Genomic DNA, 61360 nt, shown 5'->3' with positions numbered 1-61360 from the left:
TCACACAAATACTTTATTATTTCATTATGTTGCTGCCTATTTGTAACTCCAGGAAGTGAACAAACGATTTTTTAATAATTCAATGCCTTTGTCATTCATAATGTGTCACGGAGTAGGGCACCTCCCCACACAGACATTTCCCCACAATTCCCTCTCAATAGACAGACAGTTACCCACACCCATCAATATTTTAATGAATTAACATTAATTTATTGTATGGATTACATACAGATCTCACTAAGTATATGTTTTACATTTTGCATGTATCGAGGATGGGATTAAAGGGGAATGCAAATGGTTTTTTCTGTTTCTAATAACTAGTTGAGGATATTGGAAAAGATTGAACGTGGAGGAAGCATCACATTAGTGTTGGATGTTACAGATCTCAAAGGGTAACATTCAACAGACTCATTACCTAGTGATCATGTTTACGTTTTTCTAAACAGTTTTAAAGAACTGATAAAATTGGAAATGAATTTTATTGGAAAATGATAGAATAAATTAGTAGTCAATGTTTTTCATAAAAGAACTACTTTATGATATGTGTATCCATTCTCTTGCAACTAAAGTTCGTTTCAAGGCGTCAATAGCGTTAATCTGACCGTGGTTGCTGTAAATAACGGTGAGTTGTGCGATCTACCGATCACTTCGCATACGATGTCGCCGAAATCATTGTAAACGTTATTATAATTATTGAATGAAATTTTGAATATAATGAAAAAAATAAATTGCAAACATTTGTCCAGATAAACAATGAACATTTTTTTTTATTACCACATAATAATGTAGAATCAAATTGCGTACTTCAGTTCGGATTTGTTGACTGGTATTTCCGGTGTTACGTGATCGCGGTGATCAGCTGATAATGTTTTCGGAGATGGGAGAAAACATCGCGTCATTGGAAAACTTGAGTTTATTGAAAATGTTAGTTAATGTTGGGAGCCATGCTTTACTGCGCGCTATAACCGAGTTAGCGCTATATTGAAGGGCGCAATAACGAGAGAACAGTGTATTCGTTTAATAAACAACAGTTGTTATTTCAGTTCTTCCCTCGAGGAATCCCATTTCCAAAACCTTCTATTACTTTGGTACAATATATAACGTAAAATGAAAACAAACCAATGAACGTGCAACAAAGCATTATCCATGGACTTATTAATTATCTTTTTGGTGATATATATGTGTTGATATGTCATATGGGCACTTCTTCTTTTGTTACGTACACTACAAGGAGAAAAGTCTCCGCAGAAACTACACAAGAGCTATGCAGAAAGTATGTATAGTTTCAGGTTTCATTCATTACTATATCTGACCGCCTCCGTGGTCCTGTGGTAGAGCGTCCGCCCGGAGAGCGGAAGGTCCAGGGTTCGATCCCGGGCCGCGTCATACAAAAAGACGTTAAAAGATTGTACTTGTTGTTACCCTGTCTGGCGCTCGGCATTAAGGGGCTAAAACAAGGACTGGTCGGCTCGGAGTCAGTATACTGTGTCTGAGCGGGGTATCCATGTTAAACTGCGGCATGGTATCTCAGTGAGCTAGCACTATAAATCGGCATCAGTCCGGACTAGAACAAGCAGCCACACACACACATACACGTGCATGCACGTCGCTATATAAGTGCAATAATCTTGGACGCGACGTTAAACCCAATTTCACCTCACCTCACTATTACTATATCTTCAATAGTTGGCTCCCGTGTGTGAATGCAAGTAATACTTGGCTCGTTCGTTCTCAGTTTCATAATGCTTTCGTGTAACTGTGTTTGCTTTGCGTATATATGGAAGATTATGCATAGGATGAAGCACATGTGTTACTCGTCAGTCAACAACGCAAATGAGTCAACCAACTTCGAAGTGCCAATGCAATATCGTATTCTTTGACGCTACATGTGTACAGGAAAGTGGATGAGTACAATACGCCCCGGGTAAAGCTAATTTAATTTCTTTTTCACTTCTATAGAATTATTTATGCATTATTATGTTGCTTAATTAACTTATTTCTCATGTCAGTGACTGATTTCAAACAGAACGTTCTGGTGTAAACCAGCCAGTCCCAACGCTCGTGTATCTTAAAACACTTTGAGGGGCGGTCGGGTAGCCAAGTGGTTAAAGCCTTCGCTCGTCACGCCGAAGACCCGGGTTCGATTCCCGACATGGGTACAATGTGTGAAGCCCATTTCTGGTGTCCCCCGCTGTGATGTTGCTGGAATATTGCTAAAAACGGCTTAAAACTATACTCACTCACTCACTTAAAACACTTTAATGTTTTGCCCTCCTGATCTAAAGTTATAACAGTTTCAGGGCATAACCATTATCTAATACACAACATGAGACATATTATGGTTCGGTTCCATTGCCTAATACTGTCCTCTACATATTTCTAGTACACATTGCTCAATGCGTGTAAGGGGAATGAACTTCTAGGCAGTAGTGTACTAGACCAAATGTAACCTGTTATATGCAATTGTTAACAAAATAGAAAAGCATGTACATGCACTTTCTATTCAATTACCCATAAGGTCCTATTTCAATTACCCACAAGTCCAATACAATTTTCAGAATTCTTTTACAAATAGACGACGGAAAAATTGTCAAAGTGTTAGGGATCATGTGAAAATTCTGTCTATATAATCTTATTGTATTTTGAATTGGTTTCGCGCTAACACTGACAATGAGTTTATAACAGCGCCCGACGGTGATGTGAATATAGAACTTGGTGTAACAGCATCATTAACAGCAGGATGAGCAGCATACAAATCGTTCATATCTGCATATATTGAAAACAGGGAATATTAATGTAAATTATTCAGGTTTATTTTAGTTGTTCCTAATCTTGTAACTCTGAAGCTATTTTCCCTTTGATTTATACCATATTTCCCCGCGTAATGCATGGTTAAGATTTAATCGGTAACGTAGAATGGATTCTGCCTTTGGTAGAACCTACTTAAGACTTTGGATATCACTGTTGTCCCCACAGTGAATCAGCAAACCAAACCCAATAGGGCGTTGAATCAACAACTAACACAGACGAATCCACGAAGGGAGGGGTCCACCCCTTTTAAAAAAACAAGTTTATGTTTTTTGTGTTTGTTGTTTAACGCCGCACTCAGCAATATTCAAGCTATATGACGGCTGTCTGTAAATAATCGAGTCTGGACCAAACAATCCAGTGATTGACATCATGAGCATCGATCAACGCAATTGGGATACGATGACATGCATCTACCAAGTCAGCGAGCCTGACCAGCCGATCCCGTTAGTCGCCTCTTACGACAAGCATAGTCGCCTTTTACGGCAAACATTGGTTGCCGAAAACCATGTATACTATGTTATAGTCCCCCGAGAGAAGATGTTGTTATTTTGGACCCGTTTCTTTTAAACATGTTGGATCCGTCCCTTTTAAACATGTTGGATCCGCCCTTGACGAGTACTGCTCACGTATGTCATTTTCAACTTCTGAATCCTCATCTGGGCCTGACATCGCCCTTCACAAGTATTTTCCACATCAATGTTACAGTGTTGAAATTTGGTTGATCTGAGGTTGAGGTTGAAAAACAATATATCAACATTGTTTCAACATTAGCCTATCAATATCTGAAAATATGTTGAAAACAAACATCGATTAAACATTGCCCTGTCGATATTTGAAAATTTGTTGAAATCTGACATTGTTTTCAACATTGATTCAACATTGGCCTTTCGATATGGAAAGTATGTTTAAATCTGACATTGTTTCAACATTGATTCAACATTGGCCTTTCAATATGGAAAGTATGTTTAAATCTGACATTGTTTCAACATTGATTCAACATTGACCTTTCGATATGGAAAGTATGTTTAAATCTGACATTGTTTCACAATTGATTCAACATTGGTCTTTCGATATGGAAAGTATGTTTAAATCTGATATTGTTTCAACCTTGATTCAACATTGACCTTTCGATATGTTTATAAGTATGTTTAAATCTGACATTGTTTCAACATTGATTCAAAATTGGCCTTTCGATATGGAAAGTATGTTTAAATCTGACATTGTTTCCACATTGATTCAACATTGACCTTTCGATATGTTTATAAGTATGTTTAAATCTGACATTGTTTCCACATTGATTCAACATTGACCTTTCGATATTGAAAGTATGTTTAAATCTGACATTGTTTCACAATTGATTCAACATTGGTCTTTCGATATGGAAAGTATGTTTAAATCTGATATTGTTTCAACCTTGATTCAACATTGACCTTTCGATATGTTTATAAGTATGTTTAAATCTGACATTGTTTCAACATTGATTCAAAAATGGCCTTTCGATATGGAAAGTATGTTTAAATCTGACATTGTTTCAACATTGATTCAACATTTACCTTTCGATATGTTTATAAGTATGTTTAAATCTGACATTGTTTCCACATTGATTCAACATTGACCTTTCGATATTGAAAGTATGTTTAAATCTGACATTGTTTCAACATTGATTCAACATTGGCCTTTCCATATGGAAAATATGTTTAAATCTGACATTGTTTCAACATTGATTCAACATTGGCCTTTCGATTTGGAAAGTATGTTGAAATCTGACATTGTTTCAACATTGATTCAAAATTGGTCTTTCGATATGGAAAGTATGTTTAAATCTGACATTGTTTCAACATTGATTCAACATTGACCTTTCGATATGAAAAGTATGTTTAAATCTGACATTGTTTCACCATAGATTCAACATTGGTCTTTCGATATGGAAAGTATGTTTAAATCTGACATTGTTTCAACATTGATTCAACATTGACCTTTCGATATGTTTATAAGTATGTTTAAATCTGACATTGTTTTCAACATTGATTCAACATTGGCCTTTAGATATGGAAAGTATGTTGAAATCTGACATTGTTTCAACATTGATTCAACATTGACCTTTCGATATGTTTATAAGTATGTTTAAATCTGACATTGTTTCCACATTGATTCAACATTGACCTTTCGATATTGAAAGTATGTTTAAATCTGACATTGTTTCAACATTGATTCAACATTGACCTTTCGATATTGAAAGTATGTTAAAATCTGACATTGTTTCAACATTGATTCAACATTGACCTTTCGATATGGAAAGTATGTTGAAATCTGACATTGTTTCCACATTGATTCAACATTGGCCTTTCGATATGGAAAGTATGTTGAAATCTGACATTGTTTCAACATTGATTCAACATTGACCTTTCGATATGGAAAGTATGTTTAAATCTGACATTGGTTCAACATTGATTCAACATTGGTCTTTCGATATTGAAAGTATGTTTAAATCTGACATTGTTTCAACATTGATTCAACATTGACCTTTCGATATGGAAAGAATGTTTAAATCTGACATTAATTCACCATTGATTCAACATTGACCTTTCGATATGAAAAGTATGTTGAAATCTGACATTGTTTCCACATTGATTCAACATTGACCTTTCGGTATGGAAAGTATGTTTATATCTGACATTGTTTCCACATTGATTCAACATTGGCCTTTCGATATGGAAAGTATGTTTAAATCTGACATTGTTTCAACATTGATTCAACATTGGTCTTTCGATATGGAAAGTATGTTTCAATCTGACATTGTTTCAACATTAATATCTGATGTTGATTCAATGATTCAACACCATCTCGATGTTCAAGTTAACTCAAAATCAATGTCATTTCAACGTTGAAGGACGACATTTATTAAACATTCGTTGTTGTGTCCGTTCGGCATTCTTCACGTGTATCATTCCCAGTACAGCGACGGTAGACGCGGCAAGGTTTACGGCATGTTTGGATGCTTATGTCAGGACCAGTGACAGTTGGAAGCTTGTCGCCAGTGACCTAGTATTTGGTCTGTCGTATGGAAAGCTTACAGCCAGTGGCCTGTTATGTTGGAAGTTCAGTGGAAAACTTGTGACCTGATTATTAAGTGGCGATATGGAAGGCTTGTTGCCGGTGAGCCCATGTTTGAGTAATCTATCATTTTAGGTACATATGCACAACACGGGCTTGAACGCAGCAAACGTTTCTGTTTGGTTAAGATAATGGATCATAATATCAAGACTTGGTGAAGGGAAGGAAATTCAAGACCTAGATATATTGTTATACTTTCAAAATATTTCTTTATAGATCTTAGATCATAATACCCTGAACTGAATGCTCTGAATTGAGCTTGCCTTTTTATGTTTGTTTGTTTGTTTGTTTGCTGTTTAACGCCGCACTCATATTCCAGCTATATGACGGCGGTTTGTAAAAAATCAAATCTGGATCAGACAATCTAGTGATTGACATCATGAGCATCGATATACGCGATTGGGATACGATGACATGCATCAACCAAGTCAGCAAGTCTGACCACCCGATCCCGTTAGTCGCCTCTTACGACAAGCACAGTCGCCTGTTACGGCAATCATGGGTTGCTGTAGACTTATTTTAACCCGGACTTTCACGGGTCCGAATATTTTTTTACGATAACAGATTCTGTAGTCTTCGCCACTTGAAATGGAATGACGAAATGTCGCGATTATTAATTAACAAATATAGCTGTTTGTGTACAAATACTAATAAAGTTATAACAAGCCATTTCGGCGAAAAAGAATATTATTTGCAGAAATGACAAAAAATCCAGAGTGCGCTTTTCAAGAAATATCCAAATTGCTTGCGATAAACATTACTGAGTTTTGTTCAAGTGATTACAATCCGGTTACGTATCGGCAGTGTGCTGCGTACTTACTTTATAGACACGAGCTGGAATCAAATAACAATGTCATGCAGATGTTTATTTAAAGGGCTATTGTGCGGTGCACACACTGCTAAATGTAGTCAGCGGACTGTCGCCCCACACCCGGATTGTGATAATGAAACTAAATGATAATGCTGTAGTCGGTCTCAGTCCCTGAACCATATTATGTTTCCTCCCGTCCAACCCATGTTGCTATAGCCCTAAATGAAACAAGTCTAGCTTTACCACAGGTTCTGAATCCCATCTCATTGGGGCTTTATCATTTTTAATGTAGTTGCTTGTTTTTATCAAAATTATAAACCATCAGTGACTAAGCGTTAGTCTACGACAGGATGTACCGATTGTGTTTCCAAATCATTTGGCAAATGGTTTCGCTCCACTGCAGAATAATCTGCGCACGTGATCACGGCGTGAACGTCCTCGTTTTGAGTTCATGAAGCAGTCTGACATCGCGCACTTCGATGTTGTAACACAGTCCGCCAGGCGAGAGGCGAAACCAGCACGCAGTGGAGTAACATTCCTTGCCGCAGCCTAGATCAGCTGGGACGACCTATCTGAATGTGCACGCATCAACCAGACACTCGTACACCAGGTGAGAAGGTATTGGGCGGTTTACCGCCGGGTTTAACAAAATACCAATAGAAATTGATGAATTGAAATATACTTTTCAATCATAATGAATCACAATGTGTGCTTTCAGTGTGGTTCAAAAGCCGTGTTTTGAACAGTGTGATTCAAAAACCATGCTTTCAGGATAATTCACATGAAACGAAATACGCATTTTGTTCCCAGGACACTTTGAAATTGTCAGTATCTTGTGAAGTGAGATGCATATGAAATGATGTTTAACGTCGCATTCAAGATTATTGCACTTATAAAGTGACGCGAGGGTGGGTACGTGCGTGCGTGTGTGTGTGTGTGTGTGTGTGTGTGCCTGTACTATTACGGACAAATGCCTGTTCTGTAGTGCTGGCTCACTGACATCTATCGCGGTTTAACATTGATACTCCACTCAGACACAGTATACTGACTCGCTCTATCCACAAAACCGAGGAGGAACGAGAGAGTTTATGTTTACGCCGCTTTCAGCAATATTCCAAAATTATCACAGCGGGGGACACCAGAAATGGGCTTCACGCACCGTACGGCTCGAGACCGAGAAGTCGGTCCAGTATCTAATATCAATAGTGCAATATGCAGGTCAGATTTGTCTAGTGAGTACACTGCAAAGCCATTGTATATATTTTTTTTCAGTTCATGAACACGCTGTCAGTAGGGGGCACGGCTGGTTCAGTCGTCAAGGGGCCACAATTCGCTGTGCAGAGTTGCTTCCCCTGGGCACTCTCGAAACCAATGATTGTGGGTTCGAATCCCGATTCGCCCCGATTATATTACTAGGTTTCTCAGCAGCATGTACCCATCCTCGTGGGTTTCACCGAAGTGGAAAACGTCTCAGATCTGCATCTCTTCGGCCTTTTCTCCAACATTACGCTGACACGCCGCGATATAACTGGAATACTGTTGTAAGCGGCATTACACCACATTAAACAAAATAAATAACTAAACTAACTCACTGGGGTATTCATGTGAAACAACGGCTTGGTATGTCAGTAGGGTAGCTGACACGCCGCGATATAACTGGAATACTTTTGTAAGCGGCATTACACCACATTAAACAAAATAAATAACTTAACTAACTCACTGGGGTATTCATGTGAAACAACGGCTTGGTATGTCAGTAGGGTAGCACTATAAAACCGTCCAGGCAAGTACAAACACAGCCACCCACATAAATCTGATGCTAGTTATTCGCCGTCACAAATGAAAACGATGAAATATGAAATGTCAATTCGTTTAGGGAGCACCCATTTGATTCGGGGTAGGTGGGGTTTTTTTCCATAAAAATAATCTAACCGCTAATTAAAAAAATACATATCCTTCTATCGTAGGAAAATATTAAACGTTAATTATGATTTTGGTCGCTCAAGTGCTCAAGTTGTTGTTATCTTTTAAATAATTAACAATAGCGAACAATATCTTTCGACACTTACATATAGCCTGAAAGGAAAAGGGACATTATTCTATATCTACAAAGGGCAGCATATATCAAAAAAATATATCAGCATATATCAGTAAAACATTGGCTTCGTTAAACTCAGACGTGGCTTTATGTTTTGTTCTTACAGTTGCAAAGATGTCGGAAAGAACATACTCTGAAGAGGAAGTGAAAGAAGCGAAAAGAGAATTCAATTCGTTGATAGAAAAGGGTCTGGACAATGAAACTGTTGTTAAGAGGTTCGACCACATGAGTGACAAGTACGATATGGTAAATATGTCCTCATTTAAATAACGTAAAGCAGATGGTCACCTACTCAGCAAAAATATTTAAGGAACACTGATATTGATTCCATGAATTTTGTCTTTATATCTAAGGTAACGATTCACACAATTTGTGGTTCAATAGTTACGGAGACGTGTGAATACTGACGGGTCTTTTAGCAGTGACTGCCTACAGTTTTTCGGTCACGTACATTTGTTCCAAAAGTATAGTGTAACAGTATTCTGTTAAGGTACAAGCAGTATGGTTGGGAGAACGGCTGGCCCAGTCGTCCACATCTTCCCGAGGCAAGGGTTCATTCAGTTTCAACCCTTGCCGAACTAGGTTAGAATTATGGAGTTATATTTTGGCTGGGCTAACGAGTCTGCCGTTCAGATTTCGGTCGATTGCAGGATTTATAAAGCATGTGTACCGCCAACTCAACTTTTCCCATTTTTTTCATGTTTTTAATAAAGGTGCTCACGGGATTTGATCCACTTCGCGAAGTGAGACCCGATTTTTACATTGTAGATCTTGATTATCGATCAGATCGCCTTGACGTGTTTTGTTTGAAGCAAATGCAAGTGATATGAGAATCGGAATCTGATTGGTCAATAGGAGGGCCATATAAGGGACATAACTCGTAATAGTCACTGGTGGCGCTACGATCGACCCCATTGATTCTTGCCTAGTTCGTCAAGGGTGGAAACTGGACTTTAACAGTCATTTAACTCCCTTGCCTCGGGAAGATGAGTCGTCTAAGGTGCCACACTTCTCTATGCAAAGTTGTGCCCTTTGTCTGAAACCTATGATCATGCTTCGCACTGATATGGTTCACACCGTTTCTAAGTATGTCTGCGCTATACCCGTGTTCAAAGGTTTCACCAAAGAGGTAAAGGACTAGGATGGCCACGTGTTTTCTTCCCACACCAAGCTGACGCGCTTATATTTCATACAACTAAAATCCTGTTATAAGCGGCGTTACACCAAACTCGCTCATTCAATCCATTTCTGTCTATGCCGCTGGCTTCAAGCTAATTTCACGACATTGTGACCTTTTCAACTTCAATCAAACATACATAGGTCTAAATATATCTATTGCCTATATGATATGAGAAATACCAATTGCCCTGGTACCTTATTGTTACGTATGTATACGATTATCAGTATGCACCTGGTGTTAAATTAGAATAACAGTACAATGCAAGGCGGTAATTAGAGTGAGTGAGCAATTGTTGCTTTAAACCGTACCAGCAATCAGAGCTCCAGATAAGCTGCGTATCTGCGTGAAATACGCATCAGAAATGCAGAAATACGCAGTAAAATATAATCCAAGCATATCAAATACGCAACGAACATTACAGATACGCTACAAAAATAATATTTGAGCGTATCATCAAAATATTGTGAAGTAACCCTGCGTATTCGATTAGCAAATCAGCAACTTATTTTGAAATTATAAACGGGCATTCCGTCAACCTTGCCAAACTCCACGATGACAGTCACATCATGATCATTTGCCATCACACTTTCGTGTGGAAGTATCGTGGTATTTTGGAGTCATATAAAGCTCTCAAACCCACACGACACCAGTTTGCAGGGACTGGATGAATAGTGTTTTTAAATATTTAACTTAAATACCCACATGTGTAAAAACTAGTGGGTAACAGAAATTTGAATAGTTTTTATTTTACGCAGATAGAATTACTGATACCCAATGATTTTAAAATGCATGGGTAAAATACCCACAACACCAAAAGCTTATCTGGAGCTCTGAGTAGTACTCCAGTTCTTCGCGGCTTGGGTAATTAAGAAACTAGTTTAAGTATACTTATATTTCTAATTTCCCTTTCTGTAAATGTATACTTGTAGATGTTTCTTCAAATGTCACCTAGGTGCTGGGTATGATGGATTACAAAATGCCGAAGTGGATGGGAGACAGTCTAGCATCACTGTATCCTGGCAGCAAGGAGAAGATCAACATCCTGGACGTTGCTGCTGGAACGGGGTTGGCCTCCGTCCAGGTAGGTGTAGTTACCTATACTTAGATAGCTTCTGTGACGTCATCTATTGTTCTCGGTTTTTGACATTTGTGTAATGTTATCTGATGGGTTTACTTCCGGGTTCAACTGCGCTCAGTGAAGGGGTGAAGTCCACGAAACCACTGCTTTTACAAATTTTATTTATAAATCTGTGGCTCAGTTGCAGCAGATAGTTATATACTTCATATTTTGAATCTAATAACCTGTTTCTTCTCTGTTAAGTATTCACAACCATCTACCTCCATTCAATAACATGTCATACCTGGATTAACTTTTCTTAAAGTAGCTCCCGATCCTGGGATTCGAACCCGACCACCACATGGTATTTTGTTTTTGATTTCGTGCTCGTTACCAGGAGAGACTCGGGAGCAATACCTCAAGCTTGTCCCTCGCGTTTCTTCCCTCGAGTTTTACAATCCAAAGTATTTAACTCGGATTCGTGTTTTATCCTTCACGTAATAACCTCATTTCCAGGTCGGAAACCTCACATATAAACCACGACTTCTCTCGTGCAAGTAGAGGCGTTCACATATACGAGGTCGGCTTAAAAGTTCTGAGTCTAACTACGAAGGATATGTACAGCTAACATTTTGCATGTATTAACTTCATAGGCTATGAACACACAATGCCATTTAGAAGGTGGTCAAATGTAACAAATGTTATATTATGGATAACACTTTCTTAGTACAGTAAAGATTCACGTACTTTTTTGGGTCGAGTCCCGTCCGAGATTCGAACCAACACAGTTTATAGGCTGCCTTTGAACCAGCTACACAACCAGGCAGCATACCTCAACAGGCAACAAAGAGACTTGGTATTCTCTGATGAAATGGACACAATGGGTACCGCGCTGATAACAAAAATCTCCAACCCAACTATGCGGACATGGTGTCATCTTTAGGGGACGGTGCTTCTTCCTTTGCCACTGTTAAGAGGGGAAGAGCGAGTCTCGAAGATGGTCAACGATCAGGAAAATCTTCATGTGCATCCACCAAGGATAATGTTGATATGATTATTGATGATCGACGAATCTGCATGGTAAATATAGCGGGAATCTTTCATGAGAGAGTTCAGAATATGTGAGGAATATGCTGGGTACAAATGTTTCAGCACGGGGGGTTCCAAGGCTTCTGATCCCATCAACGTTCCAGGTTCATCATCTCTCGACAAAACTACGTCGTTTTGGAGTAGACCCAGCTGATTTTGTTTGGCAATTTGTAGCGCACCCTCCTCCTTAGAAGGCAAAGTCTGTTCCATCCGCTGGCAAATTATGGCCTCGATTTTCTGGGATCCCACTGGTGGAGTACCTCCCGAAAACACACCATTCATGGCCAATATTATACTAATCTGCCAAGTTACAGCGTGAGAATATCAAGGGTAAATGTTGTGGAAAACTCATTAAAGGTGTGATGTTCCACAATAACAGTGCACAAGTTTGTTGTCGCTATCGCTGCATGACTGTGGTTTTGAAGTCATTGAACATCTTCCATATTCATCAGATTTCAATCTCTTCCCAAACCGAAGGAAAGAACTGTCTGACAAGCATTATGCGAATGATGATGAATCATTTCTGCTGTGAAGGACCAGTAGAATCCAGACACTCACTGCAACATCGTTAACGGAAGTGTGTGGGCTTCAGGGGGGATTCTGTTGAAAAATAATTAGCAACAACATCAGTTGCGTCCAGAGACAAACATGGCATTTCTTGAAGCACTAGTCCGACCCCTGCCACCCCCCACCCCACCCCTATCCCTCTCCCCATTAGTCCATACACGTTTGGGTGTAAACAATAGTTCTAGGTATCTGTAGAAAATACAATTTCACATGAGATCGAAGAGTGCCACCTTTTCTAAATACAATAACTCCAATTTTCATTCACGAGCAATGAAACCTTTAATCTGCTTGTATCGTTTTATGATAGTATTCTATACTGTTGGTTCAGACTCTGTATATAATATATTGTAGATGCGGAAACACGGATTCCTGCACATTGATGGACTCGATCCGTCTGAGGGGATGCTGGAACAGGCCAAGAAAAACAACTTATATGAGCGATACATCTGTGACATTCTTGCAGACAACACGCTGGATATTTCTGATGGTGAGTCCTAACCTGTTATCCAGAAGACCACTTGCGGACGGGCACCCCTTTCTGAGACCTGTGACGTTTCACCCTGAGTGAAGTCTTTATGTGTTTTGTTCACTTCTTGACTTTATGGATCATGGATCCACTACAGAGGACTAAACAAAACTGTATTTTGTATTTAGATAAAATAACGAATTCCCAATTGTGTTGATTTCAGACACATACACTGTAGTGACAGTTGTCGGCTTGAGTTCCGAATTTTTCAAGAAACTGCCCGTCAAGGCCCTGGAGGAGTTGGCGCGTGTTACGAAATCAGGTGAGTGAGTTAGTTGCTGACCTAACTGACTGACAGACTGCACCTTGTTAAATACAGCATATCGTTTAATCATCCCTAAAGCCTCGTCATGTATATATTTCACAATCCCATATGGTGGAAAATGCGACAAATATGATTCCCTTTAACACTAGGACAGGACTCGTGATGCTTTGAGATGCATAGTTCCTGTTGTTGAAACCTTTCTATTGACATCCCTATAAATTGCTTTTGCTGTGTTCCTCCGCTGACCACTACGAAAAAAAATAGAAATTAAATAAAACAACTATTTTTATGGTCGCATTCATAGTGTAACGGTTCTTGATTCGCATGATTAAAACTTCACCTCCTGTGGACATCATGGTATGTACTCACTGATTCATCACACTTCAAATATTTTTTTAATGGTTTTATTACAGGGACCTGTCGTCTATGTCCGGTAAAAAACACGTTGTAGTGGGTCAAGAGCATCACACATCCTCTTAATCATACAGTTTGACTTGACAAGCTGAACATGCCGCTCGCAATCGCAATGTTCTGAAACACATGGACAGACAATTTTATTCAGCCTCTAGCCCAAAAAACATACAAAAGCGTGATTGAAAGCTTTAAAACACATGGCAGCGCATCGAATCGTCCATTTTTCGCAACATGTGTTTTTCACCTCCGTTAAAGGGACATAACTCGTCCCCGCATACCGCTAAATAACTCGTCCACTCAAATGTAAACCAACAATTAATTCGACCAACATAAAGCCCAGAATTCGTGCAATATGTCAGCAGTTATTCTATTCATGTATGTTGAGGCACCGTGATCCAAGAGGTCGCTGACACCACAGTTCACGCTACAGATTTGTGCCACGTACTTTCGTTAGGTTCATGGGTTCGAATCCAAGAATCGCCCGATTATGATACTTGGCTTCACAGCACCATAACCGTGCTTGAACGTTTCACAACAGTGAACAACTAGAACCTGCATCACCTCAGTCTGTAGCTGACACGTCGTTATACGACTGTGTTACTGTCCAAAGCGGCGTTAAACCAAACTCACTCACTCATCTGCTGTTTTGTGATAGACAAGTGGAGGACATTTCCAAATTTGAGGCATCAGTGGCCAAAATGATATCAGATGTAATTCCTTATTTCGATTTGTACTTTATGTTCCCATGTGATGTCAGGTGAACAATTGACTAGTCTTTGTATGTGTATGCCACCAGTAGAGCAGGACAAAATGTGGCGATAAAAATGGTCTTTCAGCTTTCCGGCAACGTCAATCTCCTTAACGCAACCTATAGTTCATACACAGGTATAAGAGCCTATAAAATACTCAGAGGAAATTCGCAATATCGTGATCCAGTGAGTTGACAGTATTCCAAATATTTCACTGTAAAAAGTATCGAGTCTTGGTCATACAAATCAGAGGAAAGATGAAAATGACATGATAATGGCCCGATTCTCATTTCGACAAGTCTGTGTCATGCCTAATTGTACAATGTCATGGATACTAGTATACTGAATGTGAAATTCTAGCCCTGCACACGGGAATGGGGCCTACATGGAAAATATATACAATTAATACCACTGAATACCATAGGGATATCATTTGACTGCTTTTGTATCTGTTCTCTCTGTTTCCATTTATCGCCTGTTTTGTAGGAGGCCACATCTTGATGAGTCACTTCGACTACATCTTCGAGAGTGATGTCCTCCGTACGAATCTCCTCAGCCTGGGGAACCGTGGGTTATGGAAGCTGGAGGACAAGAAAATTATGCCCGAGATCGTGAAGGGGATTACCGGTCATCTGCATATCTATAAAGTTCTGTAGTCCTACACCAGGGGGAAACAAGGGGATTACCGGTCATCTTCATGTCTATCACGTTCTGCAGTCCTACACCAGGAGGAAACAAGGTGATGACCGGTCATCTTCATGTCTATCACGTTCTGCAGTCCTACACCAGGAGGAAACAAGGTGATGACCGGTCATCTTTATGTCTATCACGTTCTGCAGTCCTACACCAAGAGGAAACAAGGTGATGACCGGTCATCTTCATGTCTATCACGTTCTGCAGTCCTACACCAGGAGGAAACAAGGTGATGACCGGTCATCTTTATGTCTATCACGTTCTGCAGTCCTACACCAGGAGGAAACAAGGTGATGACCGGTCATCTTTATGTCTATCACGTTCTGTAGTCCTACACCAAGAGGAAACAAGGTGATGACCGGTCATATTCATGTCTATCAAGTTCAGACTACAGAGACTACCACAAATCTGAGACAGACCACAGATCTGAGTACCACCGCTAATCGTTCGGACACTGCAATCATGATGCTTATATATGATGCAGCTCTGGTAATTTTTGCCAGGTGGAGAATGCACTCAAGGGTCAATGTTTTATTTGTTTGTTGTTTAGCGCCACATTCAGCAATATTCAAGCTATATGACGGCGGTCTGTAAGTAATCGAGTATGGACAAGACATTATGAGCATCGAAACCAGCCATACAATGAGAACAATGTGCGTATGAATACAAAGGACTGATTAATAGAATGTACTCAGAGAGTCGCATCACGCCCGGCATACTTTAACCAATGGCGAGTGAATGTCAATTACTTTATTGCCATAGTTGAAGTTGACTGAAGTAATGACAAGAAAGTGTATGGATGACAGCTTTTGTATTGACACTGCTGCGATTCTTTGTTACAGATACTAAAAACAACTGTTGGAAATAGAAATAAATTCTTTCTTTTTTTGCAGTGAATCGTTAGTTATGAATTCACAATGCCATTTAGAAAGTGGTCAAATGTAACAAATGTTATATTTGGGATAACACTTTCTTAGTAAAGTAAAGATTCTCGTACTGTTTTGGTTTGAGTCATGTCTTGGCTATTAGATGCCTCACTCTGGCGGTGTGGGATCGAATCCCGGACGGGACTCAACCCAAAAAAGTACGAGAATCTGTTCTTTACTAAGAGTGTTATCCCAATATATATCATTTGTTACAGTGAATTATTAGTGTTGAAAGTTTTGTTTACAATCATGGAAACAACTATTTATGGAAGATCTGTGGTGAGAACCGAATAGACGGCGTGGAAGGACAATCGACAGGAGAGAAAATAAGGCCAAACTGAGAGTATCTATGTTTATTTGCATTCGTAATTAATAACCCTCTGGATGTTACGCATGCGCACCTGTAACTGGATATGGTACAGTTTGAATGATATCGTTTTTTTCTACGTTACATGTTGGCTAAAACTGTTAAGCTTGCGTCGCGTATCGACGATTGAACCAGTTTACACATTTTGTCACCACGTGTATTGTAATAATCCCAATACGCACCAGTTGGAAACGGCGACCGGTCAGAACACAAAACGGCTTGGTTCATTTTTCGTATCGCAGAGTCGTATTCTTATGTTTGATTGTTTATTTGTTTGTTGTTTAATGCCGCGCTCAGCAATATGCCAGGTATATGACGGCGGTTTGTAAATAATCGAGTCTGGACCAGACAATTCAGTGATTGACATTTTGAGCAACGATCGGCGCAATTGGGATACGATGACATGCATCAGTAAAGTCAGCGATCCTGACCATCCGATCCCGTTAGTCGCCTCTTACTACAAGCATAGTCGCCTTTTACAGTTAAAAAGATGGTTCCGTGTAAATGTTTTGTCATAAATGCTTGGATGGCTAACGCAACCTGCCGAATTAGTAACAATTAAACCTGTTATGATCTATATCATGCTACTAATCATTGTCTTTCTTTAAATAAATCACAAGCGAGAGCCTCAAATCATACCAATTTCTTGTAATAAATTAATGCTCTTTGGCGCCGCTGTTTTTGCTGCAAATAAGCGAGCCGCGATCAATGTCGTCGGGCACAATTAGCTCGGTCTCACCTTATAACCCCGATGCTCATGTGACGGCTTTTTTTGACAAGTACAAATGTATGAAGTTCTGGGTGTCGATTGTACACCTGACTAGCCATGGCTAGTAAAGATATGTAAATTAATGTGACACGTGTGTTTGTACATTAAATGTTCACAATATTTATATACTGAATTTTGTAATCTGTCTTGTTGGTCAGTTCGAGTCAATCGTCCAACAGCCCGGTTGAGCTGATAAGGCAGGGAATTTAAAAACAAGTGTATATGCATCTCATATAGGCTTCCTGGTTAACCTTAAATAATTCAGTCAACAAGGTACGCATTAAGTGGCTACACCGTTTCAGCCGGGGAAAAGCTTCCCCGTTAAGTTATTTCACAGTGGTCAAAATCAGCCGAACACAAGTACAGTTTTCAATGACAGTTTGACAGACATACCTGTAAACATTTCACGGGAAGCCGCAATTGATCCTACACCGGTACAAGTATACAGGGAACTGTCTTGATCATACACCGGTACACCGTCGCACGACGCTGCGCTAGACGAGGACGAGGGTAAGTTGGTTGTGGTTTGAGTTGTCACTGAAGGAGCAGTCTGACCATGATTTCCGTCGTCGTCAATCAAAACTAGGACGAGGAAACACATGACTTGATAAAGATGCCCTCGTGGCAGAGGGAGCAGTCCGTGTTGGCAATTCCACTAACGTACCGGTATACGGTAGCATGGTAGTTAGCGGTGTATGCAGTTTCTTGCTGGAATTAAGACGTGAAAAATCGTTTTAAGAACTAAGAGAACTAAGATGATTTGACGCACAAAACACAGGACAATGTAACAATAATATTCAACACCAACAAACTCGATCACTTGCGAGGCCGGCCTTACAGACGGGTTTGTTGATACAACGTATACGTTACATTGTCCCATAGTCCTGGGGTACAAGTAAACATGTAGAATGAAGACAGGGTTGACGTCATATATATATATATATATATATATATATATATATAGTCTCATAGTTGTAAAATTGGTCATGTTTTCCTCAATATTTATATAATAGTTAACTGTGGTAATAGTCTTTATTGTGTTATATTAAGTTAAATGTAAGGTGCTGTATTCAATCAGTCTCACATGTGAAGGTCGCAGCTATCTAGAAAATTACATAACATCCTTGGAGCATGGTCAGTATTATCTATCTGTACGTGTCTCAGCCTCTATCGCAATGAGCGCTTGTCACACGTTTGCTGATACGTCCAACTCATATCAATATTTTCGGACTACTTCATCAATTATTATTCAACTTATGTGGACATCACTTGGTCAAACTTCTTAGGCAAGCCTTAATCCCTATTCTCGGCGCAGGAACTCAAATTTTCTTATCAAGCTGATAATTGAACATGCAGTAAATTCGTGACCATTCAAGGTGTCTAGAGTATATATACTGGCTAGCCCCGGGGGTACCTCACTGTCGAGAAATCCCCAATAAAGAAGCTGGCCATGGACACTTTGTTTGGTTTCGTTGAAGGTAAGTCATGTTCACCTTACTATTTCTCTAAAGTTATAAGTTAAATTGTTTTATAATTTGTATCGTATATGGAGCAATATTACCAGCTGTAAAGGTGTTTAATCTTATGTTATTGACCGTGTATAAGTGCAAATATATTAAGTGAGTTGTATCTATTTAACGGACTTATCTGTCAAATGTACGTGCGTTAGGTTTAGACAAAACTATCGTTTAAGTATTAACTCCACAGTATAGCATATATTGAATATCAAACATGTTCCGAGTCGGAAATAAGATGTTAACATTCGGGTGCCGTGGTAGCAAGCTGTGTATTTTATCTGCGTGTTGATATTTTAGTGTGATTCAGTTATTTTGTATATGTGAAAATGTCGCGTAAATGCAGACAAACTATTTCACTTTGATCAGACCTTTTATGTCACACGAGGTATGTACATTATCTTTTAATGTAAGGATTCTATGATGAACCATACATTGCATGTATTACTTGTTCATAAACAGAATCCAGACTGTTTTAAATAATTTTTATCGGAGTTATTTGATGGATCTAGCCTGGCAGAAAACGTTAATTTCTGTAGCTAATATATGATGTATTCACATCACACATATTTATGCTAATATCACAACTAAGCCAGAGCTAAAATCAGTAATAATATCCATGTAATCATTTAGTTAATCTGTTAGCGATGTACAAAAAAGATAGGTAACTCTCTTGTACTTACATAGGTCTGAGCATAATGCATTTGTAACACAGCTTCAGCAAACATGTCTACATTACCAGCAATGCCTAAAAATGTACATATATCCATATATTATACCATAAGTATTATATAAGTAATGTGAATGGACATTCGTTAATGGGCCCGTTAACTCAGTGTATGTGGATGCTATCAGATATAGTTTGTTTGCTGCGGTAGTTTAGATGAATTATAGATATGGCCTTCAAGTATAACATATACCAGCATAAGACAATGAATGATATATGCTCAGAAGTACAGCCAACACATATTGTTATTTATATTTAAATCTGCGTACATGTATATGCGATACCGATATTGAGTTGAACTAGGTTTATACGTAAATAAGACATATCTTATGGCACTCCCATTTAGCAAGGCGTAATCATAATTAGGAGTGGCTGAAAATAAGTATCACATAAGAACATGGAAGCTTTGTTCACAGGTATCTTTGTAGACTGACTTTAACATTGTTATTTGTAATTGGTTGTTTTATCACTTAGCCCATGATACATTGGTATATCATGACACTTACACTCTTATGTATAATCATTGTTTAATATCACGCACTATTGTGATAACTGCTTCTTTTATGGAAACTGTAAATGTTCTATATGACTTTGTACTTTATATGTAAAAATATTTCTTATTTTAAATGTGACTGACTGTCGAGAAATCCCCAATAAAGGAGCTGGCCATAGACACTTTGTTTGGTTTCTTTGAAGGTGGTGCCCGATCCCGAGCTAATTCCCCAAGGCTAATTCTAGATATTGTGACGGTTTGAATACGAAAGTGTCAAATTACTGGCTCAAGTAGGAGAATGGAGCCTGGTCTACAACGTGAAATATGGACCGGGATATCTACTTGACAACGCGAGGGAATTGTATCAGACTTCCTGCACCTAGCATATCCTGCACTGGTTTCCACTAGAACTACTGAAATAAGACCTTCATGGATATACAGACATTTGCGGGCCAGACAAACTGTTGCTTTGTTCGAGTCCAGAAAGTCCATGCCTAAGATAAGGGAGTGATCGAGGGAAGAGAAGACATGGAAGGTTTGAGACAGACAGATATGGCCAATATTGACATCTAATGATATGCTACCTAGCACTTTGTGAATTTCGCCCCCTACTCCTACAATTTCTGTTAAATGGGAGTCTGACAAATGTTTTTCATTGTAGCCTACTTTATGAAGGAAGCGCAAGCTCACACAGCTGATAGAGGCCCCTGTGTCAACAAGTGCTGTTGTCTTCACTTGCTGCACCTTTACAAGGACTGTGTTCTTGAGTAAGGGAGCCGCAAGTGAGACCAACGGTTTCTTGTGCCTGACCTCAGTGAACTGAGAATCAGGCGCGAGTCCCTATTGCCTGGGAGCTCTATTCTGTGAATTATGAGCTCTCATGCAATCATTGGAATGATGTCCTACCCTGTTACAGTATGAGCAAATTGTTTGAAAGTGTGGGCATGCAGAACGATTTGAGCAATACATACCACAACCAAGACATCTCTGCTGGAGGAATGGAGGGGGTGTGAAGCGGGGTCGTTGTTGATGCTGTTCATACTGGCTGTAGCGGCGCTGTTGTTGGGCCTGGTGGAATGGAGGTGGTAGTTGATTAGACAGCCGTGGTCGTTGCCGTTGACAGGACTCATGTGGCTGATATCTCGGTTGTTGCTGTTGCTGTTGCTGTTGATATTAGGCCTGGGGAGCTGGAGAGGCAGCCTAGACTGCTTGGGCCTCAGTCTTCGAGATAAGGGTGGCAACCAGACTGGAGAGGTGGTCAACTTTTGCCATCATGTTGACCTCTGATGACTGCACGCTTACCAGTGATTTCTGGGCCAGCTCTGCCTGGTGACGGACCTCCTGTAGATTGGTGGGCTCTTTGTTGTATACCCACTGACGAATGTTGGATCGAAGGCCATTTACAGCTACGGCCACAATGACAGATGCTGGCAGCTTCAGGTGGATGGTTGCTGTCTCGACCCGGGTGATGAAGGTGTTGATGGATTCCTCCTGCTCCTGGGCCAACTGTAATAGACTGACATCAAAGGCTGATTATTTCATAAATCTTTTGGTGAAGGCTTCTTTCACCTTAGTTATATCTAGTCTGTCACCCTCAGGGAGATTTTGATACCACAGCTTGGCTGCACCCTCTAGATAAAATGGTATGAGTTGACATTTCTTCACATCATAATAAGAGAAGAAATTTGAAAAATTAACAAAGTCATCCCACCACGTTTAGGCATTCTCAGTTCCTGAGAACTGTGGCAGTTTGATGTGCGGCATGGGTGTTGACATCTGGCGGATGGAGGGTCTTGATGAAGATGTTGATGTAGATGGAGATGTAGATGAGGAGGCTGCTGTTGTTGAAGAGATTGATGATGTTGTAGCGGGTGACACAAGGATCGGCGTAGATGGTGACTGTGAAACTGGAGCTTGATGAAGCAAACTGGTCAGGAGGGACCTTGGCTCAGGCCTGCGCGGCTTCTCTCGGTAGTTTGAAGGGGTGTATCCGGTCATCTAGAATTCGGGTCCACCATTTATGATGGTTTGTTGGATGTTCTTCAAAATCCGCACACTCTCAGCAGCGCTTACGCTTGTAACTCGCGTTGGCCCTGTTAAAGCTGTGTTACCTCCTGCTCTTAATTATAATGATCACACTCCACCCAGTTCAGGTACAGCTAGCTTTGTCCTTACTGATCTTGCTGACTACCATGTTTCTATTCTCCTAAGCCTTATAACCCTAGCTATTGCTTCCATCCTTCTTCTTCTTCTCTATCAACAGCGTTCAGGTCCTCGGAATGGTCTAGTTCTTGAACTCACATCAGGTTCTGAATGTGTGGCAATCCATGTCATATCTCTGACACTCTGTCCTTCTTACTGGGATATTCAATCACCCTTAACTGTGGAAAACCTCCGCATTTCTGGTTACTTCTTCCCCACCCTCTCTGTTAACTGGCCAGGCTTCATTGTAACTAACCAGCTTACTAAAACCTCCATCACTATCCTTAATACCTTTAGGATTTCGTACTTCAATGCTCATCAACTCCGAAAGATCTTCAAGCAACCTTTCAGCGCCTACCTCCTACTTGTCCACAGTAATTTGTATACGATTCTTGAACCACCTACCTCAGTGCAATCATTTTAGTGTGTGGGCAGCAATATTTGAGCAATGCATCATGTATCATTTGTTTCAGCTAGTGTATTCATATTTCATGATTGATATTGTATTTTGTTTATTTGATTGATTGTCATATTGTGTACGTTCTCAATCTTTAAGCTTTTGAGGACAAAAGCTCCACGACGCCTAGGGGTATTGTCATAGTTGTAAAATTGGTCATGTTTTCCTCAATATTTATATAATAGTTAACTGTGGTAATAGTCTTTATTGTGTTATATTAAGTTAAATGTAAGGTGCTGTATTCAATCAGTCTCACATGTGAAGGTCGCAGCTATCTAGAAAATTACATAACATCCTTGGAGCATGGTCAGTATTATCTATCTGTACGTGTCTCAGCCTCTATCGCAATGAGCGCTTGTCACACGTTTGCTGATACGTCCAACTCATATCAATATTTTCGGACTACTTCATCAATTATTATTCAACTTATGTGGACATCACTTGGTCAAACTTCTTAGGCAAGCCTTAATCCCTATTCTCGGCGCAGGAACTCAAATTTTCTTATCAAGCTGATAATTGAACATGCAGTAAATTCGTGACCTTTCAAGGTGTCTAGAGTATATATACTGGCTAGCCCCGGGGGTACCTCACTGTCGAGAAATCCCCAATAAAGGAGCTGGCCATAGACACTTTGTTTGGTTTCGTTGAAGGTAAGTCATGTTCACCTTACTATTTCTCTAAAGTTATAAGTTAAATTGTTTTATAATTTGTATCGTATATGGAGCAATATTACCAGCTGTAAAGGTGTTTAATCTTATGTTATTGACCGTGTATAAGTGCAAATGTATTAAGTGAGTTGTATCTATTTAACGGACTTATCTGTCAAATGTACGTGCGTTAGGTTTAGACAAAACTATCGTTTAAGTATTAACTCCACAGTATAGCATATATTGAATATCAAACATGTTCCGAGTCGGAAATAAGATGTTAACATTCGGGTGTCGTGGTAGCAAGCTGTGTATTTTATCTGCGTGTTGATATTTTAGTGTGATTCAGTTATTTTGTATATGTGAAAATGTCGCGTAAATGCAGACGAACTATCTCACTTTAATCAGACCTTTTATGTCACACGAGGTATGTACATTATCTTTTAATGTAAGGATTCTATGATGAACCATACATTGCATGTATTACTTGTTCATAAACAGAATCCAGACTGTTTTAAATAATTTTTATATGAGTTATTTGATGGATCTAGCCTGGCAGAAAACGTTAATTTCTGTAGCTAATATATGATGTATTCACATCACACATATTTATGCTAATATCACAACTAAGCCAGAGCTAAAATCAGTAATAATATCCATGTAATCATTTAGTTAATCTGTTAGCGATGTACAAAAAAGATAGGTAACTCTCTTGTACTTACATAGGTCTGAGCATAATGCATTTGTAACACAGCTTCAGCAAACATGTCTACATTACCAGCAATGCCTAAAAATGTACATATATCCATATATTATACCATAAGTATTATATAAGTAATGTGAATGGACATTCGTTAATGGGCCCGTTAACTCAGTGTATGTGGATGCTATCAGATATAGTTTGTTTGCTGCGGTAGTTTAGATGAATTATAGATATGGCCTTCAAGTATAACATATACCAGCATAAGACAATGAATGATATATGCTCAGAAGTACAGCCAACACATATTGTTATTTATATTTAAATCTGCGTACATGTATATGCGATACCGATATTGAGTTTAACTAGGTTTATACGTAAATAAGACATATCTTATGGCACTCCCATTTAGCAAGGCGTAATCATAATTAGGAGTGGCTGAAAATAAGTATCACATAAGAACATGGAAGCTTTGTTCACAGGTATCTTTGTAGACTGACTTTAACATTGTTATTTGTAATTGGTTGTTTTATCACTTAGCCCATGATACATTGGTATATCATGACATTTACACTCTTATGTATAATCATTGTTTAATATCACGCACTATTGTGATAACTGCTTCTTTTATGGAAACTGTAAATGTTCTATATGACTTTGTACTTTATATGTAAAAATATTTCTTATTTTAAATGTGACTGACTGTCGAGAAATCCCCAATAAAGGAGCTGGCCATAGACACTTTGTTTGGTTTCTTTGAAGGTGGTGCCCGATCCCGAGCTAATTCCCCATGGCTAATTCTAGATATTGTGACGGTTTGAATACGAAAGTGTCAAATTACTGGCTCAAGTAGGAGAATGGAGCCTGGTCTACAACGTGAAATATGGACCGGGATATCTACTTGACAACGCGAGGGAATTGTAACAGACTTCCTGCACCTAGCAACTACTGAAATAAGACCTTCATGGATATACAGACATTTGCGGGCCAGACAAACTGTTGCTTTGTTCGAGTCCAGAAAGTCCATGCCTAAGATAAGGGAGTGATGGAGGGAAGAGAAGACATGGAAGGTTTGAGACAGACAGATATGGCCAATATTGACATCTAATGATATGCTACCTAGCACTTTGTGAATTTCGCCCCCTACTCCTACAATTTCTGTTAAATGGGAGTCTGACATATGTTTTTCATTGTAGCCTACTTTATGAAGGAAGCGCATGCTCACACAGCTGATAGGGGCCCCTGTGTCAACAAGTGCTGTTGTCTTCACTTGCTGCACCTTTACAAGGACTGTGTTCTTGAGTAAGGGAGCCGCAAGTGAGACCAACGGTTTCTTGTGCCTGACCTCAGTGAACTGAGAATCAGGCGCGAGTCCCTATTGCCTGGGAGCTCTATTCTGTGAATTATGAGCTCTCATGCAAACATTGGAATGATGTCCTACCCTGTTACAGTATGAGCAAATTGTTTGAAAGTGTGGGCATGCAGAACGATTTGAGCAATACATACCACAACCAAGACATCTCTGCTGGAGGAATGGAGGGGGTGTGAAGCGGGGTCGTTGTTGATGCTGTTCATACTGGCTGTAGCGGCGCTGTTGTTGGGCCTGGTGGAATGGAGGTGGTAGTTGATTAGACAGCCGTGGTCGTTGCCGTTGACAGGACTCATGTGGCTGATATCTCGGTTGTTGCTGTTGCTGTTGCTGTTGATATTAGGCCTGGGGAGCTGGAGAGGCAGCCTAGACTGCTGGGGCCTCAGTCTTCGAGATAAGGGTGGCAACCAGACTGGAGAGGTGGTCAACTTTTGCCATCATGTTGACCTCTGATGACTGCACGCTTACCAGTGATTTCTGGGCCAGCTCTGCCTGGTGACGGACCTCCTGTAGATTGGTGGGCTCTTTGTTGTATACCCACTGACGAATGTTGGATCGAAGGCCATTTACAGCTACGGCCACAATGACAGATGCTGGCAGCTTCAGGTGGATGGTTGCTGTCTCGACCCGGGTGATGAAGGTGTTGATGGATTCCTCCTGCTCCTGGGCCAACTGTAATAGACTGACATCAAAGGCTGATTATTTCATAAATCTTTTGGTGAAGGCTTCTTTCACCTTAGTTATATCTAGTCTGTCACCCTCAGGGAGATTTTGATACCACAGCTTGGCTGCACCCTCTAGATAAAATGGTATGAGTTGACATTTCTTCACATCATAATAAGAGAAGAAATTTGAAAAATTAACAAAGTCATCCCACCACGTTTAGGCATTCTCAGTTCCTGAGAACTGTGGCAGTTTGATGTGCGGCATGGGTGTTGACATCTGGCGGATGGAGGGTCTTGATGAAGATGTTAATGTAGATGGAGATGTAGATGAGGAGGCTGCTGTTGTTGAAGAGATTGATGATGTTGTAGCGGGTGACACAAGGATCGGCGTAGATGGTGACTGTGAAACTGGAGCTTGATGAAGCAAACTGGTCAGGAGGGACCTTGGCTCAGGCCTGCGCGGCTTCTCTCGGTAGTTTGAAGGGGTGTATCCGGTCATCTAGAATTCGGGTCCACCATTTATGATGGTTTGTTGGATGTTCTTCAAAATCCGCACACTCTCAGCAGCGCTTACGCTTGTAACTCGCGTTGGCCCTGTTAAAGCTGTGTTACCTCCTGCTCTTAATTATAATGATCACACTCCACCCAGTTCAGGTACAGCTAGCTTTGTCCTTACTGATCTTGCTGACTACCATGTTTCTATTCTCCTAGGCCTTATAACCCTAGCTATTGCTTCCATCCTTCTTCTTCTTCTCTATCAACAGCGTTCAGGTCCTCGGAATGGTCTAGTTCTTGAACTCACATCAGGTTCTGAATGTGTGGCAATCCATGTCATATCTCTGACACTCTGTCCTTCTTACTGGGATATTCAATCACCCTTAACTGTGGAAAACCTCCGCATTTCTGGTTACTTCTTCCCCACCCTCTCTGTTAACTGGCCAGGCTTCATTGTAACTAACCAGCTTACTAAAACCTCCATCACTATCCTTAATACCTTTAGGATTTCGTACTACAATGCTCATCAACTCCGAAAGATCTTCAAGCAACCTTTCAGCGCCTACCTCCTACTTGTCCACAGTAATTTGTATACGATTCTTGAACCACCTACCTCAGTGCAATCATTTTAGTGTGTGGGCAGCAATATTTGAGCAATGCATCATGTATCATTTGTTTCAGCTAGTGTATTCATATTTCATGATTGATATTGTATTTTGTTTATTTGATTGATTGTCATATTGTGTACGTTCTCAATCTTTAAGCTTTTGAGGACAAAAGCTCCACGACGCCTAGGGGTATTGTCATAGTTGTAAATTTGGTCATGTTTTCCTCAATATTTATATAATAGTTAACTGTGGTAATAGTCTTTATTGTGTTATATTAAGTTAAATGTAAGGTGCTGTATTCAATCAGTCTCACATGTGAAGGTCGCAGCTATCTAGAAAATTACATAACATCCTTGGAGCATGGTCAGTATTATCTATCTGTACGTGTCTCAGCCTCTATCGCAATGAGCGCTTGTCACACGTTTGCTGATACGTCCAACTCATATCAATATTTTCGGACTACTTCATCAATTATTATTCAACTTATGTGGACATCACTTGGTCAAACTTCTTAGGCAAGCCTTAATCCCTATTCTCGGCGCAGGAACTCAAATTTTCTTATCAAGCTGATAATTGAACATGCAGTAAATTCGTGACCTTTCAAGGTGTCTAGAGTATATATACTGGCTAGCCCCGGGGGTACCTCACTGTCGAGAAATCCCCAATAAAGGAGCTGGCCATAGACACTTTGTTTGGTTTCGTTGAAGGTAAGTCATGTTCACCTTACTATTTCTCTAAAGTTATAAGTTAAATTGTTTTATAATTTGTATCGTATATGGAGCAATATTACCAGCTGTAAAGGTGTTTAATCTTATGTTATTGACCGTGTATAAGTGCAAATGTATTAAGTGAGTTGTATCTATTTAACGGACTTATCTGTCAAATGTACGTGCGTTAGGTTTAGACAAAACTATCGTTTAAGTATTAACTCCACAGTATAGCATATATTGAATATCAAACATGTTCCGAGTCGGAAATAAGATGTTAACATTCGGGTGTCGTGGTAGCAAGCTGTGTATTTTATCTGCGTGTTGATATTTTAGTGTGATTCAGTTATTTTGTATATGTGAAAATGTCGCGTAAATGCAGACGAACTATTTCACTTTGATCAGACCTTTTATGTCACACGAGGTATGTACATTATCTTTTAATGTAAGGATTCTATGATGAACCATACATTGCATGTATTACTTGTTCATAAACAGAATCCAGACTGTTTTAAATAATTTTTATATGAGTTATTTGATGGATCTAGCCTGGCAGAAAACGTTAATTTCTGTAGCTAATATATGATGTATTCACATCACACATATTTATGCTAATATCACAACTAAGCCAGAGCTAAAATCAGTAATAATATCCATGTAATCATTTAGTTAATCTGTTAGCGATGTACAAAAAAGATAGGTAACTCTCTTGTACTTACATAGGTCTGAGCATAATGCATTTGTAACACAGCTTCAGCAAACATGTCTACATTACCAGCAATGCCTAAAAATGTACATATATCCATATATTATACCATAAGTATTATATAAGTAATGTGAATGGACATTCGTTAATGGGCCCGTTAACTCAGTGTATGTGGATGCTATCAGATATAGTTTGTTTGCTGCGGTAGTTTAGATGAATTATAGATATGGCCTTCAAGTATAACATATACCAGCATAAGACAATGAATGATATATGCTCAGAAGTACAGCCAACACATATTGTTATTTATGTTTAAATCTGCGTATATGCGATACCGATATTGAGTTTAACTAGGTTTATACGTAAATAAGACATATCTTATGGCACTCCCATTTAGCAAGGCGTAATCATAATTAGGAGTGGCTGAAAATAAGTATCACATAAGAACATGGAAGCTTTGTTCACAGGTATCTTTGTAGACTGACTTTAACATTGTTATTTGTAATTGGTTGTTTTATCACTTAGCCCATGATACATTGGTATATCATGACATTTACACTCTTATGTATAATCATTGTTTAATATCACGCACTATTGTGATAACTGCTTCTTTTATGGAAACTGTAAATGTTCTATATGACTTTGTACTTTATATGTAAAAATATTTCTTATTTTAAATGTGACTGACTGTCGAGAAATCCCCAATAAAGGAGCTGGCCATAGACACTTTGTTTGGTTTCTTTGAAGGTGGTGCCCGATCCCGAGCTAATTCCCCAAGGCTAATTCTAGATATTGTGACGGTTTGAATACGAAAGTGTCAAACCATCATAATAGTAAAAATTTGCGGTGGCAAAGTAATAATGTTGACGGAAGTAGGCAACGTGGTGCAAGGCAACTTAACTGTTCAACGTAAAATGATGAAAACGTACAACAGAATATTGTTCCCATTATGAACAATTCTTACGTCATCTTTAACCACACCAATGCTAGACCGCAACAGCAACGTTCATACCGAATCCCGTAGCCCTCTGAATCGAGATTAAGCTCTATATGTTCATGAGCAGGAGGTACCAGATAATACATGACGCTAATGTTGGACACATATTGAGATATTGAGCTCTCAAGACCTTGGCCGTTGACATTTTCCGTGTACTGTTTTTGTATTGGAGACCTGTCCATTGTTTCCTGTTAACAATATGTCATCACTCATCAAGAGTCCAGGGCCCACTTGCACAAAGCGATCTTAGGGCTAAGATTATCGTAAGCCTATGTTAAAGTATTGGGGTAAAGATCATCTTAGCGCTAAGATCGCTTTGTGCAAGTTGGCCCAGATATTCAGTAAATAGTTTATGGGCTTATGTTCAGAAAGAGACAACATATTTTGGCCTAGAATATTGGCAATAAGACTTTAAATCATCAAAATAAATACTGATAAAGAAAAAATTATGTTTCCAGTTTTTTTATATATAAGATCTTTGATTTCATCGCCTAGCGATCATAATTCAAAGTAGAGCTGACTTTTATATTGTGATACATTCATATCAAATGAAAGCTTTGATACATTTCTATTGATACATACTTGTCTTAAGTATCTCAATTAAAAAGAACATTATCGGTCAAAGCTGTTTCTAGTATACACGACTGTTTCACTGAATTTCATACCCATGAAGAACCGGGCAAGAATCAAACAAACAAAAAACAAACCAAAACTCACACCTGATGTATTCACAGACAGTAGATTTAGAGTGGCTACCCTTTTCCCAACACCACAACTGTAAAACAATAAGCATGTGTTCTGCCTTCCTGTGCGGAAATGGTGGTACATGTCGTACTGCCCTTCTGGGTGGAAATGGTGGTACATGTCGTACTGCCTTCCTGTGCGGAAATGGTGGTACATGTGGTACTGCCATTCTGGGTGGAAATGGTTGTACATGTCGTACTGCCCTTCTGGGTGGAAATGGTGGTACATGTGGTACTATCCTTTTGTGCGGAAATGGTGGTACGTGTGGTACTGTCCTTCTGTGCGGAAATGGTGGTACGTGTGGTACTGTCCTTCTGTGCGGAAATGGTGGTACATGTGGTACTGTCTTTCTGTGCGGAAATGGTGGTCACGTGGTACTGTCCTGTGCGGAAATGGTGGTACATGTGGTACTGTCTCTCTGTGCGGAAATGGTGGTACATGTGGTACTGTCTTTCTGTGCGGAAATGGTGGTACATGTGGTACTGTCTTTCTGTGCGGAAATGGTGGTACATGTGGTACTGTCTTTCTGTGCGGAAATGGTGGTCACGTGGTACTGTCCTGTGCGGAAATGGTGGTACATGTGGTACTGTCTTTCTGTGCGGAAATGGTGGTACATGTGGTACTGTCTTTCTGTGCGGAAATGGTGGTACATATGGTACTGTCTTTCTGTGCGGAAATGGTGGTCACGTGGTACTGTCCTGTGCGGAAATGGTGGTACATGTGGTACTGTCTTTCTGTGCGGAAATGGTAGTACATGTGGTACTGTCTTTCTGTGCGATAATGGTGGTACATGTGGTACTGTCTTTCTGTGCGGAAATGGTGGTACATGTGGTACTGTCTTTCTGTGCGGAAATGGTGGTTCATGTGGTACTGTCTTTCTGTGCGGAAATGGTGGTCACGTGGTACTGTCCTGTGCGGAAATGGTGGTACATGTGGTACTGTCTTTCTGTGCGGAAATGGTGGTACATGTGGTACTGTCTTTCTGTGCGGAAATGGTGGTACATGTGGTACTGTCTTTCTGTGCGGAAATGGTTGTACAGGTGGTACTGCCTTTCTGTGTGGAAATGGTGGTCACGTGGTACTGTCCTGTGCGGAAATGGTTGTACATGTGGTACTATCCTTTTGTGCGGAAATGGTGGTACATGTGGTACTGTCCTTCTGTGCGGAAATGGTGGTACGTGTGGTACTGTCCTTCTGTGCGGAAATGGTGGTACATGTTGTGTGATAATCCAGCAGCATTGGGGTTCTCAGACGTAATATGAATTTAATCTCATGTCTTTCATTTGATTTGCATGTTCCCAGTTTTGTTACTATGGAGACAATGAAATGTGTACGAGCACAGAACCTGAGTTAATTAGTAATGACGAATAACTGTCTTTCTCAGAATATTTCAGTTCAGTGATTAACATCATGAGAATGTACTCAGAGTCGCATCACGCCCCGCACACTGTACACACATTTTACGGCAAGCATGGGTTGCTGAAGCCCTATTCTACCCCGGATCTTCACGGATATGGGATAATAGTAAGTGTAGTGATGATCAAAGTTCAAGCGTTCAAGAATGCTACTCTTGATAAGAAACCAACTGCGACGGTTATATTGATATACACGTGTATTTATCAGCAGCTACCCCTGGCAAACACTAGCGATGGCTGAGCCACAGTTTACACCCGAGGAGGTGCAGGAGGGACAAAGAATCGTGAACTATGTGATAACGAAGGGCCTGGACAATGACACTATTGTAAAACGATTCGACGAAATAAGTGAACAGTACAACAAGGTACAGTAGCTGGTATTGGTTAACATTTAAAAGCTAAGATTAAAAATGTATTGATACTCAAGTCACAACACGACATTTGAGACAATGTCAAGGGACCATATTGAAGCGATAGTAAAGCACTCGTTTGTGACTGGGGATTATTCTGTAGGTTTGTCAGCATTTAACCGCAACTGTCGGCACTGTTTCGTTTTTCTTTTGGAACCACGAGGCGTTAGAATATGGATCTGATATTCAGTATATTTCCTTTTACGCGGTAGGGATGATTTGGACACTGTACGTTTGTTTGTTTTGTTGTTTAACGCACTCATCAATAGTCCAGCTATATGTCGGCGGTCTGTAAATAATTGAGTAGGACCAGACAATTCAGTGATTTACATCTTCACGGGTCGGACATTGTATGTCCAAGTTAATGATCAAACAACTTGTTTTTCAAACAACTCGAAAATGTATGAACATGTGCATCCTTAGAGTCGGGCATTGATGCGGTATGGTCAAGGTACCGGTCATTTTTTATGGTGGGGTCTCATGGGGAGGGTCATAAACAATAATATACATATCTGGGGAGGGTCTAATGGAAATGGACATAAATAATATTTTTGTGCTTTTGCATTTTGTCTTTTGGGGGAAGGTCATACAAGGACAAGGGGAGGGTCATGAATTTTTTTGACAAGCATTAGATGAAGGTCATTATTTTCAGTTGATTAGGGCATCAAACACCTGACCACACGCCCTACGACACCCACAACCCGACACCCACACCTCAACAGCTCTTTGCTGCATCGGGAATGTGTTTTCACAATCTGGAAGTGGTTTCATTAGACTGGGTATATGTTCCTTATTAAAAAAGAAAAAGTCAGATTTAAGGTTATATATGCTTTCTCAGTCGGCACAGTGTCATACTGTCGTGCGTTACTTTCTTGTCAGTTGGGATGATTTTATCACGTGATATTCTATCAGGCGCAGACCCTAATCGGTTACAAGGGGCCGAAATGGATGGGCGAAAGCCTGGCAGCTCTGTATCCCAGCAATCGAGAGAACGTCAAGATCCTGGATGTGGCTGCTGGCACAGGGATGGCCGCTTTCGAGGTAAGATATGTCATACATATAGCACGACCTCCATCAAGGTAGGGAATATCATGCATATAGCATGATCTCCGTCGAGGCAGGATATGTCATGCATATTGCATGACCACTGTCGAGGTAGGAGATGTCATGCATATAGCATGACCTCCGTCATGGTAGGAGATAGTACGCATTGGTATGACCTCCGTCAAGGAAGTAGGTATCACCCATATAGCATGACCTCCATCGAGGTAGGAGAGATCACGCATATAGCATAACCTCCGTCGAGGTAGGTGAGATCACACATTGGCATGACGTCCGTCGAGGAAGGAGGTATCACGTATATAGCATGACCTCTATCGATGTAGGAGAGATCGTGCATATAGCATGACCTCCGTCGAAGTAGGAGATATCACGCATATAGCATGACCTCCGTCGAGGTAGGAGAGATCACACATTTCTTACACACCTGTGGGTGAGAAACCCATTTGAGATAACTGGTATCAAGCATATGTGTGAGATCGAATTCCAGGCCCGTGATTGGCTACTCCGTGGTGATGACCTGAGGTCAGATGATGACGGACTACTTCCCTGAGTGTAAGTCATTCATAAGTTGCTCGTGCTTCAGTCGAATATTCACTTACGTCTGTATTGAACAACAGGACCGTGTAATTAATAATAAAAATAAACAAACTCGTCCTCGTCTGCGAGATTGTTTGTTATTATTATCAGTTACATTATCTGTTGTTATGTCAACATCGTCATTTTTCAGAGTGTAAACCCCCTGGATGCCACAGCGACACATATGTCCCCCCTCTTCAACTTCGAAATCGAATAAAATTAAAAATATATCACGCAAACTAATACATTTCATAGTTTTGAATTCCACCTTCTGTTTATCATTTACTGTCATTTTAGGGAAAGCTAAATTACTGAAAGTTACTTCTGAAAATTAGGTACATTGTAAATCACGCCAAATCACAATTCACGGCGCTATTTACTGTGTGTTTAGAAATCTAAATATCGGATATTTACACGATTAATTAAAGCAGAAAAATAGCATATTAGTGATCACGGGTATCAAATCACTAATGATAATTCTGAAACGTCGCTGATAAGCCCAGAATCGTTTCGAATGTTTTGGAAAATACGCATAAACGGACGCCGAAGTGTACGTTCCGCCATATTGGATTGTGTTTACAAAATGCCGGTTATGAGACGCCTATTCGATCTGGTATATTTCAAACACAGCTGCTATACATGCATCCCTGAATTCCTCATACATTTTAGAAACAAATGACAAATGGTCTTTGTCACCAATGCAAATTATCTAGATGAAATCATGCGAAATAAATTAGGTATGGAAACGAAAACTGTGCTCGGAAAGCTGTACTTGCCGAAATGTTAACAAAGCAAAATTCAGATTTTACACTGTGTAGTATACGTATTTTTACTACAGGTACTTTCGTCTAATTGTTACATACATTGGCTCGATCACGCGTTTGAGAATATTCATGGGAAGAGAATCGTTGCACTAATTATGGAATACACACATATACATTGCAATGATGTCGTAAATTCAACAGAAGCCGTAAAAGTGTCCGTCCTGTGTGACGCCATGACTGACGCTAAATCACGCACAACGACGACGGTAGTTATCTGCATTTCTGACTAATTCTCTTTGTTACATTGGAAAACATGGCAAACAAATAACAGTACGCAGATTGACAGAATGTTTCTGTTTACATCCGTGACACATTTATATATATACGATCCCTCAATCAACGAAAATCCTCCTCTGGAAATCCCGCGTACTGTTGTCAGTGAAACACGCCACTTTGTAAAAGTCGGTCACCGGCAGTGATGCCATACGGAAGTAAACATTGTTGTACATATTTGGTAATTTCTTTGAGGTGTAAACCTTTAACTCGGGATCCAGCCTGTTCTTTGTTTTTGTCTTGTTTGCATTATCATCATCGCCTTGATAATCCACAGACATAGCGGAAACCTTTTTGTGTAGGGTCACATTATTTATGAGTAGTAAGCAGTACATAGGATGACGTCACTTATGACAGTGGTGTTATGTATTAATGCGCTACTGCAATCATGAGAATAGACAAAATGCATCGCTTCGATGCTAAAAAGGTGCGATTTTAGGGTGTGTAAGAAACAGATTACTGCACTCGTGCCAGTCAGATACCACTGATCTTACATCTCGTTACAAAGCGTATCTAACTCGCTTTCGCTCGTTATTTGAAACAACTCGTTGTAAGATCAATGGTATCTGACAGACACTCGTGTAGTAATCTCTATATAGCATGACCTCTGTCGAGGTAGTAGATATCACACATATAGCATGACCTCTGTCGAGGTAGGAGATATCACGCATACAGTATCAACTCCGTCGAGGTAGGAGTGATCACGCATATAGCACGACATCCGTCGAGGTAGGAGATATAACGCATATAGCATGAGGTGAGGTGAAATTGGGTTTAACGTCGCGTCCAAGATTATTGCACTTATATAGCGACGTGCATGCACGTGTATGTGTGTGTGTGGCTGCTTGTACTAGCCCGGACTGATGCCGATTTATAGTGCTAGCTCACTGAGATACCATGCCGCAGTTTAACATGAATACCCCACTCAGACACAGTATACTGACTCCGAGCCGACCAGTCCTTGTTTAAGCCCCTTATTGCCGAGCGCCAGACAGGGTAACAACAAGTACAATCTTTTAACGTCTTTTTGTATGACGCGGCCCGGGATCGAACCCTGGACCTTCCGCTCTCCGGGCGGACGCTCTACCACTAGACCACGGAGGCGGTCGGCATATAGCATGACCCCAGCGAAGGTAGGAGGGAACACGCATATAGCATGACCTCTGTCGAGGTAGCAGAGATCACGCATATAGCGACTGTCGATGCTGTATTAGTTGTGACACATGCAGCATCGTATTTGTCAAGGTTAATGACAACTTATGTTATACTAATCGTCCATGTGAAAGGCAGAAAATGTGCCTGAATTATGACACATCAAGGAAGTCGCTCAGTGTCCAAATATTTCAGATGAGGAAACATGGATTTGTTCACATTGATGGTCTGGAGCCGTCCCAAAACATGCTGGATGAGGCCAAGAAAAGCAACTTATATGAGCGATACATCTGTGATGTTCTCGGGGAAAACACGCTTGATATTGCGGATGGTGAGTCAGATGACGTACAGTTGCATTACAATGGTATTACTGCAGATATAGGTAAACTGATACCTCCTGTATACTAGTATCTTATAGTCCCTATATTTCTAACAGCTCCTATATATCTGATAGCTCATATATATCATATAGCTCCAACATCTCTTATAGCTCCTATATCTCTTATAGCTCATATACATATGATAGCTCCTATATTGTTTATATCTCCTATATATCTTATAGCTCATATATATCCTATAGCTCCAACATCTCTTATAGGTCCTATATCTCATATACCTCCTATATCTCTTATATATACCTCCTATTTCTCTTATAGCTTCTACGCCGTGATATGACTGGAATAATGTTAAAAGCGGCGTTAAACCCAACTCACTCTCTCACTCACTCTTAAAGCTCCTATATCTCATATACCTCCTATATCTCTTATATATACCTCCTATTTCCCTTATAGCTCCTATAATTCTTATAGCTCCCATATCTCTTATAGCTCCTATATTGTTTATAGCTCCTATATCTCCTATAGCTCATATATACTGAACAACAAAGGTTCCTGTGACATTGAATAAGATTTAATGCAAAGTTATGTTTTTTACCAAATCTGAAACAATTTCGGTTTGCAACAGATAAAAGACTCCTGTAAGTGTTCAAATGGTTTAATTTGCCATACTGACTTAAGAAAATGCGTGATTTCATTAAAAAAAATGAACATGCCAAAATCTCAATCTACAAATCAATAGCGTGTTTGTCCACCTCTGGTTGTGATGCAAGCAACACATCTTCGTCTCATGGAATGGACCAGGCGTCGCACAGAGTCCTGTGGGATATCTGTCCATATCTGCTGGAGCATGTTTCGAAGTTCCTGGAGTGTCTGTGGAACACGTGGTTGACGTCGAAGGCGCCGATCCATCTCATCCCACATGTGCTCGATTGGTGAGAGATCAGGGGAGCGAGTCGGCCAGGGGATGACATTCACGTTGTTTTGTTGAAGAGAATCCTGAACAAGTCGAGCAATATGAGGCCGGGCGTTGTCATGTTGAAAGGTAATTCCCGGGCCATGACGACGCAAAAACGGTAGAACAACAGGGCCGATGATCTCGTCGCGGTAGGGCTGTCCATTGAGATTTCCCTCTACCACTATCAAACGGGTCTTCTGTCTTGCTGTAATCCCACCCCATACCATAACGCTGCCGCCCCCGAACCGATCTTCTCTCATGACACAATGATTGACGTAACGTTCACCTCGACGTCGGTACACTCGAATCCGTCCATCGCTGTGGCTGAGGTGAAAACGAGACTCGTCAGTGAATAGAACTTGTCCCCACTGCATGGCCGTCCAGCGTAGACGCTGTCTGCACCACTGTAGACGTGCTTGACGGTGGTTTCCTGTCAAAATGGGACGTCTGGCGGGTCTTCTGGCGACAATCCCTGCACATCTGAGGCGGCGACGTACGGTTTGTGAAGATATTCGTCGAAGGCCACTCTTAAAGCTCCTATATCTCATATACCTCCTATATCTCTTATATGTGCCTCCTATTTCTCTTATAGCTCCAGGGGGCACGGGTGGCCCAGTCGTCTAAGGGGCCACGATTCGCTGTGCAGAGTTGCGTCCCATGGGCACGCCAGAAACCTATGATTGTAGGTTCGAATCCCGGTTCATCCCGATTATGTTTCTTGGTTTGTCAGCACCATACCCGTGCTCGTGGATTTCACCAAAGTGGTAAACGTCTGAGACCTGCATTACTTCGGGCCTTCCTCCCACATGAAGTTGACACACCGTGATATAACTGGAATACTGTTAAAAGCGGCGTTAAACCAAACTCACTCACTCACTCCTATATCTCTTGTAGCTCCTATATCTCTTATAGCTCATATATATCCTATAGCTCCACCATATCTCATAGTTCCAATATCTCTTATAGCTCATATATCTCCTATACCTCATACACCGCCTATTTCTGCTATACCGCCTATAGCTCATATACCTCCCGCAACTTGCTTACGGTATACCTGGTTGTTCACAGACAGCTACACAGTGGTGACAATGGTGGGTCTGAGTTCAGAAATCATGAAGAAACTCCCATTGAAAGCTCTTGAGGAGTTGGCAAGGGTCACGGAGAAAGGTATGTTACAAGGATAAAATACAGGAGCTTGTACATATCCGAAGGAGTTGGCGTGTGCCATGAAGTTTTAAGCAATTTAAATAGTAATAAGGTCTAGATAATAGATATTATCATTTGTCAGAGATCCTTTATGTGGTGGCGAGAATCTCTATGCATGAGGTTGGGAGTGTGGGTTTCTATGCAAGTTCATGAATGTATGTGAGTGTGTGAGGCTGTGACAGTGTAGGTCTCTGTGTATGAGGCTGTGACAGTGTAGGTGTCTGTGTGTGTGAGGCTGTGACAGTATAGGTCTCTGTGTGTGAGGCTGTGTAGGTCTCTGTGTGTGATGCTGTGTAGGTCTGTGTGTGTGTGAGGCTGTGTAGGTCTCTGTGTGATGCTGTGTAGGTCTCTGTGTGTGATGCTGTGTAGGTCTCTGTGTGTGATGCTGTGTAGGTCTCTGTGTGTGATGCTGTGTAGGTCTCTGTGTGATGCTGTGTAGGTCTGTGTGTGTGTGATGCTGTGTAGGTCTCTGTGTGATGCTGTGTAGGTCTCTGTGTGTGATGCTGTGTAGGTCTCTGTGTGTGATGCTGTGTAGGTCTCTGTGTGTGAGGCTGTGTAGGTCTCTGTGTGTGATGCTGTGTAGGTCTGTGTGTGTGATGCTGTGTAGGTCTCTGTGTGTGATGCTGTGTAGGTCTCTGTGTGTGATGCTGTGTAGGTCTCTGTGTGTGAGGCTGTGTAGGTCTGTGTGTGTGTGAGGCTGTGTAGGTCTCTGTGTGTGATGCTGTGTAGGTCTCTGTGTGTGATGCTGTGTAGGTCTCTGTGTGTGAGGCTGTGTAGGTCTCTGTGTGTGAGGCTGTGTAGGTCTGTGTGTGTGTGAGGCTGTGTAGGTCTCTGTGTGTGATGCTGTGTAGGTCTCTGTGTGTGATGCTGTGTAGGTCTCTGTGTGTGAGGCTGTGTAGGTCTCTGTGTGTGATGCTGTGTAGGTCTCTGTGTGTGAGGCTGTGTAGGTCTGTGTGTGTGTGAGGCTGTGTAGGTCTCTGTGTGTGAGGCTGTGACAGTGTAGGTCTCTGTGTGTGAGGCTGTGACAGTGTAGGTGTCTGTGTGTGTGAGGCTGTCACAGTATAGGTCTCTGTGTGCGAGGCTGTGTAGGTCTGTGTGTGTGTGAGGCTGTGTAGGTCTGTGTGTGTGAGGCTGTGACACTGTAGGTCTCTGTGTGTGTATGGATCTATGGTGTATGGGAGTATGGATCTCATTGTATGGAGTTGTGATAGCATAAACTGTTTCTACGTCGTGCTCAAGTACCTGTTGCGGATAGGTATTGTACTACACAGGCACGTTCCTGTTCCCCTTCTGGTATACAACTAATGTTATTTTCCAGGTGGACGCGTGATGATCAACAATTACGACCGCAACTTTAGAAGTGACATCATTCGTACAAATCTTTCTAATCTTGAATCTCGTAGGGTGTGGAAACTAGAAGACGAGCAAACCATGCCAGAAATATCAAATGGAGTTGGTGGTATTTTGCAGGTTTATATGGTCTTGTAACCAACCATAAAGCAACGTCACAAAACTTCTTTTTATAATCGGTTTTATGTCAATTTATTACGTTACCATCTGTAAGACAATCGCTAGACTAACTAGTCTCTGAAATGAACATAGTATACACAAGATAAGTTGTTGAATTATCTTAATAAAATATAATGAAAAAACGGCCAATAGACTTTCAATTTAAACTGCAGTAATCTAGACTAGCCAAATATTATATTTGTTTCTGTTTCTGTATGACAGACTAGACAAACGCATGTAGACATAGTTCTTAATATTTTATGGCTAGTTGGGGCAAGATGACGTATGCCAAATATCACTCACATCCTTCATGCATATCCATCAGCGAGTTACGACACTTGCAATGTCCAAACCTAATTCTATCTAAAATATCTCAACCATCTCGACTTGAAACTTCTGGTGTCAGTCATGTGTTCAACACAAAGAGCATCGATGTGGCGTCGCTGTGTATAAATCATGTTGAAAACCGTTATTCTTGTTTTAAGACAGTAAATGTTCCTTGTATTCGCGACAGTACTATTTTAGAGCTACTAGGACGTCTGGCCAGTTTGCGTATTTGAGGTATGTCGAACGGTGACTGTGTCATAGGGCTATCGCACCTCAAAAACTTGACTACAATTTATTTCATTTAGTATCTGAAAAAAACTGAAACCGGAACATCATCAAAAAGCATGATTAAAACTGGTATCCTACTAATTAGAGCCCGTCAAATGCAATTACACCGTCGGGGGTCTCATTGTTCATTGTGGTCACACCCATGACCCTTGTGTTTGCTTGTTTTTTAACGCCGCACTCAGCAATATTCCAGCTATATGACGGCAGTCTGTAAATAATCGAGTCTGAACCAGACAATCCAGTGATTGACATCATGAGCATCGATTAACGTAATTGGGATACTATAACATTCATTAACCAAGTCAGCCAGCCTGACCACCCGATCCCGTTAGTCGCCTCTTACGACAAGCATAATCGCCTTTCACGGCATGTACGGTTGCTGAAGACCTAGTCTAACCCGGATCTTAACGGGTCCATGACCCCTATTACAAACGTTGATGGTCTTTCCCTCTACAGGACCGAAGGGTCAAGTTAGCCAGGGCATTGCACGTCGTCTGTCCTTCAGCATCTTCAACAAACCGCCGAAGTCCTCAATATATCCAGGGCTCGCATTTCGGTAAACCTACACTCAACCCTGAACGCATTCACGAGGTTTTCGCGATCTTAAATTACCGGCTCTTGATTTGTATTTACATTTTACCGACCAATAAAACGTCGAGATAAGGGGAAAAGAAAATGGGTAAGGGAGGTAACTCGTATAGTCTAGAAACAAAAGCAACCGTGAGTTTGTATGGACGTGAAGACATCCTTTCAATCAAAACGATTTTTGAGGACTTTCATTTGCGTTTTTCAACGTTGAATTTCTCACGAACTCTATCGTAATCAATGGTGCTTGCCTCTATGTTGTTGAGATATCGCCAACCCAACCTTGAGACCGGTTTGTAACTCGCATTCTGATTGGTACGTGAAAACTGGTAGCGTAGCCAATCAAATTTGCTGAAGGAAATTAAAGGCAGGTAAGTAAAGATCGCGAAAACCTTGTGGTTAATATGGAGGATGCCGAAAGCCGGGCCTGAAGCTGAAGGAAGATGTGTGGAATCATAATTAAACTGAGATTTGTACATATAAGTTGTTGTTAATAATCATTTTTCCAAATCGTGAATTTTTTTTAAGAATTTTCTTCTAAGAAACTGCCGTGAATTGTTGTATTTGGTTTTAATAAACATATATAGATATAGATAGATGTTTGTTCTCACCACTCACTCGACATAGGGTCAATATCTATTTCAGTGACAGATATGACTATCTCACCGCCAGTGATGTAATAAACTTAACAATTAATAGTAATAATAATGCCATGGACTACTTGCTAGCAATCTCCTAGTGTGTATCTGACAAACCAGTAATTGCCAAGACTGACCAGGACAGTCTGATGCATACTGAGAGAAGAATAATCCGACATATCTCCGTAAAACTACCATTCAGAAGGCTGGAATAAATTGATTTACCTCCTCTGACAGAAGGGTTGGTTGGTTGGTTGGTTTAACACCGCACTCAGCAATATTCAAGCTGTATGACGGTTGTCTGTAAATAATCGAGTCTGATCCAGACAATCCAGTGATTAATATCAAGAGCATCGATCCACGCAATTGGGATCGATGACATGCATCAACCAAGTCAGCGAGCCTGACCACCCGATCCCGTTAGTCGCCTCTTACTACAAGCATAAGCAAGGTTGGTATGCTGAGCTGATCTTTGTGGGAATAAATAGAAACTAACACTTTTCATATTTTATACTTTTTCATGTGACTCGTGTGCCTGTGGCCATTTTGACCTGTTCCCAGTAAATCCAGCTCAGCCAGTTATTCATGCAACCCGTTAAGATCCGGGGTAAAATAGGTATTCAGCAATCCATGCTTGTCCAAGACGCGACTATGCTTGTCAAAGAGGCGACCAAGGGGACTGGGTGGTCAGGCTGGCTGACTTGTTTGATGTAATGTAATTGTATCCCAATGGCGTACATCGGTGCTCACGATGTCAGTCACTGGATTGTCAAGTCCGGACTCGATTATTTGCAGACTGCCGTAATATGGTTGGAATAATGCTTAGTGCGGCGTTAAACAACAAACACGTTATTTATGCATAAATATGTTTTAATGAACATTATTTGTGGCTATGGGATGGTAAATATCCCACATTGAGAATCAACATTGTAACTAGCGAGCCTTGGCGAGGTAGGTACATAGTGTTTCCCTAACCTCTTTATCATATAATTTCATTCTTAAATTCCACCTTCGAAAAATGTATTCTCATCACTCTCAAACGGTACCTGGTCTAAACATTGCAGGTTTTTCCTGTCTCGGTAATGCAAAGATTTGTAGTAAAAATATCTTCTGTCACATACAATAGTAAAACACACAGACAGTGATTTTAGGTATCTTCGATTATTATTTTTGAAGATGGCACCTTTCTGATCCAATACAACATTGAGAAAAATTCAGGCGAGTGTTGCGTCTCTCTCAAAATTTAAATAAATAAGATAGTCACAAAGCTCTGCAGCTCACCTGATTTTTCTAGAATATTGCTTTCAAGTGTGGTGTCAGCTGACCTTAGCAATGCACAAAAAACGCGATTGTTTCTCCATAATGTAACATTTTATTGTTAAAGCACCATGTATCACAGAAAATGATAAAACACACAATATTGAAACCACACTGCCAGTGTCTAAAAAGTGTGTGAACAGGAGATGTAAATGAAATCTTGTGACCTCATAATAATGAATTGAACACCCAACATACCTAATATAAAAGCTTTGAGCACCCCAGGGATTTCAAAAGAAAGCCAAACTACTTCAGGTGCTCTGTGACCTCCTGTACGTCACGGAACACCCAGGTGGCCTCACCTTTAACTGTGTAACATTCCCCGACCTCAACCAAAACCTTGGGACATCAACATCCCCTCAAAAGAAAAACCTTGGAATATTTTGACCTCAAATGAAACCCTTGGAGCACCCAATGCGCCTGGCTCATGTTATTAACACTGGCAATCTCCACACACAATGATACTGCGGTTCTGATCTCTCTCTCACAACACACATATATACATATAATCACTCACCTTCAGCATGGAATGGCATAAAGCAACACAAATACTCACATATACTACCAGACATCTACTTGCACCAAATGCAATAACAGAAACAACTCATGCTTTCATTCTTTAAGTCTTGTTTGGGAATCAAGCGAATTGATAGGATGTTGGTTAAATTTAGACCATGTTTCACAAAACCATCTGCAACTACTCTGACCTCATGAAATCAAATGCAAGATGATTACAAAAGTATTTAAAAAATATCTGCTTAATGTGAGAGGAAAGCCCAAAGTGATGCAGATCTCAGATCCCACAATTATTGCATCCTGGGAACTCTTGAAAAAAGGAACTACTCCTTAGACAACTGGCATCTGTGCCTTTGCCTGAGATAAATAGTTGTGGATATGAATATAGAGAACCTCTATCTGCCACCAGTATCAACATCATGGCACAGGACACACAATAGAGGGCCTCTATCCCAGTAGTTACATCATCAAGTGATAGACGGCTTCTATCTGCGACCAGTAGTTGTTGGATATGTCTGTTAACATCATGACACAGGACACACAATAGAGGGCCTCTATCCCAGTTGTTACGTCATCGAGTGATAGACGGCCTCTATCTGGGACCAGTAGTAGTAGGAGATGGCTGCCAACATGATGACACAGGACACACAATAGAGGGCCTCTATCCCAGTTGTTACGTCATCGAGTGATAGACGGCCTCTATCTGCGACCAGTAGTAGTAGGAGATGGCTGCCAACATGATGACACAGGACACACAATAGAGGGCCTCTATCCCAGTTGTTACGTCATCGAGTGATAGACGGCTTCTATCTGCGACCAGTAGTTGTTGGATATGTCTGTCAACATGATGACACAGGACACACAATAGAGGGCCTCTATCCCAGTTGTTACGTCATCGAGTGATAGACGGCCTCTATCTGGGACCAGTAGTTGTAGGAGAAGGCTGCCAGCATCATGACACAGGACACACAATAGAGGGCCTCTATCCCAGTTGTTACGTCATCGAGTGATAGACGGCCTCTATCTGCGACCAGTAGTTGTTCGATATGTCTGTCAACATCATGACACAGGACACACAATAGAGGGCCTCTATCCCAGTTGTTACGTCATCGAGTGATAGACGGCCTCTATCTGGGACCAGTAGTTGTAGGAGAAGGCTGCCACAGGACACACAATAGAGGGCCTCTATCCCAGTTGTTACGTCATCGAGTGATAGACGGCCTCTATCTGGGACCAGTAGTTGTAGGAGAAGGCTGCCACAGGACACACAATAGAGGGCCTCTATCCCAGTTGTTACGTCATCGAGTGATAGACGGCCTCTATCTGGGACCAGTAGTTGTAGGAGAAGGCTGCCACAGGACACACAATAGAGGGCCTCTATCCCAGTTGTTACGTCATCGAGTGATAGACGGCCTCTATCTGGGACCAGTAGTTGTAGGAGATGGCTGCCAGCATCATGGCACAGGACATGTAGAGGGGAGGGTAGATGCTTGACGTGGTGAACTCCTGTTTTGTCTTGCAGCAGGCCAGGACATCTTCACACAGTTTTCTAGTTCTCTCTGCATTTGGATCACGGGCAGGAATGCGACTTGATATCTGAAGGAGACAACAATTTACATATATTCATTATGATTTACCACGACAAAACAAAAACAATGACATGACATTTTAAAGAAGCCACTACATGGTGTAACTGGCCTGAACAGGTAAACTAGTCAAACTATGAAGATACTTACATACACTAAGTTGAAAGAGCTTACAACGGTGGTCTCCCTTGATCTACCTGCTACCCTCTTTAGGCCATGGTTCATTTGGAACAGGAATGGCCATAAATTTCAGCTTTTGTTTTGGCCAAAGTTAAAAGTTTAAAATATTGCAATAAAACAGACTATATATGTTGAGCCCTATTACAAACTACACATGTACCAAATTTTGTTCCTTTTTATATTAATAATATGTTTTCCACCATGGCTGCCATGTCAATGACACCATGTTTCAACTCCATGGCCATATTATTAATTAAACTATGTGCCATGAACAAGTCACATTATGGTCATACACATTTTCCAAATTTTGAAGTTCTCAGGTTTTGTGCTTTCTGAAATTCTTAATTTCAAACACCTGAAGAAGAAAATTACAGAGGGACATACAAATGGACAGATGGATGGGCATACAGACATGGCAGACAACACACCATGCCACAAGTTCACAAGCACAAGGTCTTACGGTGCCGGTGAGCTAGAGATTTGCGTCGTCTTACCTCATTAGTAAAGTGAACCATGATGGCCTTGACCTTCTCTGTGGAGTTCGACCCCATGATCATCTTCACTGCCTCCCCCTTCCTGATCTTGACGACACCAGTGAAGACACTTGGATTGTTGTAGCACCGCTCCAGGGTAGCAATAGCCATCACCTGTACAAACACCAGGGGGCATATTTACTGAGTGTACAACCACCAGGGGGCATATTTACTGAGTGTACAAACACCATGGGGCATATTTACTGAGTGTACAAACACCACAGGGCATATTTACTGAGGGTACAAACAACATGGGGCATTTTTACTGAGTGTACAAACAACAGGGGGCATATTTACTGAGTGAACAAACACCATGGTGCATATTTACTGAGTGAACAAACACCAGGGGGCATATTTACTGAGTATACAAACACCATGGGGCATATTTACTGAGTGTACAAACACCATGGGGCATATTTACTGAGGGTACAAACACCATGGGGCATATTTACTGAGTGTACTAACACCATGGGGCATATTTACTGAGTGTACAAACACCATGGGGCATATTTACTGAGTGTACTAACACCATGGGGCATATTTACTGAGTGTACAAACACCACGGGGCATATTTACTGAGTGTACAAACACCACGGGGCATATTTACTGAGTGTACTAACACCATGGGGCATATTTACTGAGTATACAAACACCATGGGGCATATTTACTGAGTGTACTAACACCATGGGGCATATTTACTGAGGGTACTAACACCATGGGGCATATTTACTGAGGGTACAAACACCATGGGGCATATTTACTGAGGGTACAAACACCATGGGGCATATTTACTGAGTGTACAAACACCATGGGGCATATTTACTGAGTGTACAAACACCATGAGGCATATTTACTGAGTGTACAAACACCATGGCGCATATTCACTGAGTGTACTAACACCATGGGGCATATTTACTGAGTGTACAAACACCATGGCGCATATTTACTGAGGGTACAAACACCATGGGGCATATTTACTGAGTGTACAAACACCACGGGGCATATTTACTGAGTGTACTAACACCATGGGGCATATTTACTGAGTGTACTAACACCATGGGGCATATTTACTGAGTGAACAAACACCATGGGGCATATTTACTGAGTGTACTAACACCATGGGGCATATTTACTGAGTGTACAAACACCATGGGGCATATTTACTGAGTGTACTAACACCATGGGGCATATTTACTGAGTGTACAAACACCATGGTGCATATTTACTGAGTGTACTAACACCATGGGGCATATTTACTGAGTGTACTAACACCATGGGGCATATTTACTGAGGGTACTAACACCACGGGGCATTTTTTCTGAGGGTACTAACACCATGGGGCATATTTACTGAGTGTACTAACACCATGGGGCATATTTACTGAGTGTACAAACACCATGGTGCATATTTACTGAGTGTACTAACACCATGGGGCATATTTACTGAGGGTACAAACAACATGGGGCATATTTACTGAGTGTACTAACACCATGGGGCATATTTACTGAGTGTACAAATACCACAAGGCACAAACATAAATGGAAATTCTGTCTATTGCACTATTTACAATTCAACACGCCAAGAACAATGAATCTTCAAAGGTTAAGCAAGTAAGTGAATTTTTCATTTGACATTAAAGTCAGCACTATTCTAGTTACATCATGGCAGCAAGGAAATAATCAAGTCATCATCATTTTAGTTAATCATAACACAGTTGTGAAGATTCACATGCCTGAAATGTTGTCTCACCTGAGGGATTGCACAAAACTGAAAGACAGACTTGTTCTGTAGTTGAGACATGTACTTGATACAGTCAGGGATGAGTTCCAGGGTTCTACTGATCAGATCATTCAGGCAACTGATAGCTTCACCTCTGTGACAGGGGTCAGCAAAATCGCGGAGATTTTTGGCATACTTGCTCCATACCTGTAAGTACAAATAGCCACCATCAGCATCAAGGTGGAAAACTTGATGAGAACGCATACAATCCATTCTGCAATAATTAATATATTTTTGTGTTCATTGACCGTTGTAATTCCTTCACAATCTGATTGGCTGAATTGGGCCACTTTTTGCATTCATTTCCCAAGCAATGTCATGCCACAAATTTTGTAAGAATCCATCGTACATGTATCGTTGTTTCAATTCATACATCAATGAACTAATACAATACACAATCAATCTGCAATGGAGTTGTACCAACAGTTTTACAGTTTGCTGACATGGATAACTATTGTGGTGTGAACACAGATTTAGCCATCACTGTTACATCACCAAGACAATAACCAAATTCGAGTGTTGCAATCCGTTTGGCAGTAGATGAATTTTAATTGACATATGATAATACATTGTTAATGTTGCATGGACGCAGCACTCACAGATCACTGATCACAAAGCTGCTTTAGCAAACTGGGGGTGGTCTTTGAACCACAAGTCACCAACTTTCCTCCACCAGCAAACTTGGGGGTGTACTTGTGCTCAAACATGGGCCAATACCCTTGACACCACAGGGGCAACACTGGTGAAACTGGCTTGGGTAACGGACGTAACTGTGCACAGCAAGTTTCTTCATCTTATGCCACTATTCCTCTACAATCTTTATGACAAAAAAGGTGTCACCACATACCTGTTTGGGCCAGAATTCACGGCCCTCCTCACTGTCCTCCAGGTAGTCGCGAATGATGTTTGTCCTCTGAAGGAAGAGACCCATTCTGTTGGCCAGATCCAAATCTCTCCCAACAAACTCCCCTTCAAGACCAGAAGCAGAGAACAGCTTTGATAGACCAATTCCGATGAGGCCAGCCACATAGTGACAATACTGCAATGATACATGTATGATGTCATGACAATGTTGACATGGTGAATGACGGATATATATGTTCCAGCTATATGACAGCTGCATGTATGCGAATGGTAAATGGACTAGACAATCCAGTACGAAGGCATGCTCGTTATCAACCATATTGACATGGTGAAAATGTGGATATATATATATATATTCCAACTATATGACGGCAGCCTGTATACATTGTAAATGGACCAGACAATCCAGTACGAATGCATGCTCGCTATCAACCATATTGACATGGTGAAAATGTGGATATATATATATATATATTCCAACTATATGACGGCAGCCTGTATACATTGTAAATGGACCAGACAATCCAGTACGAAAGCATGCTCACTATCAACCATATTGACATGGTGAAAATGTGGATATATATATATATACTCCAGCTATATGACGGCAGCCTGTATACATTGTAAATGGACCAGACAATCCAGTACGAATGCATGCTCGCTATCAACCATATTGACATGGTGAAAATGTGGATATATATATATATTCCAACTATATGACGGCAGCCTGTATACATTGTAAATGGACCAGACAATCCAGTACGAAGGCATGCTTGCTATCAACCATATTGACATGGTGAAAATGTGGATATATATATATATATATATATATTCCAACTATATGACGGCAGCCTGTATACATTGTAAATGGACTAGACAATCCAGTACGAAGGCATGCTCGCTATCAACCATATTGACATGGTGAAAATGTGGATAAATATATATATATATATTCCAGCTATATGACGGCAGCCTGTATACATTGTAAATGGACCAGACAATCCAGAATGAAGGCATTCTCAATATCAACCATATTGACATAGTGAAAAAACTGATATATATATATTCCAGCTATATGATTTTGTTTAACGCTGCACTCAGTAACACTGCAGTTACCGTATTCTACGTAATAAGCGCCCCGCTCTAATAAGCGCCCATGGCGATAATTGCTAACATATTAGCTAGTGAACAATCCCAAATAGCACCCCTTCCGATTGATCAATGTATACAAGACTTATTTATTCGCGTATAATACGCAACCATGTGTTATATGCACCCTTAATTATGGGCAATTAAATTCGGGAAAAATATATCTGTAGTACATAAACATTTCAGGCTGTCAGCAAAAACCACGAAATGTATCTTTCAACTCTGTTTTTCCACCAAAATAATATTCTAATAGGAGCCCCCTATTTGTAATTTTGAGAGCGCCCTTGTTGCTTATTACGTTAACACGGTATATAACTGCTGTCTGTAAATAATGGAGTCTGAATCCACCCAATTGGAAAACAATGGCATGCATCAACCAAGTCAGCAAGCCTGACAACCCAATCACGTTATTCGCCTCTTACAACCAGCATAGTCGCTTTTTATGGCAAGAATGGGTTGCTGAAGACCTATTCTACCCCAGATCTTCACGGGTCTCCAGCTATATGACGGCATCCTGTAACTGGTGCAGACAATCCAGTATGAAGGCATGCGCACTATCAACCATGTCACCAACAACAACATCCATATTGTCCCCTCCAATGACCAGCATAGGTTGCTGGGGACCATTTCTAACCAAGCATTGCATGATTATTTATCCTGTTTTTACTCAACGTCTAGAGCTCCCTCCACATTTGATCCCCGTTCCCCTCAGTAATGGCGGACATATTTGCCAATGGTGCTGTCTGATCTGAGCATCTGTATAACTTCACATACCTCGTCCCAGTCTGCCAGAGTCTCTACATTCTTCTCCATGTACACACACATACCTCGTCCCAGTCTGCCAGAGTCTCTACATTCTTCTCCATGTACACGCACATGCCTTCCCCCATCTGCCGACATATGTCTGATATCACTTCCTTTGATATTTTGGACAGCTTGCGGAATTCGTAGGATATCTGCAAACAAATTGAAACCTACTTTAGTTGTCATGCACACTGTAGGTGTATATTGCAAATCAACAACTGGAATGTGCCCTATGAGAGTCAGGGAATGCCTCCAGGATTGGAGAAATGCACCCTGGGAGTCACATGATCCCTCTGACTTGCAAAATCACCCCAGAGTTGCAATTCAGGAAATGCACCTATGATTCGGGAAAGCATACTGAGGGTCGGGAAAGCACCCTTTGACTCAGGGAAAGCAAGCTGTGGGTCGGGAAAGCACCCTGTGATTTAAGGAAAGCATGCTGTGGGTCGGGAAAGCACCCTGTGATTCAGGGAGAGAAAGCTGTGGGTAAGGAAAGCACCCTGTGACTCAGGGAGAGAATGCTGTGATTCAGGGAGAGCATGCTGTGTTTCAGGGAGAGCATGCTGTGATTCAGGGAGAGCATGCTGTGATTCAGGGAGAGCATGCTGTGATTCAAGGGAGAGCACCCTGTGATTCAGGGAGAGAAAGCTGTGGGTAAGGAAAGCACCCTGTGACTCAGGGAGAGAATGCTGTGATTCAGGGAGAGCATGCTGTGTTTCAGGGAGAGCATGCTGTGATTCAGGGAGAGCATGCTGTGATTCAGGGAGAGCATGCTGTGATTCAGGGAGAGCATGCTGTGATTCAGGGAGAGCACCCTGTGATTCAGGGAGAGCATGTTGTGATTCAGGGAGAGCATGCTGTGATTCAGGGAGAGCATGCTGTGATTCAGGGAGAGCACCCTGTGATTCAAGGAGAGCATGCTGTGATTCAGGGAGAGCATGCTGTGATTCAGGGAGAGCATGCTGTGATTCAGGGAGAGCATGCTGTGATTCAGGGAGAGCACCCTGTGATTCAGGGAGAGCATGCTGTCATTCAGGGAGAGCCTTTCATGAGTGCACTGACCGTAGGGAAGTCTTCCAGCACTATCCTGTCCTTCTCCTTGCTGTCTGTGTAGCACCAGTCGGGATCCAGCAGGTTCTTGTAGAAGGACTTGAGGATGGGCAGCTTCACTTCGTTGGGGATTGTCATGTCATCTTCAACAGTGTCCAGAGCTCGCAGAACCAGGTAAAATATGCACACTGAATCCCTGAAGTTCAAATGAATATGATCTATAATGACCATGAAGATGGAGTTGACATGAGGATTTCAACATCTTTTCTGGTGCTTGTATCTCTATCAATCAAGTGATCAAAAACTGGGTAGGACATGGTTTTATCGTGTGTAACTTAGCTAAGGTTACATAGTTCTTTTGGTGCCATTTTACATGTCTTAGCTGTTTCTATGTGGAATTTCAGGCCCGAAGAAGTACTAGAATTGTAGCAATTTACATGTTTGCTCATAAAACAATGTTCATGCTTAAAATGATATTGTCCAGACAAATTCAGTGTGTGCACACTTCTGATTAGAGTGAGAATCTATGGAATATAAATCTAAAACTATTGAACATATCCTCTCGTAGAAATGAGTTCCTCAAGATTCCAGCGGAACATGTCCAAACCAGATTTGTTTGGGAATTACATTGTAGTCTTTTTCAGACAGCAATGTGATATTAAAATCATAGTGTTTCAACCAATGTTTTAGAGAGTCCAAGTGCAGCAGGTTGTGAAATTCTAAAACCTCGATGAAACCCACAAGTAGTGGTATGGTGCACAGACCAGAGATCTCAAGCAGGTCAATCTGAGATCTATAACCACAGGCATGTCTTCGTGGCACGGCTCCAAACAGTATTCCAATCACATCACATGAATGTTTGTTTGTTGTTTAAGCCGCACTCAGCAATATTCCAGCTTTTTGACGGCGGTCTGTAAAGAAGTCATCAGAAGATGACAAATCCCCCCGGTCCCCACAAATTCGAAAAACAAATCATCTGGCTGTTACTTTCTGTCTAATCTGTCTGTCTGTATACAAGAGTAAGATGAACTATCAAAACAATACCTCCCACTATTCAGTTCACTCGAGTTCATGCAAACATAACATGGTGATTAGACACAGTTTTGTTACATAGTTGATATGGGTTTTGCTATATTTCATGTGCATGGAAGCAACTCAAAACTAATTGGGTAATGATAATTTAATGTACATATTTTGTGATAATACACAGCATATCTCATTATCTGGAGCTCTGCACGTATGTTTACCTCAGTTCATCGTCCAGGGCCTGTATGACAGCAGCAAAGCTCCGACTCGTCAGCCTCAGGTACTCGTAACACTTTCTCAGAGTCGGGGTCATCAACTCCTGTAACAGTAAAACATGAATGGGCCATGCATGCAGAGATAGAGGTAGGATTGATATCTTGAAACATGTGAAACAGAGCTCAACGAATACACAATGCCATTTAGAAGGGGGTCAAATGTAACAAATGTTATATTTTAGATAACACTTTCTTAGTAAATTACAGATTCTCATACTTTTTTTGGGTTGAGTCCCTCACTCTGGCAAGTGTGGGTTCAATTCCCACAACAGTTGGCATGTGCATATTGTGCATGTGTTTGTCCGGTAGTCTGAAGGGTGGTATGTTTTATATCGCTTATACAACCACTAATTTTTCTTGGTATAAATTCATTAACAGAGCAGTAAGTGAATAACGACAAATACACAGGTGTGAAATTAAATATACATTGATGCGAGGATGACAAGTGCAAAGGGATTGTTGCATTATATTAAGTATTAAAATGAAATTTAGTTGACTGAAAAACAACGGTGGTTCTGTTCTGAGTGTATGAACAAGCTGAATACATACTGGATGATGTAAATATCAAGCAATTGTAGCGAACATAAAGTTTTCAAGTCCCGCGACGGGATTTGAAACTTTAACCTTCTGATCCGAGCAGAGACCATATAAAAGATATATTATATGGTCTCTGATCCGAGGTTGGACACCTTGTCCACATGACCAAGCTGACAAGGTGAGGATGTCATCTGTGGGATGACTCCACTCCCCACGCCCTGCTACTTAACGAAATACAGAAATGGATTCCAAATAAATACCAGTCATATGCACTTCAGAAATCAGAATACGATTTCACTTTAGCCATACTTCCTTTCATCATAAACCTATCAATGATATGAGCCATTTTGCATGTGCTATAGAGCCAACATATAGACAATCATATTACACCCCCTATACCACAAGGGATGTAATAACCAGACCCGTATCACACTTGACGGTCTGATGTAACAGACTGGGTGGAAAGAAATTGGAGTTATGTCCCTTGGTGCATCTGCTCGACAAGCTTTCCCATGACTATGTCTTTAAAAAAAGGTAAAAAAATTAATTTACACATAAGTGTGAAAGATTGAGTTTTCCAAAGCTGAGAAAAGTGATATTTTCATTGCAGTGAACATAATAAATGATATTTCGCTGCTGTGAACATAACACTTTGACGGAGCTAGTCATACAAGTGTGAACTCCCCTAAAATGTGCCTTGTGAAATATCATGTTTCACTCGTCCAATGACGAGGGAAAGGAGATATTTTCACAAGTGAAATATCCTCTATGTATTGCATTCACTTGCAAATAGATATGTTCTACAATTGGATGTCATGGTAAATGATAAAAAAGTTATATGGCAGTTTTCATACCATACCTAATATCAACCCTCATATCGACCCTCTGGCCCTCGAGCTGATATAGGGGTCATCAGTAGATATGGGGTATGATATGAAAACTGCCATATAATAACCTCTAATTCTCACACCATAACATATCAAGGTTATTAACAAATAGCATTACTAAAGGAGAATACTAGAAAAATGCTATAATTGACTGCGTTAAAGATAAAGTATTCTCCTTTATGCCTCCACCATTCTTCTTGTCTGTTTGTTGGAGGAATTAATTAACATGCACCTTTTGTTTATATTGAATCAGTGGTCAAAAAAAAAAAAATACTTTATAGATATAGATATATATATGCATACAGTTTCATACAGCGGAGAAGAAGCCTGGGCATGGATTGTATAGTATGTGCTCCTTATATGAACCAACTTTATACAAGACACACACAAAAATCCGTTTACATTAAACCCCCTCTTATTTCAAAACTTACACGTACACCAGTTATAGCCAGCTCTAAAAAGAGAAAATACGGTAAATAATGTTAATTTAACATATCAATTGACACACTCGTGCTCATTGACTCAATTATTTCTCTCACCGTATCGCATTGTGGCAAGACAGCCCGACAGTCTCCCAGCTTGTAGCGCACTAATGCCAGTATTTCGTCAGGGTGGGACACTGAACGCAACAAATCCATCTTGAGCTTGGTAGATCTACCAACTTCTCTGCGATTTTAAACCTTCTGCAGGCAGTCACCGTGATCTATCAGCAAGTGCGTTGAAAAAAATGACAACTTTAACAGAATACAAGTCAGCAAGTCTTTGACAGCGTGCTCTTGTCAGTAACATCCGTCGGCAATTAAACCGTAACTTAACAAAGTAATAATAATAATACCGGCGTAGTGGTCGGTCAATCTCGGGTGATTGTCCAAGTGACACATTTTATCACTGATCACACCATGCCGCACCATGTTTGTTGTTAGTGAGACCACAAGATTTTATAACACGCAGGGTTTCATTGGTGCGATTTCTAACAGCTGACGAGCAACGGACCAATGAAAAGTAGTGTTGCAAATGAAGGCGCTGTTCACCACACACACTCATGTGGGGAATGAAACTCAACAATTGTCAGATAAATATTCTTAGTTCTTATCCAAACAACTCATATAATTTAATATGTACGTGATATTAAGTACTCTCCAGCTGTTACGACAGCTGGTGTATAACGGTATTGATTTGTCACAAATACAACTCGTTTTCAATATATCTGCTCCTGATAAATTAAACAAATCACAAACAGGAATTCACATGTGTGGATGAACCATGTCGTTTTTCATTTATACGTACTTATTAGGCATCGTAGATTAAAACATCGGTTTGCAATCTATATAGCTGGTTCGCAAAATAATGTATTTGCACAGTGGGTATGTATACTGGAACAGCGTGATTTTGACACGCGATATATTTTGAATGGTTAATATTAGAATGCATTAATTATTGGATCTTATTGTTATCAAACAACATCTGCTAAGGAACTACACAATGCTATCTGGACTTAAAAAATCCCGAATCTATATGCTATGAATGAGTGAGCAATTTATTTAGGCCTAGAGGGATAGAGTTTAATTGTCACAGTAAATTTGACAATTCGAATATCGCGGATTCTCACAAAACCTGTCTCATAGACAAGAGATGTCGGGACGAGATGGCATGGTGATGTGTATGTGACCGTTATTGTTCTATTAACTGCTTCAGTGTTGCACAGGACACATATAGACTGCTACTAAAGTACTATATTTCCTCAATAATTAAGCCACTAGTACCGCGCCTGTGTCACCCATGGGGCCACTACTAGCTGCAACTGTTTATCACCCATGCGTTATAGATCACTGATACAGCGTCTTTTCACCCATTTGGCTGCTGTAACTGTATGTACATAGTATATCACCTATGCATTAGCTAAGTTACTACCACGTACTGTATATATCACCCAATATGGAATAGCAACGCGATAAATCACAAAGGACAATGAAGAACGAAGCGTGGTATATTTTGTACCTTTAGCATATAACTGTTGTGTATGTATTATGTTATTTGTCCGACCCGCACATTGGAGGAACATCAAATCTTCAATACATAACAAAACCGTAGTTGGCTCAATCACTGTTTAATGTAGAACTGGCGCTGCCTCACACAGCTGCCTGGGTTACAACAACATAATGACGTCACACCTAAAGTGACGTCACTGCACGTGCGCATTGGCGCACTTACAATGTAAACATACCTAACATGCACAACAATAACAATTGCACAATTACGTGTGGCCATGACACAATTTCGTTGCAGTTCCAATGATCTTAAAATAGAAACTGGCAGGTATTTCAATATTGCTAGAGATAAATGGTTGTTTTCTCTTTGTAAGGAAGGTAACGTCGAAGATGACAACCATTTTTGATTGTTTGTGTCCGGTATAAAACACGTGTACTGCTTGAGAAGCTACAAACCTACTACATTTATATCATACACTACACGTAACAAATACAATGTGATTTTGGTATCACCGGATTTCGAATGAAGTTAGACACTGGCTATGTTTATTTATTATGCAATTTGCTTTAGAAAGATCGATCAATGTTGACTGATTACTTCTTTTGTTACATATTTTATATGATGACTGAGCACCTGTATGAACATGGGCCGGAGGCTTAAGTTCTTCATGAATAAAGACTCTTCAACTATCTAGTGTGTTCAATATTTTGCTAACCAAAGTATTAATTCTGCGTTAAGTAGTTTATTATTACACTACTATTATTTATTTAGTACACCCATTACATACCTATAAACTACTTAACGCAGAATTAAGCGTTAAGTACGTAGTTTATATAGGTACATCCGTTATAGACCCGTGAAGATCCGGGGTAGAATAGGGCTTCAGCAACCCATGCTTGCCGTAAAAGGCGACTATGCTTGTTGTAAAAGGCGACTAACGGGATCGGTTGGTCAGGCTCGCTGATTTGTTCGATGCATGTCATCGTATCCCAATTGCGTGGATGGATGCCAATGATATCAATCACTGGATTGTCTGGTCCAGACTCGACTATTTACCGACCGCCGTTATATAGCTGGAATATTGCTGAGTGCGGCGTTAACAACAAACCAACCAACATCCATTATACGGTAATCTTTTACGATTAAAAAATACGACAGGTTTACAATAGGGTTTAGATGTGCCACTCATGGTTTTTTCTCCCTGCAGTGTTTGGTTGTACGACAAAAAAACTCCCACTCGTCGTTTGTATTCTTATAATAGCTACGCGACAAATAGCATAGAACAAAGAAGAACAAAGTGTGGTTTTAAGACATTGTTCTATCATGACGCCATTTTTCTGAGATTCGAACATGCGCTCGCAACTTGATGAGGTCGTACTGAGGGCCAAACTGTATGAACGTCAGAGCTTGCGACGACGTTCATACAATGTTTGGCCCTCACTCTATGGAGGTTCATACTCCAATGAACTCACACAAAGTGAAAGTCAATTCTTATAATTTTTTATCACAATTTCTTACCTCAAAGGATGTCACAATTTACGTGTGACTTCATGTTTACACTGATAGCCAAACAACAACTAGCTATATCGCAGAATAAAATAGTTCCCCAAAAGGAGAGGTGACATGAGCGTATGGATGCAGAACTTGCTCTTCAGAAACAACTTACGCAACACATGTGTTCATATAATATCCCCATTAGATGAGAAATGTCTGTAATGAACTACCTCAGTAAGTCAGCCACAATGACAGCGCGTCGTAATACATTTACGTCAAAATGTCCGACACGATAAACGTGACGGGAGGATTTCCGAAGTTGTTAATGAACCTGTAGTGGTCATGTGTTAGTCATCATTGATCAACTGACCGATTATTGAAAGGTGATTAAAGATGCGTCAAACAGACACCAAGGTAAATTCGTAGATTGCTGGAGACGGTCAATGTCAGCCTAGACACAGATCGAGTCGATACTGACGATAGTTTGGATGTGCATTTTTTCGTTTGTTCATTAGGATGGGCCGTAGCGAGGAAATTCGTGAACAATCATGCAGTCAAGCTCTCTTACGTTTCTCAATGTATACTGAAATGCTGAGACCAAGATTAAAGGTTCTAAATGATCAGAAATAATGTTTATGTATGTTTTCGTAGTAGGGAATTCCCAGGGGTTTCCCCAGGAATGTGGAAGTAGTCCGTCAGTGTTTACGTCATTTCAAGAACACGGTCTCGTGAAAAACGTATGAACGTCAAATTGTGTCGTTCATCCACTTATGAACGTCAATTTCGCGGTCATGTGACCGACCTCTCGTCCAATGGAAAAGCCGTATATCGTGTAAACGTGAAATTAAAAAATTATTTAAGGATTGACTGTGTGTATTTTTCGGTTCATTGAGGTATGAATCGAAAAGCCGATGTGCAATTTGTATGAATCCGCGTAGCGGATTCTTACAAAAGTTTGCACATCGGCTTTTCGATTCATACCTCAATGAACCGAAAAAAATATACAGTCAATGCTTATAATTAAATTCGACAACGTAAAACATGTTTTATCTACAATAGTTTAACCCAAAACAGTTGGATATATCAAAACAGACAAAAATGACGACATTGATAAACATTCCAGGTGTAGGAATACATACAGTGGCGTGACATGAATCAGGTGATCGTTTAATTTATGCACATAACTTGACGCGCCTACACAGTCAGTAGCCAATCAACGGAGAGTGAGATTAAAACAATGTTCATTTGACCTGTCAATTAAGGCAAGAGGTGAAAAGAACTGCAACAGTCAGACTGTAACGAACCGGAAGAAATATGTCCGAGAGAAGGCGGCAGTTTCAAATAACATGGTCATTTACTGCGTGATTCAAACATTACTTCCCTGATTACGGTAAATCACAGTTGGAGAAATGCTAGTTATAAATGAAACCCGAAGACATGAAAGTTGAACCGGGGCGAGCGGGAAAAAAACAGGCGAGCGAGCCTGCACGTTTGCTGTTTCATTCATTCTCGGCCTTCGGTTTCAAAGGGTAGTTTGGACAATGAATATGCATGAAAGTCGCTAAATGTCCTGTGCATGACGATACACGTGAGCAGAAAGGGAATTCCCTCGACTGTAATATTGGGATTCCCCGACATTCCGAAGTAATAAAAGTAGTGCGCCGCGGTGGGCGTGGCTTATTTTTTTACATTCATTGGGAAATGAATGCAATAACACGTGACCAATTCAACTAATCAGAATGCAGAAATTTCCATGAACACAACGAAAATTTAATTATTTTGCGATAAACAACTCCCACGAGTTTTATTAAGTGCTGTCGTGGCCGAATTTGAACATCAGCGAGTGGGGCTGCTCAGAATGGTTTGTACAAGACTTAGTTAACCATTGAGTTTTAATTTTGAAATCACATCGTGTATAAAGTGTACATTGACACGAGTGAGTGAGTGAGTCGGGTTTAACGCCGCTTTTAATTTACAGTAATCCAGATGTCAGCTTAATGTGGGAGGAAAGCCCGAAGTGATGCAGGTCTCAGACGTTTGTCACTTCGGTAAAACCCACAAGCACGGGTATGCTGCTGACAAACCTAGAAACATAACGGGATTCGAACTTACAACCATAGGTTTCTGGCGTGCCCAAGGGACGCAGCTCTGCACAGCGAATCGCCCTAGACGACTGGGCCACCCGTGCCCCCCTACATTGACACGAGGTGAGGTGAGGTGAAATGGGTTTTAAGGTCGTGTTCAAGCTTATTTCACCGTTGTAGTAACGTTCATGCACGGGTGTGGCTGTTTGTACTCGTCCGGACTTATGCACAGTTTAACATGGATACCCAGCTCAGAAATACTATACTGAACCGGCCAGTCCTTATGCTGAGCGCCCGGCAGGTTAACATTAAGTGCCATCTTTTAACGGGTTTTTTGTGGACATATCTAACATTTCATGAAAATATGTAACTGAATGAATTAAAGGATCATTTCATCAGAACATACTGCATATAAAATAGTAAAATATTTTATAGGAAGCCATCAAATAATATCTGTGGACCTTATGACAAAGCAACACCAAGGACATCTGACATTACAGTGTGGTCATTATTTTAACTCTTTGAGCTTCTTACTTAAGAAATACAGATAAACATTTTAGCTATGACATATTTTAGATGGCCTATTTTGAAAAAAACAATGATAATGAATCATCCACCCGATAGCACAATAAAAACAGGGCATGGTAAGTGATGGTGTGGGAGATGAGAATTATGTTTGATACCTCGATATTAAATTGTACATACATGTCTCAGTTTACATTCATTATAATTAAAATAAATGTGATAGTTTCGTTCATTTGCAAATAGTGAGAGTGCTCCAATAAATGAAAAATATTATTTTATCATTTAAACAAAATATAAAACATTGAGCAGAATGACAATATTTGTGCAAACTATTACCGTGAATGTAAAGTTTAAGATTAATGATATATTGAAATATTTCCTTTCAAAATTCTAAGTCCCCCGCCGTATATATTGCTGAAATATTGCTAAAAGCGGCGTAAAACCAAACTCACTCACTCACTCACTCAAAATTCTAATCTGCACCATTATGCAATCATAGACGTATGCTGAAAAAACAACCCACACATATCAAAGCATATTAATATAGATTTATCTTTCCGATACTAAAGAACATGTCCATACTGTAAACAAAGCTTCCCATGCTGTCGCCATTTATGTTCAAAATTAATCTTTCGCTAATGGTAAAAACGTATTAAAAACAACACGAAGTCGTCATATCTATCAATAAAATGTTGACCTAACTTCATCTGACGCTCAATAAGACTTTTTCATTCAGTAA

At 40.5% G+C, this 61360-nt stretch overlaps 3 protein-coding genes across 6 annotated transcripts; 2 read left to right on the top strand and 1 right to left on the bottom strand.

Annotated features, from left to right (window-relative positions):
- The first annotated feature begins 7195 nt into the window (after positions 1-7195).
- On the top strand, positions 7196-16266 carry LOC124146793 (methyltransferase-like protein 27). Its single transcript, XM_046517247.2, has 6 exons — positions 7196-7346; positions 8941-9080; positions 10967-11095; positions 13079-13214; positions 13417-13515; positions 15168-16266. The coding sequence occupies exons 1-6, from the start codon at positions 7313-7315 to the stop codon at positions 15335-15337; spliced, it is 708 nt and encodes a 235-aa protein (XP_046373203.1). The 5' UTR covers positions 7196-7312; the 3' UTR covers positions 15338-16266.
- Positions 16267-17919: 1653 nt separating this feature from the next.
- LOC124146792 (methyltransferase-like protein 27) lies at positions 17920-41077 on the top strand. The gene is made up of 6 exons (XM_048400857.1): positions 17920-17946; positions 32094-32247; positions 33205-33333; positions 36375-36510; positions 38541-38639; positions 39997-41077. The coding sequence occupies exons 2-6, from the start codon at positions 32116-32118 to the stop codon at positions 40164-40166; spliced, it is 666 nt and encodes a 221-aa protein (XP_048256814.1). The 5' UTR covers positions 17920-17946; positions 32094-32115; the 3' UTR covers positions 40167-41077.
- A 2300-nt stretch (positions 41078-43377) lies between these two features.
- LOC124146791 (squalene synthase-like) lies at positions 43378-55464 on the bottom strand. 4 transcript variants are annotated; one of them, XM_048400847.1, is made up of 9 exons: positions 55069-55464; positions 53052-53149; positions 51817-52000; positions 50778-50906; positions 48785-48976; positions 47908-48084; positions 46119-46271; positions 45285-45454; positions 43378-45188 (listed from the first exon to the last, which is right to left on the bottom strand). In XM_048400847.1, exons 1-9 carry the CDS (start codon positions 55165-55167, stop codon positions 45152-45154), a joined length of 1239 nt encoding a protein of 412 aa, XP_048256804.1. In that variant the 5' UTR covers positions 55168-55464; the 3' UTR covers positions 43378-45151. The 4 variants fall into 4 exon arrangements, with proteins under 4 accessions (XP_048256804.1, XP_048256811.1, XP_048256802.1 ...); XM_048400854.1 differs by having other exon boundaries at positions 43378-44782; XM_048400845.1 differs by having other exon boundaries at positions 43378-45454; positions 55069-55232; positions 55365-55456.
- Between the last annotated feature and the right edge of the window lie 5896 nt (positions 55465-61360).

This window comes from Haliotis rufescens, unplaced genomic scaffold, assembly GCF_023055435.1.
Source record: "Haliotis rufescens isolate VD_foot unplaced genomic scaffold, xgHalRufe1.0.p SCAF_1, whole genome shotgun sequence".
Lineage (NCBI taxonomy): Eukaryota > Metazoa > Mollusca > Gastropoda > Lepetellida > Haliotidae > Haliotis > Haliotis rufescens.
The sequence above is the reverse complement of the archived record's forward strand: the minus strand, read 5'-3'. Positions and strand labels throughout refer to the sequence as shown.

Excerpts from the sequence above, each read along its gene's own strand:
- LOC124146793 (XM_046517247.2), top strand. The coding sequence starts at position 7,313 with ATGTGCACGCATCAACCAGACACTCGTACACCAG. Across the intron at positions 7,347-8,940 it reads ACCAGACACTCGTACACCAG|TTGCAAAGATGTCGGAAAGA; the intron begins GTGAGAAGGTAT and ends TTGTTCTTACAG. Across the intron at positions 13,516-15,167 it reads GGCGCGTGTTACGAAATCAG|GAGGCCACATCTTGATGAGT; the intron begins GTGAGTGAGTTA and ends CCTGTTTTGTAG.
- LOC124146792 (XM_048400857.1), top strand. The coding sequence starts at position 32,116 with ATGGCTGAGCCACAGTTTACACCCGAGGAGGTGCAGGAGGGACAAAGA. Across the intron at positions 33,334-36,374 it reads CAGGGATGGCCGCTTTCGAG|ATGAGGAAACATGGATTTGT; the intron begins GTAAGATATGTC and ends CAAATATTTCAG. Across the intron at positions 36,511-38,540 it reads CACGCTTGATATTGCGGATG|ACAGCTACACAGTGGTGACA; the intron begins GTGAGTCAGATG and ends GGTTGTTCACAG.
- LOC124146791 (XM_046517241.2), bottom strand. The coding sequence starts at position 55,167 with ATGGATTTGTTGCGTTCAGTGTCCCACCCTGACGAAATACTGGCATTA. Across the intron at positions 48,977-50,777 it reads CTCTGGCAGACTGGGACGAG|TATTGTCACTATGTGGCTGG; the intron begins GTATGTGTGTGT and ends GTATCATTGCAG. Across the intron at positions 48,085-48,784 it reads GTGAATTCTGGCCCAAACAG|GTATGGAGCAAGTATGCCAA; the intron begins GTATGTGGTGAC and ends TTGTACTTACAG.